A 67,242-nucleotide genomic window follows, 5' to 3' on the forward strand; every position below is an offset into this window, starting at 1 on the left:
GCTGGAAAGGTTTCGAAACGAAGGGGAATGACTTTTGCCACATCTTATTGGTGCCTCTTGCTCTTTCCACCTGGGTCGGCGCTGTCTGAGGAGAGCTCCTTTGCTACATGTCAAACATCCCAGGCATCTGTCAGAAGCAAGCACAGTAAACTTTAGAAGCCTTTCCTGGTCCACCTGAGTAGAGTTGGACCTCTGACTTTGAAGAGGGAATCCATAGGGCCTGGACTCTATCTTAGGCCTGTTCATGCTGATCATGCTCGGCCACCTTTCAGATGGACTCTGAGCTCTGTGTTTAGTGCCTAAGGAAACAACAGCAGAAGGATAAGACCCACTCCGGACAGGCCATAAATTTTTCCGTACCTATCGGAGTGTCATGTCGGGCTTATTGATTATTGGCCAATTGTTTAACTGTTGGAGCACATAACACGTGAATGATGGGGTTAATGGGATTGTATTTACCCTTCCTTTGTTTATGTAAGTCTGAAGGAATTTGGAGTGGTGGGTTCAGACACATACACATGGGGTATAAAAGATTTTCACAAATGCTGGTCGGGGTCCTTGGCTAAGAGGAGACTCTGCCTTGGGCCCGCTGGTGTAACAAACTGCACGCCACTTGTTAGGACCAAACTGGAGCCAGGACAGGCTCTAAGGGGCAGGCTAGGCCTGAGGTTTAGTCTCTAGGAAAGCTGAGGCACTGGGAACTCCCGCAGGCAGTGTAGCTCGACCAATCAGAAAAATCCCCATAGCCCCCGCCCGCACCAGACCCGAGCCAATCCGCATAGGGATGCGGGGTTTAATAGTCCCGCATGCGCTCATGGTTTAGCCAATCAGCTATGCTGTTACAGGAACAAAGAACCGTCTGTATAAATGTAGATGTGATTCAGAGCTCGGGGCTCTTGTCGGATTCCACTGTGCTGGATGAGACCTGGGCCCTGGCTTGAGCTAGCAATAAACCCCTTTTATGCTTTTGCATTGCTGTGGACGTCTTAGTCTGTCAGTTTTGGGGACTCGGACTTCAGGCACAACACACTATCTGCATTGTCCTCCTGAGTGAGTTTATTTCCCGGAACGCGGGGCAACAATGACTCCACTGGGGCACTGCCTCCAGATGTCTACCATGATTGCAACCATCACACAGTGTTCCAAGGATCTGGGTATGTGTGATGTCTCTCTTATGGGGCCACAAACTCTCTGAGAGCAGTGCCCTTGACTGCGTACCCTTCTATCTCCAATACCTGTTGTAGAAGTTGGCGGGGTAAGTTAGGATTTCTCGTTGCAAGTTATAGAAATCAACTTGATCTCCCCACTTAGGCAAAACAGAAATCACTCTTGCTTGGTCAGCCCACCCTGACCTTATGTTGTTGTTAACAACCTATGTTGTTGTTAAGCTGCTCAGTCGTGTTGGGCTCTTTGTGACCCCATGGACTGTTGTGTAGCCCTTCAGGCTCCTCTGCCCATGGGATTTCCCAGGCAAGAATACTGGAGTGGGCTGCCATTTCCTTCTCCAGGGGATCTTCCCAGACCAGGGACTGAACCATGCCTCTTGTGTCTCCTTCGTTGGTAAGGCAGATTCTCTACCACTGAGACTCTCCATACTTCCTCCCAATTCTCAGAAACAGGCCAGTCTTGTGGGTGGGCTCTTCACAGAGAATACGCCAAGAAATGGGCGCTAACCACTGGATACTAAGCCCTGAAGGACAGAGGACCTGAAGCAGGGTAGGAAGAGTGGGAGGGAAGGGGGTGGCCACACTGAAGACCAGCAACTTAGTTAGGGCCATTACGATGGTTCCAAATTCAGCTGAGGAGCCTCCCCTCCCACCTCTCACTCTTCTCCCTTTCTTCAGCCCCATCAGTTCATCAGACTCAGGAAAACGAGGGCACCACGCTCATCAGCCCAGCACACGCACCGGGTTGGGGCTGACACACGAACCCTAGGTGTTGGATCCCAACAAAGTGCCTGTAAAGTTTGAGGACCATGTGGCCAGACACCTCCTCCCTGCCAGCAGTTACTTCATTCTCTTCTCAACTTGTCCTTGCTTTTTAATTGCTCAGTTTCTTCCCTTTGTTTTCCTAGTTAAAGGCTAACAGAGAACGAATTGAGTATTTCAGTCATTTGTGGTCATCATTAATTTCATGGTCCTCTGCATTTATTAAGTCTTATTTCCCCTTCATAATCTCCTTTCCCCTGATATTTGTAAAAAGCACATCTTATTCTCCTTAATTGCTTTGGCTGGTGTGATCTAATTCTGAGTTTTCGCCACTCTTATCTTTTTCCCAGGAAGCTTTAACTGAGGCAGAGTGTTCTCATTTAATTCTCTCCCTTTTTCTCCACACATGGGAGTGTGTTTCTCTGTGACTCTCTTCTCAGTCTTTGGAGGAAGTTGCACCGCTTGTATTTTGCTTCCCCTTTAGAAGAAGTCCTGGGTGGCCTGGGCTTTAGTTATGGGTGGGCCCCCTCCTTTGCCACCTGTTTCTCCCCTGAAAACCACCCAGGTTTCTCCAGGTTTCCATCTGCAGCCAAAGGGCTTTTTGCCCCTCAGCTGCTGGTGGTTCTTCCCCTGGCTGTTTCGCGGCTAGTACAGAAAGCTATGCCTGGGGCAAAGCGGGAGAGGAAGCTGTGCAGTCAGATGGGCCACCAATTAGCAGCTCGGGGCATGGACTGCTGGGGAAGCTAATGACTGGAAAGATGCTGCCCACCCAGCAGGGCCAGTGGCCGTGGATAATTAAGCGCTTGCTATCAGTGACAGTGAAACATCATTCCTGATCTAAGTCTACCTGAGTGTCGTCCATCTCTCATTTCTGAACTGCAGCACCTCAGTGTTAAGCTTCCCAGGTGCACATTGCTCGTGGCTCTCATTCAGCATCTATTTTGTTCAGCCTTGGCTTGTGGTCAGTCATTTGTGTGTGTCCCAGACGACAAAACCTATCTCATCATCTCACCCCTTGGCAATGTAAACATACTTGGATCCCATGGCCCTCATGCCTATGTAAATTGTTCCAGAACTACCTCTGGCCTCCTGTCTCCCTCAGCCTCCATGTGTGACAGCTCCCCGGTCTGCATCTTTGTTGTGTACCTCTTCCTGTTTGCTGAGATGCCCTTGCTAAAGTCTCCCTGGTTGCAGTGCCCATAGGGAAAGCCAGGCTGCACCGAGCCCCCTTCTCTCAGCGGCCACTCTTGATTTTTGGTCCTTTCCCTGCAGCTCCCCCCGCACCAAGGGGAAGCTAACAGCACCCCCTGCTCTAGGAAGGGAGCTTGTGGCTCAGCCTAACCGAGTCAACGTGATTCCCTTCCCTGGTCATTCTCATTGGTTTGGTGGGAGCACAGGACCCTGTTCAAACCAACAAGGCCAGAGAGGGCATCTATTGAAGATTCTTCGGAACAAAATCTTCCTTACTTCTCTGAGCAAGCTGATGGGCCATAGGGGTTGGTGGCCATCTTTACCAGCCTGAGGAAGAGCCCAGCTGAAAATGAGGCCAGCACAGGAGAGAACGGCACCAAGAGACACAGAAAGGCTACGAGTCTTGGTTTTAATATTTGAGCTCATGGATCCAACTGCATTGGACCACTCTAGACCTACGGTTGTTTAGTCGCTAAGTCATGTCTGACTCTTTTGCGACCCTATGGACTGTAGCCCACCAGGCTCCTCTGTCTATGGGATTCTTCAGATAAGAATACTGGAGTGGGTTGCCATTTCCTTCTTCCAGACCCAGGGGTTGAACCCATGTGTCCTGCTTAGCAGGCAGATGCTTTACCACTGAGCCACCAGGGAAGCCTGCGGCACCCTATGCCCTACCTCCAAGCTGTAAACACATCCCACCAGCACGGCCTTCGAGATGCAGCCATAATCCAGCGCCGCCTTGTGTGCCTGCTGCTCCCTGCCCAGTCCTTAGGCTCAGGCCGCTGCAACACCTGCACACTGAGCCCCTGCCTCCACCCCCAGCCCTCGCGCACTCTTCTCCACAAGGTAGCCTGAGTGATCCTGTTAAACCCATGGGTCAGACAATACCACTGCTCTGCTTAGAACCCTCTAAAAGCTCTCTGTTCGGCTGCAAGAACTTTTTCTTGACTCACAGGCCTTGCATGACCCACCCGCTCCCCTCTGACCTCATCTCCCACCACTCCTGCTCTAGCTCGGCCCACTCCATGCTCACTGGCCTTTGACTCCCGCCTTTGACTGTCCCCGCTCCCTGGGACACCTTCCATCAGGCCTCTGCACAGTTTGCTCCCTCTTGTCCTCACAGCTCTGCTCACCCACTGCCTTTCCAGTTAGGTCATCTCTGGCCAGTCCTCCCTAAAGTAGCCCTTCCTTGTCACTCTGTATCCCCTTGCCTTGCTTGATTTTTCTTTGTATCAGGCATCACTTCCTGAAAAACGACATATATTTGTGGCTATTATTATCTGTATCTCCTCCTTAGCATGCACATCCTTTGAGAAACTTGGGGTGTTGAGTTTGCTGCTCTGCACCCAGTTCTTAGAAAGGCAGCTGGCACATAGCAGAGACGCAAAGTGTTGTCAGCTTACTGATTGAATGAATGAATGACCTAACGACTTCCCGATTATGAATAAGGCATTTTCATTTGACGTGATGCCACTTGTAGACAGAGAGTCCTAATACAGTGTTCAAGTAATAGTTGCTTAAAAACTGGACAAATACCTTAGCTTTGGTCAGATTGTAAGTTGTCTTCAATATCTGGCCTGCAACTACCCCTGTTAAGTCCCAAGTCAGTGTCGCATATGGTGCCCCTTATGCAACACTTATACTTTGGTTTTGCAGCACAAACGGGGCAAATCCTGTCCTCCCCCCACATCACAGGCAGAGCGTGGTTCGGAGGTCGTGAGCAACAAAGCAGGGACCAGAGCCCACACTGCCTTGCTCCCAGCCACAGCTCTTCTCGGTTTTGCATTTCTGTCCTCGCATCTGCAGTTTCATAGCCTGACACTCCTCCACAGCCCCGGGGGAGTGCTCAGAGATTCAGGTCCATGCGGTCTCTATTTAGCTAACATTTCCAATTCCCTTTTCTCCGAGAGCCAATAAAACTGAATTTTTCCCTCATGAGATCGTGGGCTCTTCGGAAAAAGACAAGCAAGCATATGGTCTCGGGAAATCAAATCTGCCTTGTGAGATAAAAATTTTTCTCTCTGTAAGTCAGCCCATGTGTAACATTCCGTGCAGCTGCCTTTTATATGTTGGGGGGCGCTCGGACAGCAGGCGCGTGCTCCTGCTTGAGTGGCCGCAACACATGGCGAAAAATCCTTCCGCAGCCCCTTCTCCTCCGGAGCAATCCCCAGTCCCCCCACCCCCACCCCCGACTCGCTATTCCCCGCGGATGACATTAGCTCCCTTTTTAATTCCCTTCCCCTCGCTGCACACTCTGATGCTACTCCCCAACTCCCTGTGGACGTATGGAGACTTATTCGGTTTCACGTGTAATAGATAAAACAGCAGGGGCTTCTAATAGGAAAACGTTTTCCAGGCTGCAAAAGGCTGCAGAAAACCACAAAGCTGCCAATATGGTTCAGAGTTTATTAATACATACTTGGCACAGTTTTGGCACCCGACACTGTCCCCTCCCCCGTGGAGAGAGAGGAGGGGCTAATTGTATGTTTATAGACACAGCCCACAGTGGAGAAGCCCCCCTTTCCCCGGGAACTGTTCTTTTCTTTTGAACAGTTTTATTGATGTATGATTGATATGCAAAGAACTGCACATATTTAATGTACATGATTTGAAGAGTTTGGACATATGCAGAGATCCATGATGGCAAGATCATGGTAACAAACACTGCAATCTAGACAACAGACGTAGCAACACCTCGAAAAGTACCCTTGCGTCCCTTTGTCCATCATAACAACACTTAACATGATGGTACAGCCACTGTGGAAAATCGGATGGAGATTCCTCAAAAAATTAAAAATAGAACTACCGTGTCATCCAGCAAGTCCCACTTCTGGGTTTATTTCCAAAGAAAATAAAAACACTAACTCAAAGAGATAGCTGCATGCTAAGTACATGGCTAAGTACATTATTTACCATAGCCAAGACATGGAAGCACCTAAATGATGAACTGTTACAGAAAATATATAATTCAGCCCTAAGAAGGAGGAAATCCTGCCATTTGCGGCAACATGGGTGGACCTTGAGGGCTCATTGCGGTGGTGTTTTACAAGGCTGCTGCTTCTTTTGAGATGCTCTCCATTAAGACATGGCGCTCCTCTCCTGAAATCTGAGCTCTGTGACTCCTTCAGCCATCTGAGTGGTGGGAATGATGTTCTGGGACTCCTGAGACTAGGTCATAAGAGGCCAGGCCCTTGTGCCCTCTCCTCTTGGAGTGCTTGCTCTCTGGTGGCCCCTCGCTCTCAGAAGGAATCCCTCACGCTGCCCTGGGAAGGGCCACGGGGGTCCTCTGGCCGACAGTGCTGCAGCCCCCTCCCAGGGCAGGCTTCAGGCCCAGCTCTCCCAGCATCCCTTCCAGTGGAGGCTCCAGACACGCCAGCTCAGGAAGAGGCGTGCCCACAGGTTCTGGGATCACAACAGCACGGTGGTGGTTTTATGCCACTAAGTTTGTGATGGTTGGTTCTGTGTCCCAGGACCCTGTGGCCTCACCTCCCCACACCCTTGTCAAATCTATAGAGTCAAACTGCAGAAGAGGCTCCTTTCGCATTGTTTTGACTCTGCAGAAACAACAGGACTTTAAGGAGGACAGCACGGAATTGCTCCTGCTCTGAACAAAGCCTCCTATGACTGCCTGCCACCTGTCTCACCTCTGCCTCTTAGACTTTTTCTCCTCCCCCTACCACCCCCCCTGCCCCTGTCCACTGCTGCTCCACCCCAACACGTCTACATTCGCACCCCTCTCCCCAAATAGGCTGCGGTCTCACCCCCCTGCTCCCCCCACCTCACTCCCTCAGGCCTTTACCCAACGCTACTTCCTCAGTGAGACATTTGTGGTCACACCCTCTAAGGGTGCAAACCCTCCACCCTGCCCACACTCCCCTTCATTCCTTATTTTTCTCCCTCATTTTCACCATCTAAATGCTTATTTATATGTTACTTATTTCTGTTGTATATTGTCTGTGCCTCCAGTAGAATGTAAGTTCATTGAGGGCTGGGTGGGTGAGGAGTATATCCCAGGACCCAGGAGAGTGCCTGGCACAGGGAAAGTAGGCAATCGATACATATTCATTGAATAAATTCAAAGCTATGGGACAAAGTGTTGGTTTCGCTATTGTCCCTAGAAACAAACGGAATGTGTGCCTGTCACAACAAATATTGGTTACACAAGTTAAGTGGAAAGCATGAAGAATGGATGGCCTTACAAAGTAGGAGGAATTTCATCCCTTGCCCAGTCTCCACATCCAGCATCACTGCCCTCTTCTCAGCCAAACAGGAATGCCTCTTCCCCTTGCACTGAAGTCTGTCTGTATCTGTGCTTTCCTCCTCCTGGGCCTTCAGCCTGGGATGTCCTTCACTCACCCCTTGATGAACTTGCACCCTGTTAGCCTTTTAACAGTCAGCTCAGGCATCACCTCTCCCAACTGGAACCGCTTTGCCCTCCCATGAACTCCACCTGAGCCTGCCTGTAGCACTTCGCATGGGTACCGGGGCCCGTGGATGCCTGTCTCACCTCCTTCATCTGTCTGAGATCCTTGGGAGGACTGGGGCACCATGTGCCCTGCTCACTTCTTTTCTAGTTTCACATCCCCGCCCATGGGCAACCTCAGACACAGAGGGATATCAGGAGTTTGGGACCATGGAGGAGGGGTTGGGATAGGAGAAGATGTCAGGAGAACCCCATCCTCAGATTCTGATACCTGCTATAGTAGTAGGCAGAAAGAGCACAGTTCTTGGATCAGAGAATCTGGGTCACTTCCTGGCTAAAGTCTTCACCGAGGATGCTTTAAATTCTTTAAGATTTGGTTTATTCATCTACGAAAATGCTTACAGTGCAAGGATATTGTGTGGATGAAAGAATATAATTTTTTAGAGGGGGAAAAGTGTAAACAAAAACATTATACAAATACTGTTCATATACAAAGGTTGTGTTCTAACCATCGGCAGTGAAATTAGCAAGTGTGCAGTTCAGGTTGTGACCAGAGGGTGGCAGCAGCACGCAGCTTTGCCCCAGGATCCTTTGGAAAGAAAGCAGCCCCAGGGGCTGCGGGATCCTGGTGCTGTGATCGGGGACAGTTTTCTTTTCTGCTCAGCCCCCCTGACTCTGAAGAGATTGCCTTGTCTAGCGGGATCTGGCTGTGCCTGAACTAAGCCCAGAAACCTCCTTTCGATGATTTCCCCATACGCTTCCTTTTTTAATTGGTGGTATAATCACCTTACAATGTTGTGTTCGTTTCTGCTGTACAGTGACGTGAAATCAGCTGTATGCATATCTCTATCCCCTTCCTGTTGAGCCTCCCTCCCACGGCCCCATCCCACCCATCTAGGTCACCACGGAGCACCAAGCTGAGCTCCCTGTGCGATAGAGCAGCCTCCCGCCTATTTTACACACGGTAGTTTGGGTGGGGAAGATCCCCTGGAGGAGGAAACGTCCGTCAATCCAGTCCAGTATTTTTGCCTGGAGAATCCCATGGACAGAGGAGCCTGAGGGACTGCAGTCCATAGCGTCCCAAAGCGTCGGATACGACTGAAGCAACGGAGCACAGTGTATATCCCGTCAATCCCAGTTCATCCCACTCCCCAACCCTCCGCCCACACATCTGTTCTCTGTGTCTGCATCTCTAAAATGGCACAGCCCTCCATAAGTTTCTGATGGCCGCTCTCACCATCACATGTAAGATTTTCATTGGTTACCTTATCTAGCGCTCATCACAACCTCTTGAGCAAAATTGAGCAACCAGAATGACTGCCCCTCCACCTCCTTGCCATTTTACTCATTGAAACTGAGGTTCAAAGAGGGACTGTGGGGAGCACACAGCTAGCAAGTAGGCAAAGTCAGAGCTGTCTTTAAACTGAGTCTCCCAGCTTGAATCCAAGCACATCACCCTTTCTTTCACCTTCCCTGTTCAGCTCTTCATGCCACCAGCATTTCCTGTGTTTTGCTGTTTGTTGGAGAGCTGTATGGACTTCCGGCCCTGCGGGCCCTTCTCAGGGCTCAGCCAGCTGCGGTCTCCTTCTTGCTCTCCTCAAGTGCTGGCCTTTAGTCTGTTTTCCTCTGCTGTTCAGCCAGCACCAGCTTCTTGTGACCTGGGCTCATGTCCCCAAGCCCAGCAGCTGAGAAGGGCTCTGTTTCACCGCTTCTTAGCTCACAAGCTCACAGGCCCTGCTGGCGATCCAGCTAAGCAATCCTGAGAAATAAATACGGGGAAGAAGTCTACGAAAATAAAAAGCAGAGAAAAGCAACATGTGCCCTAAGAAAATCATAGTTTCCTAGGTCTTGTCAATCTTAAGTCCCCCGCTTTCTTGCTGGACAGTGTTCAGAAACCCTGAGAGCCTCCAGCTTTCCTGACTTTTTTCTGAAGGCAAAGTGTCTCGATGTTGTCCCTTCCCTTATGCTCTTAAGTAGGCCCCTTATCCAGAGCATAATGGCAGATGGGAAAGAAAGCTGATGTTTGTTGAGGGTCTCCTAGGGGCCAGGTACTGCCCTAGATGCCTGACACCCATCACTTCATCTGACTCACAGTCAGCTTGAGAATGTGGAAACTGAGGCTTACAAGCAGGACCTATCTGCCTAGATCTGTATAACTGGTACACGTAGGCCGGCTTGGTTTGGCTCAAAACTCGCTTCTCTGTAACCACATGATTATACGGCTAGTGACAAATGTGTATTCCATCTTCTCTCAGAGGAATTTACCCCCTTGGGGGACTTCCAGTCTCAACGACTCTCATTTCAGGCATCCAGACTTCACACAGGAGCTTTTTCCGTGGGCTGATTCTCTCCTGTCTGCCGTGTGGGTGGGAAACGCAGAAGGAAAAGGAAACTCAAGTTTTTGCCCCAGAGGAAATAACACTTGGCAACGGACTTGGGGCTCAGAGACGGAGGCCTCCCACCTTCGAACATATACGGGTGGCTGATTACAGGCCGCCTTTGCGAGAACAGCCAGTCGCTGCCTGGCGGTGAGCATAGCATAGCTGTGCGCTGGTGCTGATACAATGCTAATGTGAGGCCGAGTATCAACGGGACCAGGCTGCAAACACTCACACACGTGGCCTTTTCTCATCAGCACTGAGGCCACAACATACTCAGCTTTTAGTATAAAATGCTACCTGCCTGCCTCCTGTTTCACATTCTCACCTGAGCTTGTGGGAAGGCATGACGAGGGCACAAGCAGAAGAGACGGGTGTTAAGTAGGAAAGCAAAGCTGGACTTACTGACTCCTAAGTTGAGGGGGCACATGAAGGGTGAGAGGCAAAGATGACCCTGAAGTAGGAAGCAGAGAGTGTCCCAGAGCCTGGGGATTAGGCTGCTGACTCGGACAAGGGGGACAGGAACACCCTAGAAACTCCATGGGCTCAAGACCGTCAGCTGAAATGCAGACAGCAGACCAGATCACTTCCTGAATTTCCTGCTGCTCTGAAATCTGACAATTCAGCACGTTCGGTTGGGTGTGAACTGCCAAAGTGTTAACAGAATCTGATTCTCTCTCGAGAGCTTTCCCTTGACACAGCGCAGGGACGGCAGGAGCCGTCCTGAAGGTATTTTGCTAGCCAGGGATAGATCTGTGAAAACGTCTTCCACTCCTTCACCTGCTTCTTACTCTCTTCAACTATTTCCCCAGGAGTATTAGTTTAGATAAGAAGAGTCAGTGAAGATAAAGCAGGAGAGCTCCCAGAGGGCAGTGAGGATGGAGATGGAAAATTTGGAATGAGTCATCGGTGGATTTTCCCCAGAAGCTCACACACAAGGGCAGGAACTGCACCCATCTTCAGTCCTGGGATTTTTTACCTAAGCAGAAGGTCTACTTATAATGAAAAAGAGATCACTTGAAAAGCAATTTATATTCAATTTAGAAATGTCAGAATAGCAACAACAACCAAGAGCAACTGAACAATAGGCATTATCCCACCACTCAGAGACCAACACCCTAGTGAGTCTTCTTCCAAAAGATACATAAACAACACACCACACTTTTTAAGAAACAAAAATAGGATTATATTGTTTATTGTGACCTTTTTCTCCCCCTATTCAGTTAGTTCATATCATGATTTAACAGATTTCCTCCTTTCAAATATTTAAATCATGTGCAATTTGGAGTTATAAACAATTCTACAAGGTATAAATTTTAGCCAAGTCTTGTAAGTCTTTCATTATTTCCTTAAAATAAAATCATTCTTGTGGATTTGCTAGGTCAAAATACGAATACTTTTGATGCTTCTAATTCATGCTGAGAAATTGTCCGCCAGAAACTCTACACCTGCTTGTGTTTCTACTGTCCATATTCAAGAATATCTGTTTTTCCCATCATCAACACTGTATATTTTCATTTTTAAATAAAAGATGAAAATACCTCTGTGTTGACATTTACATTTCTTTGCTTATTAATAAGTCTGCTCCATTTTCATAGGTTTATTCAATCGTGCTTCTTTTCTGGTGAATTGTCCTTTGATGACCTTGACCCAGTTTAATATCAAGGTGTCTATCTTTTCTTTCTCCATTTACATGAAAAATTTGATTTCAAGGTTATATATCATGCAAATAATTTGCCCCTTTCAGTACTTTGCCTTTTACATTTCTCAGGGGTTTTCATGTACAAAGGTTTCAAATTTTACACAGATTTACCGATCCTTTTCTTTTCCAGTTTCTGTCCTTGAAGTCATGCTCCTTCAACATCCAGAATTAAGTGAGATGCCAGTGTTATGTGGCAGCCTGGATGGGAGGGGAGTCTGGGGGAGAATGGATACATGCATATGTATGGCTGAGTCCCTTTGCTATTCACCTGAAACTATCATGACATTGTTAATCGGCTATACCCCAACACAAAATTTAAAAAAAATTAAAGTTTCAAGGAAAAAAAAAGAATTAAATGAGATGAGAGAGGAGAAGGATTGATTAATATTTCAGAGAGAACAGACATCTGCTCTCCATTTGTCCCATGAGAGCTTAGGAAAATTATCAGAAAGGCCAAGGCAGGGAGCCACATGGCCATCACCATGTCGCCTGGACCAGGACTTGGGAGGCTGTGGTTGGCAGCTGGCTAGTGGGTGAGCCACTTAGAGGTAAGGGGGCTAGAGGCAAAATGTTTCTCAGGATCTGCATATGCTTTGGAACAGATGTGTCCTAAGCACCCTTTATTAAAAACACTTGTTATTACAGAATGAATATGTTCATTATCAAAATTTCTAATTTCACCGAAGTTGATAAAATAGTGAAAGTTTCCTTTTTGCCTGTCCTGAAAGGGATGTGCTGTGAAAAGTTTGGCATGAGTCTTTACAGATTTCTTCCTATGTCTGCACTATTATAGTATAACGCAATACAATATGATATATAATATGCTCTTAGGGCTGCTTCATTCTATTTTAACTCAACCACTATTTCATCATATGAATATACCACAATTTCAGTTGTTTGAAAATTTTTATTACCAAAAAAGCTATAACAAATATCCTTGGACAGAATTTTTACACACTTATTCAAGCGTTTTTGAAGGATAGATTTCTCAAATTAAAATTACTAGGTTAAAATATATATATATATATATATATATATATTTTTTTTTTTTAAGTTTAGTGGAAACTGTCAAATCCCATCCATGGGAAGTATACTTTATACTCCCTCAAGTATTATATGAAGGTGCCTGCTTCTCCCAACATTCCTGTCAATAATGTAAATCACTATCTTTTCTAATTTTACCAATTTGAATGTGAAGATGGTGTTTTATGACTTATATATATATATAATAGCTATTATATATATATATATCTGTAGCATTAGATGTCTTCTCATACATTTACTGACATTTTTTCTATAATGTATTTCTTTTATAGATTGCTTGTTTGTATTCTTTGTTGATTTTAAAAACCAAATTTCATTTGTCTTATTGATTGATAGGAACAATTTACTTATTTCAATAGTAATACTTTTTCATATATACTGCAGTAGAGGGCATAGAAGGCGGGCCGTAAGGTTGCATCTGGCTCTTTGTTAACTAAAGGGTGATTCTGAGTGGCTTACATAGTTTGTTAGTTCCTCTTCTCTTTGATGAGCATAATAAAACCCACCCAAGGCTGCTGTGAGGATTAAAACATGATGAGAAGACACACTCAGGCATATACCTGCTTTGGCAAAGAGCTACATCAGCCAGGTTGGTTTTCTGAATTGTATACGCTTGTATGTGTGTGTGTGTGTGTGTACGTCTGTTTTCTATGTTACCTAAAGAAGCAAAAAAGAGAGGCACGTGGTTAAGCTCACAGGGGGTGGATTCCACTGATGTTAACTTGAGTTCCTTTTGCAAGAAGAACACAGAATCACAGAAGGAAACGATCCCCAAAGATGAACCTCGCATGTGAACTCTTAGCCAGCTTCCTTCTGATTTTCACTGTTCCCACCAAAGGTAAGTTGGTGTGAGGGTCTTCACTCTCACTGTTAGCAGCTTCGTTGGAGACCCTGAACTGAGCTTAAAAGTCAGAAAGGGCACAGCCCTGCTTTTCCTTGGGAGCGAGGCACCTCAGCACCTGTCTTGTTTTTTGTAGGTGAAGACCCTGAAAGCACTGTCGTCTGGGGTGCCCTGGATCATGATCTCAACCTGGACATTCCTGGTTTTCAGAGAAGTGACATAGTGGCAGATATACAATGGCACAAGAGCAGAAACAAGATTACACGAATGAAGAAAGATATGCCACTTTACAAGCTGACGGACAAATATGATATGTTTACAAATGGAACTCTGAAAATTAAAGCTCTGATGAGAAACGATAGTGATCTCTATAAGGTAGAGGTATATAATTCCAATGGAGTAAACCTACTGAACAAAAAATTTGATTTGAAGATTCAAGGTAAGTCTTTGACCCCTAAATTCCTCCATCGCAAAATGGGTGCTATTTAGCAAGCCAAAGAGTAGCATTTATGCAAGGTCCTCAGCCCAGATGTTGGCCTTGGGGAGCCCTAGGGGAAACCGAACGCATTCCTCCTGCCTTGATGCAAGGTCCAGTCTTGCGGGAGAGACAGATAGACGCCACAGCTAATAGACCCTCACGTCTACACACTTCACCTCTCCAGAGGTGGTGGGGATGCTGATTTGCGTGAAGGATCTAGATTGACATGGCATTATTTAGGAGGAGGGGAATCAGTGGGCAGAAGGGGGGAAAGGTGACCATTTCAGGTGGATGATGAAGGATAAGCTATGAGGCTAGGAAGGGGAGGCTGACTGAAGGGCAGTGGGTCTTCTGCCAGAGAGACAATTTCAAGCCCGGATGTCCTGAAGGAGTGGTGGTAAGGCAGGAAAGGGCTGGAAATAATGCATTAAAGGATGAATAGTTTCTAATCTGCTCAACACCAGAATGATCAAAGGTAGAAGGTATTCTTGCTGGTATCTGTAGAAAATACACAAGGTGTGGCTCTGTATGTCTATGCGTGTACCGGGGGAGCAGTAGTAGCTACGGAAGATGAAAGATGGAAGACTAGGCAGGGAGCTGCTGCTTTAATCCGGGGGAAGCAGGAAGGGGCTGGTTGGTGAGTCTTAATTCAGGCTTCATGTTGCAATCAGCTGAGGTACAGTAAAATTTACCAGTACTAAGTTCCATCCCAGACCAAATAAATCAGAGTTTCTTGGCTCAGGGCCTGCGCATTGTAGGTGCTAAACTCCCCAGGTGATTTTAAAGCACAGCTGGAGCTGATAACCAGTGGCCTAGACCAAGTGAAGTCGCTCAGTTGTGTCCTACTCTTTGCGACCCCGTGGACTGTAGCCTACCAGGCTTCTCTGTCCATGGGATTCTCCAGGCAAGAATACTGGAGTGGGTTACCATTTCCTTCTCCAGGGGATCTTCCCGACCCAGGGATCAAACCCAGGTCTCCCTCATCGGAGGCCTAGACCAAAGGGTGCCTATAAAATGCCTGAAGCATGCTTACACTGAGGGTCATGTGTGGAAAAAGGATGGACAAAGTGGCTTGAGTTCGAGAGAGAGGGACGAGAAAGTAGAATTGAATTGACATTGAAGTTGCAAGTCCAGGAGTCACTTGGCAGGGCATGGATAACAGTAGAAGAAGCTGAGCTTTGCTTGGAGAAGAAGATAGGAACCTGAGCCTGAACACAAGCCAGAGATTCAGTGAGCAAATAAGCATTTCCGTGCTTGACACAGGAAATGCAGCCAAAGGAAGGGCCCCCTCCTCCTTCGTAAAGTCACCCTCCAGCCCTGCTCTTGAGCACGGGAATCTGGTAGCAGCCCCCACCCACAACAGTCACAGATGGCAGCCCCCCTGCAGATGACAACTTTCCACACCTAGTCCGGCACCAGAATACAGACTACAGCTCAGAAATGGGGTGAGATAGATGCAGCCAGAACGGGCCTCTGTTGTGGGCTCTGGGAACCACAGATATCATAACTTTGGCCAAGTATCCTGTTTCAAACTTGAGCTTCACATCCACGTATCATTTACTATTGCCTGGGTGATAATGGCTACTGGTGATGTGTTACGCGCTTTGTTACATGCTCTTACTTAAGGATCCCAACAATCCTGAGAGGTAGTTATTCCCTTATCAACTATGAGGAAACAGGTAGTGGTCTGACGGGAGCAAAGTCAGGATCCAAACCCAAGGCTGGTTTCAGCAAGGATGGTGACATTCTGCCCTCACCCTGCCCCAACCCACCCCTACCCCATCGGCTTTATTGAGACATAATGCACATACCGTAAAATTCACCATATAAAGTACATGATTCTATGGCTTGTAGCGTATTTACAGAGTTGTACAACCAAACCGACAATCAATTTTAGAATGTTTTCACAACCTCAAAAATAAATTCTCACTCTTTTGCCAAAAGACAGAGATCTTTCCATGACACAACTGCCATCGTGTTGTGTGTGTGTGTAAATGTTACGCAGCATGTCCATTTGTGATCCAGTCACCATTTCTTGCCACATGGCCTTGGGCAAATTCTCTATCTGCTCTGAGTCTGATTTTCATAATTATAGCCCTATGGGGGATTCGTGGGACAAGGCTTCAGGGAAACAGCTAACCATAGGTGCCTCAGGCCCCTGGGACGCAGTATCTGTCTCCTCAGTGCTAGAGCTCTCTCCATCTCTTTGTTCCTTCAAGCTTCTCTGTTTCCAGCCTTGGTACCCACAACTCCTTAACGAGGCGGCTGCTGCCATAAGCTGAGGAAGTCCCCTTAGAAGCAGACGTGAGTGGAGAAGGAGTTCGTCCTAGCAACTCCTGGAATCAGAGAGCTCTCATCTGTGAGATGTACCCTCACTCGACACAATCACGCCTCTTGTACGCAGCTGTCTTACAGAAAGCACGTATACAAAGATATGCTTTCAAGTGGCTGCACATCGCTGGGTGGTTCATGTCAGTGAAATACTGGAAAGGATCTTAAAGTCCCCAGCAGTTAGAAACTTACTGATTAAATCAAGAATGCATGCGTACTCATTCACTCAGTCTGTTCCGACTCTGTGATCCCACGGGCTGCTAGGCTCCTCTGTCCATGGGATTTTCCCAGCAAGAATACTGGAGCCGGTTGCCATTTCCTCCTCCACGGGATCTTCTTGACCTGGAGATGGAGCTTGCGTCTCCTGCATTGGCAGGCAGATTCTTTACCACTGAGCCACCAGGAAAGCCATAAAAATCAACAATATATCATTAAAAAAGATGGTGGAGATGTATATTTATTAGTGTTCATAAAGTAAAGAATTTCATAATAGATCAGTAAAGGAGAAAGGGCAGACTAAAAGTTCATATGATCCAATTTTATCTTTTAGAACATTATTTATATACGGTATGCATGCAAGAAAACATTTGTTAGATGCATTGAAACATTAATAATTATTGATGCTGCATAATAGAATTACAAGTGATTTTTAATCTTCTTGAAACTTTTTTGATATTTTATCAATTTTTACAGTGATGTGATTTACTTGTATGTTTTTCTACTCGTATTTTTAATTGGAGGATAATTGCTTTACAATATCGTGTTGTTTTCAACTGCACAACAACATGTAGATTTACAAATAGAAAAAAAAAAAGAGTATTTCCATTTTGAAAACACAAAAACTCTTCAACTCAACCCCTAGAGCATGCACTGACCCTGACTTGGTGTACGGGGATGTTTTTCCATCCTCTTCATTCGGGGTCACACTGAATCTCTGGATGGGAAAACACTTAATTTCTGCATACCTACATTCTGGGACAGAAATGAAATTTGGTGAGAAAGTTCATGGGGAAGATATGATTGTCTAAGAGTCAGGGAGGGAGGAAATCATTAAGAAAAAAAAAGGTGTCCATCTGCATGGTGAATGGAAGGGTGCTGAGAGAGGAAGGTGGCAAATCTGAGGAAAGAAAGGGGAAGCGGGGTGAGAGAAAGGGCAGAATTCGGTCACAGCTCACAAGAGGTGGAGTACGATTTAAACCTGGTCCACATGACACCAAGGCCAGGGCTTTTTCTTTTATGACACAGCCTTCGAATATTATCGTGTCAGGAAAGGAAAGGCAGGGCGCGTGTGATGACAACAGCTACCACCAAGACTGTGTGTGCTCAGTTGCTCAGTCGCGTCCAACTCTTCGCAACCCCATGGACTGAAGCCCACCAGTCTCCTCTGTCCATGGAATTTTCCAGGCAAGGATACTAGAGTGGGGTGCCACTTCCTACTCCAGGGGATCTTCCCGACCCAGGGATCGAACCCCCGCCTCTTGTGCCTCCTGCATTGGCAGGTGGGTTCTTTACCACTGTGCCACCTGGGAAGCCCCACCACCAGTATTGCCAGAGCCTACCCATGTGCCAGGCCCTTGCCACCTGTCATTCTTGCTGTGCAGGTGGGGAATGTCTTTCTTATCCTTATCTACGGGTGAGGACCAGTGAGGTGCGGGGAGTGGCCCAGCAGCTCTGGGAGGATGAAGGGGCTCTGTCTGTCCAGAGCTTGAACAGCACCGGTGCTCCCAGGATCTGCCGGGGGAAGGAGGAGGGAGTTTCCATTTGTGACCAAGGCCCCAGGCTATACATGTACAGGTTACTCCAGGGTCAGGTTCCCATTTGCTCTTAAAGCATTTCTCCCAACCCTCCATCCCCCACAGACTCCTGTGCCATGTGGGGATCATGACATGGTAAACCTCTTAACTGTATGACTGAACTTGAATTTGGGAGGGTGAGCTCCTCTCCTGATTTGCCATTTATTAGTGGGTGGTACCACTAATTAGATGGTACCTTTGGACCAACCATTTAACCCTCCCAGATCCTTGGGTACTTCATCTATAAACAGGAAGAAAAACATCAGCTTCTCTGTTTGTTAGGATGAAATGATATCATAGACGTGAAAGCATTTTAAGGTATAAAGAAAGAAAGAAAGTGAAGTCACTCAGTCATGTCCGACTCTTTGCGACCCCATGGACTGTAGCCCACCAGGCTCCTCCATCCGTGGAATTTTCTAGGCAAGAGTACTGGAGTGGGTTGCCACTTTCTTCTCTAGAAGAGCTTCCCAACCCAGGGATCAAACCCAGGTCTCCCACATTGCGGTAGACACTTTACCATCTGAGAATATGATGTTTATTTTACTGATATATCTATAAATATCAGAAATAAATTTATTCTGAATGTGATGTATAAATAACATAAAATAGAAATGATATTTTAAAAATTGCTAGGGATCTTTGAAATTGTTTCCTGGTCCCCAACTAACTCCATTTTCCTGCTCTAAATAGGTATATCTTTTACAATAAGTAAGTTGCCTGACTTGAGTTGGATCTTTCTTTTCTTTTCAGAGATGCTCTCAGGACCTGAAATTAACTGGATCTGTACCAACAGAACTGTGAGCTGCAAGGTAGAAAATGGAAGTGATCCTGAATTAAAACTGTATTTAAATTCGAGCGTTGTCAAAAAAGGTCATCAGAAGCTCATCACCTACATATGGAACAGCAAGTGGAATAAAACATTCAAGTGCGAGGCGAGTAACCATGTCAATAACAAAGTCATCACAGAGGTCGTCGTGTGTCCAGGTGCGTGGTGGGCACTGCTCAGGCACCACAAGTTCATGTCACAATCCAGTCTTTAAGGCCGAACAGGCAAGGACTGCTCCAGGGCATGGGTGCTTGGCCTGGGAGGCTGCTTTGGCTCAGGATGAGAACTGAAAACATCCCTCTTTCTCCTGGAAATCTGCAAGGGAAGGCTTAGAGGAGAGAGGGCGTAGTGTTCCATGTTTACCCATCTTGGGATTCTTCTCTCAGAGCATGGTCTAACCTCAGGAAATTAAAAAGGTGCTCTTCTAGGAGAAAGAATTGCTGAGTTGAAGAGATAAAAGGAGCTGAAATGGTTATCTCATATAGATGGTCCCTTTCCAGAGAGGCAAAATGACTTGCCCACAGGCTTTGAATTAGTCAGGCACCATGACTGTGACCCCAGGACAATGATGGAGAAGGGAGCAAGAAAGATTCCTTTCTGGAGGGGCGATGGTCAGCACCTCCTATCAGAGGCGGGAGCAGAAGGACTCTCTAGAAACCCAGGAAGTGAAGGACTTGGAGAGAGGAAAAGCTTGAGGCCAGGGAGGACTCTGAACCCAGGTGGGCAATGCTCTTACTGCCTCAGAGCAGGCAGCTCAGCACAGAAAGTTCTGAAATTTCAAGAGTCTAAGTTCTTTCCTGGTCCCCAACTTGACATGACCCCAAAAGTAATTTTTGAAAGATGGCCTGCTCTGGCCTGGGAGACTGGAGTCTGGACTTCTAGTTTTGGTCTGTCTAAATATACTGGGATGGCCTGGACAGAGTTCCTTCCTCTTTCTGGGCTTCAGCCTCCTGGGCCACAAAGAAGATAAGCCCCGTGATCCCCAAAAGTCTACTTATCTGATACTCCACGATTATCTTTCCATTGCTGCCTGGTCAATCCCCTGAAAAGAAGCCGAGTACAAAACAAAACAGCGATCTGGCCGTATTTCCTTAATTTCTATAGCAATTTTGGCTGGTCAGTGACCCTAGGAAGCAACCCTGAGCTGGTATGAAGTCAGAAGTAAGACTTTAATATAGACTTTGAATTAGTTCTCAGTTGTGCAACAAACGACTCCATATTTAGCGGCTTAAAACAGCAAACAGCGTTGAAGATAATAATCTCAGGGTTTCTGTGAGACGTTGAATCTGGGGCTGGCCTAGCTGATGGTTCTGGCTGAGTCATTCATGAGGCCATCATCAAGGGGCTGCAGTCATGTCAGCCAGGCATGAGCACTGCTGGGGGAGGAGCCACTTCCAAGTTTACCCGTGGCGGGCCTGCGGCTGCCTCCCACTATGGCAGCCCCTTCCCTCAGAGCAGCTTGAGAAACAGCAAAAGTAAGGGCCCAGAACGAAAGCCAGGGCCTTTGGTCTTTGCGTACTAGGTCTCAGGTCCCTTCACTGCTGCTGTACTCTACTCATTCAGGAGGCACTCAGTAAGCCCGGCCCACATTTAATCAGAGGGGGTCACACACAGGTAGAAATCTCAGGCGGCAGGGCTCAGTGGGGACCATCCTAGAGTCCACAAGTCACACGCTCAGGCCAGTGTCACGTCACCTCCTGTGAAATCTCTGACTCCCAGCCATCCCTCTGTGCCCCCCATCACTAAGGCGCAGTGCTTGAGGCAGCCCCTCCTCGACTTTACAAGCTCTTATCCCCTTTCAGGATGCTCTTAATTAGAGTTGTCAGATTTAGCAAATTAAAAAAACAAACAAACAGTGTAAATATTTTTTTTTTGGTCACCCTGCATGGCATGCAGGATCTTAGTTCCCCAACCAGGAATTGACCCCACACCTCCTGCATTGGAAGCACGGAGTCTTAACCACTGGATTGGCAGGGAAGTCCCTAAAATGACAGCGTAAGTGTGCTCCAAGTGTTGCATGGGACACCCTTATAGTAAAAAATTATTCATTGTTTATTTCTAATTTAACCAGTCATCTCCTGTAACCAGATCCCAGCAGTATGAAAATGTGTGTGCATTAGGGATAGAGGAAGAGAGGAAGGGCTTTGAGGGGAGCTGGGGTTCGAAGACTGGAACCTCCCTGTGGTGCAGAGTTGGGGGAGCCAGGTGGGGGAAGGGGCACTAGAGAGATGGGAGGAATACCTAGGGCAAGCCTGGGGAGGACAAGGTTGCTCTTGAAGACCCTAAAGTGGATCTGGACGCATCATCCTAGAGAGGAGCAAGGACGTGATTAACCACTTGGCTCAAAATAGATAAGCATGTACTTAAAATCAAAATAGTAGGAGGAGGGAGCGGGTTTAGATACGCAAAAGGACTCTACCACGTGAATTCGTGGGCATATTATCTCTGAGAGGGAGTGCAGAAAAGAGTGTGGCTGGATTTAGTGACTGTGAGGACATAGCTTTGAATGACAGCTGAGACATGCTGGAACCTTTCCCACAGAAAGCACCCAGAGGCTGTGCTGGACAAATCTGCGAACAGATTGTGTAAGGCACACCTACATTCCCAAGTGTGCCCAGATAAGGGCACACTTGTCCCGTCTGAGGACTCTGAGGAGACAGGCTGGCGGCTGCATGGTCTAGCCCCGTGTTCCTCAACTGGTCCTAGGCTTGCCCCCAGCACCCCCAGGTCAGAGCCCAAGGTGGATTCTGATAGCCCTGGCCCTTTCTCCAAGCAGGCAGAACCTAAAGAGCCCTTCTGCCTTTCCCAGTCCAGTCTCACAGCAGGTTAGGATTAGGCCTGCTTTTGTAATGGAAGCCCCTTCATCCACAGAGCCTAGAAACTCTGTGCAACAGGCAGGCAAAGAATGGTTCAGAGAGAGAGACACTTAGGAAGAAAAGCAAGGATTAACAAACCACTGCAGTCTGAACACCTGTTTAGTTTGGTTTCTGAGCCTCTGGCTTGTTCCTGGGGCCCATCCTGGGCTTCATGTGTAACAGTATCTTCTCAAGAATGTTTGGCTGGAGAAGGGTTTCCTTGTGATGCTGGGCCGAGCTCTGTTCATTCTCAGGATGGAAGAGTGCCCTGACCCCTGGCCCCAGCTGCTGACTCTGTGACTGCTATTGACTCACAAAGGGGGAGATGGCCCAGCATCCCTCTCAGGAAACAGCTCCCAGAAGTGCCAGAGCACAGAACTGTAGCCAGGGCAGGCCCCCATCTTTGTGTGTAGTTACACACTTTATAAAGCACTTTCACATCCATTATCTGATTGGCTTCCAACAGCCACCTATAATGTAAATTCATTATCTCTGTTTTTTCAAAGACAGCAACAGGCTCAGAGAGGTGAAGTCACTGGCCAAAGGTCACACAGCTCCTACCTAGAAAAGCCTGCACTCAAATCCATTCCTTTTAACACAGTCATTGTTACCCTCATTGCATTACAGCAGCTGAAGGTCTGTGAGTTGAAGATCAAGTTCACTGCTGCAGCTAACTCACTGTGTGTCTGAGTTTCTCTCACAGGCCAGGGAAAACCTGGGAGAGGGTGCTGGCTTTGAGGTTAGAGAGCTGGGCTGGACACATGAAACATGGATCCTGTCTTTGGAAAATACCTGGTCATGAGAATGAGGAAAAAGCAATCATGATGTAGGAGGGCAACCAGAGATGAAGCTGGATAAACAGTGCAGAAACATGAAGATGAGGGGCTGCTTAAAGGAACCACTCGGGAATGGATGCTGTGTGACCTCAGGCAACTCATTCTTCCCATCTGGGCTTTGTATGTGAAACTAGAGATTACGCTAGGTTTTCTCTAACCTCGTTCTCAGATCTAAAACTTCTGTGACATCCTCCTTGAGAGGGGACAGACCCTTGGCTCACGAAGAATCAGGCATTTCTGGTCCAGAAGAACAGCTCTCGAAGGAGCCTTGTGAGAGGGCTTATCTTGGACCCTGCCCTCCTTGACCCTGTTCACCAGCCTCCATGAGCTTAGCCTCCGTAAGGCTGAGAAGTCCCATCAGACTCTTTCATCCTTAAGATGGGAGGCAGGAGACTTCGAGTCCTTGGCCAGAGCAATGAAATGGCCCCTCTTCCCAGGACCTCCCATCCATGCCGCATCTGTTCCTCTTGCAGATGAAGGTCTGGATTTGTACCTCATCATCGGCATTTGTTTAGGAGGCATCGTCTTCCTCATCTTCGTGGCACTACTCATTTGCTACATCAGCAGGAGGAAAAAGCAGAGCCGCAGGAGAGATGGTAAGCTCCCCCTTCTTCTGCCCCACCGCAGGCCCGGGTGAAATCCCCGTGGAAACAGCTCATGAGGCTGGCACCGAGTCTGGAAAGAAAAAACTGGAAATGGGTAGTTTCAGAACGTCAGAGCCTTCACCGGCGGTTACAGTTTGTTCCATTTTGTGGTTAGCTTGAGTTTTGAAAAACAGATTCTCAGTGGTGACAATGGGGGAGATTTGAGAAGCTCAGTCCAGGTTGGCCTCACTGGAATCCACCACCCGAAGCTGACTCGGTGCAAACCTGTGTGGACTTGCTTTGAATGAGCCATGTGTATCTATGTGGACAGAAAGATTAGCTTCAAAACACCATTTCTATGAACCAACATCTTGTCTTCTCCTGAGGAGGGTGGCCAAGGTGGGTTCAGGACCAGTCTCCCGGGAACACAGGTAAAATTTCAGGACACCGGGGACTCACAGGAGCACACTTGTTATAAAACTGGATGTTTCTAGTCCCTTTCCAATTCACTGTTCCAGGAGGAGGTGGTGGGGTTGTGAGTGTTTCTTCCTTGAATCAGTCCTGACAACCCACTAAGAATGAAAACGTTATGCTCGTGAGGAGCTGGCTCAAGGAGCACCCAGGCCACCCAAAGCAGTGTGTGCAGAAAATGATGTTTCTGTGAACACTGGGATGAGGGTGTTAGGGAGCGATGCTTCAGGCGGGTCCAGCAGGGGGTGTCCAGTCATCAGCAAGACGTGAGGCCAGGCGGACGGGTCCTCAGGTTCTGCACAAGCTCACATTCACGGCAGGACTGGTTCCCCCCATCTGGGGTCTCTCCCTGGAGTGGGCCTGGCACTCCCAGGCCAGCTGCCTCTGCAACTGCCCAGACAAAGACCTGGTCTGCATCTCCCCAGGCAGTGGTGGCCTTGGGCCACCTTTGGGTTTATCTTCCTCACTTTAGACTTCTTTCCTCAGGCCTCCCCCTGGCCACTGCTCCAGCAGGACCCCAAGCTTCCACCTCCCTCTCTCCTGCACCCTCCACCCCAGTGGACCAGAGCTGTTTGTTAGTCCCATAAGCACACGCGGTTTCCTCACTTCTTGGCCCTGCTCGGGCAGTTTTCCATCCCCATTCCCCCTGCAAAGCCTCCTTCCCCACTGCTTAAGAGTCAAAGATCACATGCTTGGACCTCACATGCCACCCGGTGGCAAAACAACTGCTCTTTCATGAGGCTGAAATGACCAACATGATGATCAATTCACGTTGACAAAGCAGTTGGCTGTGCCAGACCCTAATCTGTAATATGATGCTTTTACAAAATGTATTTATTTGTAACTGGGGGATAATTGCTTTACAGTGTTGTGTTGGCTTCTGCCATATATCAACATGAATCAGCCATAGGTTTACCCATGTCCCATCCCTCTCGAACCTCCCTCCCTATTTTGATGTGTTATATTCATTATCTCATCCAACTTTCTGCATGATCATATGAGACAGATTATATTCATTCAGGTGAAGTTTAAGTTCAGTGAGGTTAAATGCTTTGTCCCAAAGACTGTGGCCAGTAGGCTGGGTTAGGACAAGAGTAAGGTAAACAAGGATCCCCGGGTACAGAAGTTGAGGAGACCTCCACTCCCAGGGCTGACTCTGCCTTTGCACAGCCCCAGGGGTTAGGGCCTCCTTTGGTTTTGCGCCCTGGGTGGCGGTTTGCTTCATCTAGTTCTGGCCTAGCGCTGAGTAACCAGTAGATGCAGTGAGAGAGGAGCATACTGGGGCTGGAGGGATGCCGTGCAGCCGTGGAGCAGTGTGGGCCGTGGCTGGAGCTGCGGGTGTAGGTGTGCTGGGGCCCACAGTCCTGCTCTGACGGGGGGCTGCACAGAGCTCTGATGACTGCCTTGTCTGTCCAAGCCAACCTGAGGTGTCAGCCCCGTGGCCACACCGCTCTCTTCCTCCCAGAACTCATGGGGCTCTTTGTCTGCATCTCTCTAGCGGCCCTGGGCCCTCGCCAGAGACTGACATGGTGATATGCAGTCCTGGTTTGTGCCGCTTGTTGACTTTAGGCCAAGAAGAGTGCTTGTGTCTGAGCCATCACAGGCACTTAGCAATGGTACCTAATACCTAGAAGATGGGGAATAAGTGTTCTAAAAACAAATGAACAAAACAGCGGGTGACCAGACTATCAGTAAGCAAATGGCCAGCTCCAGCTTGCAGTCCAAGGATGGAAAAAGGCTTTCCCATGGCCCCGTAGCTGGGACCTGGGGTTGGGGCTCTAAGTCCTCTGCATGGCCTCATGGCACCACCTCTGCCTCCTGGAGGCACCAAAGATGGCACAGAAGGTATATTTTTCCCTTTCTGTGCATTTCACTTTTTGTGCTCATAGCGCAGCAGCAGCTCCTCACCAAAACCCCAGCATTTGGCTTTGAGTCTTCACGTTCAGAGTCACCCAAGGCCTGGATTTCCAGCAGTCGGAGGAGGCTGCTCAGGCTTTCCTGATGGCTCAGCTGGTAAAGAATCTGCCTGCAATGCGGGAGACCTGGGTTTGATCCCTGGGTTAGGAAGATTCCCTGGAGGAGGAAACGGCTACCCACTCCAGTATTCTGGACAGAAGAATTTCATGGACTGTGTAGTCCATGGTGTCACAAAGAGTCAGACACGACTGAGCAACTTTCACTTCACTTGTCACCTGAAGTCACAGGATGGTGCTCAGAGACGGCACATGTTTCCTAACATACACCCCTGTACTGATGTGAGCAGCCTTCCACCCCGGGGAGGGATCCTCTTTCTAGCTTTCTAGAGAACACTGTGAGCATGGTTTTGGGCACAGGGAAGGAAATACTTAACTTGCAGCCCAAAGAGGGCCAGAGGGGCCACCAGGGCCCTCCAAACCTATGGCGCCTGAGCATCCTCAGATTTCCTGTGTGATTTTAAAACAGCAAAAGGAAAATTACAGTTCTCTGAGTCGTAGGCCTGTCTTCACAGATTGCTAGCACAGAAAGCAGAAAATCCCAGAGAGGTGAATGACCAGAGGACGAATTTTTCTTCCAAGTCCAAGAGCATAGGGCTGGCTTATGAATTTCTGAGAAACTAATATGTTTCTAAGGCCTAAACAGCCCCTTGCATATATCCCAACCCCTCTCCAAAATGTGGGTGAATTACAGAAGTGGGTGTATTACAGATGGGTCTCTACCCATCTCAGAGACCCATCTGAAGGCAGGTGGTTATAACATCCTTTCTGACTGTGCGTGTTAGTCACTCAGTCATGTCCGACTCTTTGTGTCCCCATGGACTGCAGCCTGCCAGGCTCCTCTGTCTGTGGGATTCTCTAGGCAGGAATGTTGGAGTGGGTTGCCATATCCTTCTCCAGGGGATCTTCCTGACCCAGGGATTGAACCGAGTCTCCCACACTAGAGGCAGATTTGTTACCGTCTGAGCCACCAGGGAAGCCCCTCTCTGACTACTACAGATCCTATTATAAGGGCTCTGACCCTGAGTGGCACTACGGTGTGATACCTGGGATGACTCTGAGGCAGGGCTGGGGTCTGAGTGCCCTCTCTGTCCCCCGGAGATCCAGGCATCAAGTTCTCCAGCGGATTCCTTGCCTATGACTCCCTGAGTTCTCTGAAGCCCTAGGCTGTCTCTATCTTGCTGGTGGGCCTTTCTGTCCCCCTCCTCAAGACCTGGAATCTCTGGAGAGGAGAGGTGGCTTCTGCCTTCTCATCATATCCCCCCCAGAGCAGCTAGCATGCTGTGGTGTACACAGGAGGTGCATTCAATATTGTTATGTTGATTTTTGCCAAGAGAACTCTTTAGAGAATTCTTCTTTGATCCTTGCAGATGAGGAGCTGGAGATAAAAGCACAGAGAGCAACCCTTGAGGAAAGAGGCCGGAAGCCTCCCCAGATTCCAGGCTCAACTTCTGCAAATCCAGGCATGTCCCAAACTCCTCCAGTACCTGGCCATCGATCTCAGCTCCCCGCTCATCGTCCCCGGCCTCTTGGCCCCCGTGTCCAGCCCCAGCAGAAGAGGCTACCTCCGACACCAGGCACACAAGTTCACCAGCAAAAAGGCCCTCCCCTCCCCAAGCCTCGCGTTCAAACGAAACCTCCCTGTGACGCCGGAGAAAACTCCTAACTCTGTGCTGCAGCTGTCCTCTTCCTCTCATCAAAAGAGGTGAAAACTGGTCCTTTCCCATAAAAGGCACTGTGGAATTTCTGCACTCCGGGTGTGCACGCCCACACCTCCATCCTCCAGCAAGGGTGCTCTCCAACAGACCGCGGTCACCTCCCCAGCCTGTGAGCCACAACCTCCTGAGCCACAGTCTGTGCCTTCTAATGCAGCCACGTGGAGTCTGACGCAGCCACCTGACGTCTGGAGTCTCTGGCCCCCTTCCCCGATCACCACTTCACCAGGAAGGGAAAAAACAATAAAAGTGCGCATGAGGATTGGGTGATAGAGCGCACGCAGATTCCCTCTCAGAGCACGTGCCCATGTCAGATGTCAAGCAGTCACTGTGGCCGTGTCTTACAAGCAGCTTCCTGCTTGAGACACTCGGTTTTCTCATGTGCCTGGTGGACACTTGCTCACTGTATTGGGAGTAGCAGTGAAATAAAAGCCTTGGCTTGACCCCAGGTGTCATCTAGTGCTGAATGGGAAAGAGGCTATTTGGTGCGGTATAACAGCACGACCAAATCTGGCCTTCCCAATTCAACCAGTTCCCCTTAATCCCCCACCAGAACAACTGACATCCACTCCCCAGGATCCAGGTGCAAAGCTGGACCCATGGCCTATTGGTAGATTTGTATAAGGAATTGAAATCTCTATGCACAATCTTCAATAAGAAGCACCAGAAAACATAACCTCATTTGCAGTTTTACTTCCTTGGTTCTTCAGACATGTTCATGGTGAAGCATCCTTGAAAGGAGGGGGATCCGTAAAGACTGGAGGTTCCACGAGCCTGTCAGACAACATACAAAAGGGGCAGGCTGAGACGCAACTCGGTTGAAGCAAACCCCAGGTCTTAAGTGACCATGATTAAAAGGTCAGTCCCCACCCTCAGCTGGCAGTCATGCTAGTTGTGCTTTGAGGGAAGTGGGGGAGAAAAAAAAAAAAAGTTTACAGTTAAGGTTCTAAAGCAATAGATGGTGAGAAGGCACCTGGTTGCAATGTTGGCTCCGTGCTGTTTGCGGTCCCGTCCGCCCGCCTTCTCCCGGCCTCTTAGACTTGTTAAACCCTGTCAGGCTCTGGCAGGAAGCTCTGAGGTCTAAACCGCAAAGTCTCTGTACATTCAGGACTTCCTGTGAAAGCTCACAGAGGGTTGAGCTGCTCTTTTCTCTGAACCAGGGCTTCTATTGTTCTAACAACCAGAGTTAATTATTAAGAATAATGATGAATGAAAGCCCATCGCCTCCTGAAATTCTAACATGGAGTCTAGTCAAGTGACAGTCATCATGAGATCTACTAGGAAGAGGAAGGAAGAGAAAGAGAAAGGCCCCCTTTCTCCTTCCTCGTTGCAGTCCTGTGCCATTCCATCAGCCATCCTGCCAGAATAACTCCTAACCCATTCCCTTCCTGAAGCCCTCCCTGGCCTTTCCAGCCCTGCGCTCTGCCTTTTCCCCACAATCTTGTGGCATACATATGGTACAGTGCCTATAACTATTCAATCCCTATATCACTTACTCATTCAACAAACATTTATTGAACTTGTACTACCTACCAGGCCCTCCGATAGGTACTAGAAACACAGAGGCGCACACATCTTTGTTTTCAAGGTGCTCAGGTTGGGGGCTGCTGCTAAGTCACTTCAGTTGTGTCCGACTCTGTGACCTCATAGACAGCAGCCCACCAGGCTCCCCCGTCCCTGGGATTCTCCAGGCAAGAACGCTGGAGTGGGTTGCCATTTCCTTCTCCAACGCATGAAAGTGAAAAGTGAAAGGGAAGTTGCTCAGTCATGTCCAACTCTTCGCTACCCCATGGACCGCAGCCTACCAGGCTCCTCTGTCCATGGGATTTTCCAGGCAAGAGTACTGGAGTGGGGTGCCATTGCCTGCTCCGCAGGTTGGGGGAGGGGTGGACTAATTAGAGGATAAATGTAACCGTGTGATAAGTGTAGGTTAGAGGCCAATAAGGGAGCCCAGAGGAAGGACTTGGAGTCTGGATTGGCTGGCAGGACTGGGGGACCCAGAAGGCTTCCCGGAGGAGGTGGCATTTGAATTGAGTTGTAATAGATAAGTCGAAAGAACTGCTGAAGCAGAGGTTTAGAATTACCCCTGTAGAGGGAGCAGCAGGGGCAAAGCTCACGCTGACTGTCTGCTGAGGCAAATATGTTATTCCTTTATCAACTACTACTATGTTTCATCAGTTTGAAGACATTATCGATTTTAACCAGCACCATTATTTACACACCATTTGAAAGAAAAAGCACTCTCAATTGCACTTTAACAAATGCTAAGATACAATCAATTTTTAGTTTCAACCCTATTCCTGAGGTGTTAAAATGTGAAAAAAAAAATGTGTTTAGAATTAATGAAATGCATAGTTAAAAAGCCTCCTGAGGACTTTGGCCATTTCTCAGCATTGCCCCTACCACTTTACTGGAAATTTCACTGGCCAGTTGATTCAATGGGTGAGTACAGTCTTGATGAAAGAAAAAGAAACAAACATCCGAGGCATCTATTTATTGGGTTGGCCAGCAGGTTTGTTTGGGTTTTTCCGTACTGAAAAATACATATGTAAAATACACTTCCTGGCCTGCTGGAATCTCCTCCAAGAGGCAGAAAACACTGGCCCTGCTCGAAATTTGTGCTGATGTTGTGTGACCTTCCACTGACCTTGTCCCAGAGTGTGGACTTTCTGAGATGTGGTCAGAAAGCATGTGGTCAGAATAGCATGTGAAGCCTGTGGGAAAAAAATAAAATGATGATTCAGTAGCTTAGGTTGGGGCCCAAGCCTCTGTTTTTAACAATAACAATTCTAAGGGGTTTTCAAGTAGGGAACCACAGGTCTCCTCGTCCTGTGACTGGTCAAACCTGAGGACTTGATAGATAATACAGCTCTGTAGGAAAAACAAGAGCCCAGTTAAATAATCCCCCGTAGATGACATCTACCGCAAGGAATGAAGCCTGGTTGAAAGACATATTTAGGTAATTGGAGACCCTGGAACACTCTAGAGTGTCGCATGAAGGAAAATTCCAGTCTTTTTTGATAGATTCCCTGCTCTTCCTAGAAGCAGTCTGATCCCAGCAGCTGGGTCAGCCTAGCTCAAGGGGACCTTGGCGGTGGACTGGCAATTTCATCTCAGTCTTTCCTATGCGGTCTCCAGTGCGGAACTCATCTGTGCTGGCTGGGCTACAGCCACATGGCTCCTCAAGCTCACCGACGTGTCCCCCACCACAGGGCCAGTGCACGTACTGACCCCACTGTCCACACTCCTCACCTGGCGTCTCATCTATCCACACTCTTCTCTCAGGACTCAGATTGAGGGTCATGAAAGAGACCTTCCCTGAACTCTGCTGTGATGTGAACCTGATGAGACCGTTTCATCTCTGTGTCTCACTCTGTGGTCCTGCAGGTCAAAGGAGGAGGAAGCCCACAGGTATTGCAGCCAAAAGGTTTTGCCGCTCTCTCACTGGCTTTTCGAGCTTGAGCTATTTACTCAGCCTCTTTGACTATTGGTTTCTTTATCTCTAAAATGGAGATAACACCTCACGGGGTTGAAATGAGGATTACCTAGAAGTAATATGTGTAAATGTGACTGGCGTGTCCTGTGTACAGAAGAAATCCAATAACTGTGAGCTTTCTTTCTGGCTTGATATCTGAGACTGAATATGCTGGATAGCAGATATAAATGGCCCAGTTATCGGGAAGAGACACAGCCCATTTTGCATTAATAAATAAGCCCTCTGTAAGCTATCTTGGGCTTCCCTGGTGGCTCAGTGGTAAAGAATCTGCCTGCCAATGCAGGAGATGAAGGACACATGGATTTGATCTCTGGGTTGGGAAGACCCTCTGAAGAAGGAAATGGCAACCCATTCTGGTACCTTGCCTGGGAAATCCCATGAGCAGAGGAGCCTGGCGGACTATGGTCCATGGAGTCACAAAGAGACTGAACGACAACAACGAGGTGACTTCGTGTGCTGTGAGTATGATTCACCTGAATGAGTTTCGTAATGTCTGGCCACATAGGACAAACAGATAAAATTCTATACCAGACATATTAAAAGTGAAAGAATACGATCTCTGAGACTGCCCCACAAAGCCAAGTTTGAGCCACCAGCCACCTGCCACCTTGCTGGCCGCCCTGATGCAGGGCCACCCTGATGACACGTCTGGGCACCACTCCACAGATGGTTTAAAACCACAAAATGTGGTTTATTCACAGCAACACAGAGCAGGGGAGGGGGGAGGCAGGGGCGGTCATGATGTTTCTGATACCCTACCTCTGATAAGGTCTGAGATCTACCCAGGGGTCAGAGCTGGCATCAGGAAGGGGCTTACAGCAAATGCTGGCAGAGGGCAATCGATTCATGAATTTTATTGACAAATCAAGCAGTCCCAGGTGTCCCAAATGAACTGTGACAGCAGAACCCAGCCAATGGACTGGGGAGGTAAAATCTGGATTGTAGGGTGCATGTATGCTAAATCGTGTCCCACCCTTTGCGACCCTATGGCCCGTAGCCCACCAGGTTCCTCTGTCCATGGAATTCTCCAGGCAAAAATACTGGAGTGGGTTACCATGCTCTCCTCCAGGGGATCTTCCCGACCCAGGGATTGAACCCATGTCTCTTCTTTCTCCTGAATTGGCAGGTGGGTTCTTCACCACTAGTGCCACCCAGGAGCTGCCTTCAAGGTGAAAACAGGGAAGGAGTGATGGTGAGGCTGGGCAGTTTCTAGTTAAGGGTAGCAGCTTAACTCATGTGTTAGCCTTTATTCTCTTCTGAAACCCCCCCCCCCCAAAATAACGTTAAGCTTAAAAAAAGAAAAGACACCAACCATAAGGACAAAGAGAAGGAAGAAAACTTAGCGTAATTAAAAACAGAGAGATCAAAGACAACATTTCTGCTGAATGTTGTGACCAGGCTCTTCCCCCACCTAGTTTTCAGAAATAAAACAGAGTATTCATGATATTCTCAGGCAGAATATTGGAAAAGATTCATCATATCAAAAAGAATCTTATCAAATAACCTTACTGAAAAAGATCTAATGACGCTGATGTCCAGAGTTTTCCAATAAAACTACCCAGCTAAGTGGACCCAGAGTAAAGTCTGAGGTCACTAAGCACCTTCTGCTCACAGAGATTTTGGTCTTTACTTTTCCTTCATCTCCAAATACAGTCACACCAGGGATTAGGGTTTCAACATATAAGTTTTGGTGGATATAATTAGTCCATAACAATGCTGAAGTGCTGTCTAATGTTCCTAAGGGCCAGAAGGCTCTATGTGTCCTATGGAGAAAAGACCCATGTGTTACATAAGCTTCGCTACAGCATGAGTTACGGTGCTGTTGGCCATGAGTTCAGCGCTAATGTGGTAACCTTGTACTCTAAATTAGGTGTCTTTGAACAGAGACCCACATAAAACAAAACTCTATATTGATCACTGGATAAAAATGTTGTGACCAGAGGCTCACAGGAACCCAACCCTGTATTTCCCCTGGGAGCAAAGGTCCAGGATTCGCTAAGTCAGTGTTCACAGTGGCTTTATAGAACACAACCACTGTGAATAATGATTGGCTGCGTGTATGTTTCTTTTTTCCTCTTGCACTGCCCAGATTCACTCCTCTCACTCTCTCTGCCATCACCAGGCTGACAGGACTGTTGCCCACGATCGCTGTGGTGATGAGGCACCCCAGGCAGGGCCAGGAGAGCATAGATGGTTTACAAATTCCCCTGACCTACCCTTTTCTCCCCCAGGTTGTGGACATATATCCCCTTGGGTCCCCTTGCTCACACTCCTGCTCAGAAAGAGCCTTTGGTCTTCTCAGAGGGTTCTGTTTTGTGTGAGTTTTTCCTATCCATGTTTTTTCCCTCCAACAGTTCTGTAGTTTGCCAAGAGTTAATTTTGGAGGATGGGACCATCAGCACAAGCTAGTTCATTGGCTTGTCAGAAATACAATCAGGGAGGATATTAGTAACATGATGTAAGAACGATCAAGTAGAAATATCAAATATGAAAAATACAGTAGTTGAAACAAAAGACATAATAGTTGGGATAGGTAGCAAGATAGATACAATGAAAGAATGAATTAAGAAGCTGTAAAGTAAATATAAAGAGATTTTTAAAAATAGGAGAAATATTTAAGAGATAAGAGAGATAAAATACCAACAGTTAGATAAAAGGGATTTCACAAGAGGAAAAAAAAAAACAAAAAACAAAAAGGGGAGAAAATGAAGGCTATGATATGAAGCCAAACAGAAAACGTAGTAACCCTCCAAATTAGATGCGTTAATCTGAAGTAGAATCAGTGAAGACTAAGAGAAAATTCTGAAATGTTTTCAGAGAGAGAAAGCCGCACACGCACAAAAAAACAAGCATCAGATTTACTTTATACCTCTCAGTAGCAACAGGATGCAAGAAGATAAAAAAGCAATGCTATTTTTAAAATGTTGTACATAGAATTTTATATTCAGCCAAATTGACATTGAAATGTGAGGATGTAAGAGAAAATATTCTGGATATAACAAATATATTTTCTGATATACAAAACCTCAGAAACTATGCTATACATAGACTCATTTTGAAAAACTGCTAGAGGAAGTATTCAAAAAAGAGGAAATAAACCCAGCAGATACTGTGAAGAAATGTGGAGTTAGGGTGATCAAAGAATCTAGCAAAACTGTTGAGCCAAAAAAAAAAAAAAAAGTGAGGGTTAAGGAAAAAAAGCAAAGGAAAAACTATGTTCATAAGAAACCAGAACTAGAATCTGATCTAGTCTACGTTAGTCTAGTGTGTGTGTGTGTGTGTGTGTGTGTGTGTGTGTGTGTCCTCTGTTGCCGTGTGTATTGTGGGTGAGATGGGGGAGCAGAGTCCAAATAGGTGAGACAGCATGTTCAATTACCTTCCTTGTCCGAGAGAGGAAATAGACATTGACATTCAATGAGTCAGGAAGAATAAATAAACAAATATGTATCTTAAGGTAAAGGCAACCTCTGCACGAACAAAAATTAAACGTGTTCTTTTAAGCCAGCAGAAGAAAATCACATCCACTCAATAAACAGTAAAGAAGGTTAAAACAGGGAAAAAAAATATCAGTAATGGAACTAGAAAATAAGAAGGCAGAAACAAGTCCTAATATAGAGATTATAATAAATGTACATGAATTAAGCTCACAAATCAAAAGACATCAAATGTCAAATTGGACATTTTAAAAGATCCAACAGTGTATTATCTACAGAGGAGACATTTACAACAAAAGAATATAGAAAGGCTAAATATAAAGAGATACCAAGCAAAAATAAGTAAATAAACAGATATCAGGCTAAAAAGATGAGACTGCTGCTGTTGCTGCTAAGTCGCTTCAGTCATGTCCAACTCTGTGTGACCCCATAGATGGCAGCCCACCAGGCTCCCCCGCCCCTGGGATTCTCCAGGCAAGAACACTGGAGTGGGTTGCCATTTCCTTCTCCAATGCATGAAAGTGAAAAGTGAACGTGAAGTCACTCAGTCGTGTCCGATTCTTCACAACCCCATAGACTGCAACCTACCAGGCTCCTCCATCCATGGGATTTTCTAGGCAAGAGTACTGGAGTGGGTTGCCATTGCCTTCTCCGAAAGATGAGACAGGAGTCTTAAAACTTGACGAAAGAAAATTCAAGGGACAAGGAAGGAAGTCATATACTGATAGAAAGAACAGTAGAGCACATACATATGAACCTAAGATTATTCCTCAAAAAGCATAAATGACAGGGGCTTTCCTGGTGGTCCAGTGATTAAGACTTCACACTTCCAATATAGGGGCATGGGTTTAATCCCTGGTTCATGAACTAAGATCCCACATGCTGTGGGGGGTTGCCAATCCATGGGATTTTCCAGGCAAGAGTACTGGAGTGGGGTGCCATTGCCTTCTCCGAGAACTTGATAAGAAACATCCAAATTAATAATTTTGGTTGGAAATTTTAACATAAAAAATCATAGAGAAAGCTGAGTCTTCAGAAATGAATAGGTTAAACAGAGAAAAAAATAAGCAGTGATACAGATGATTAGAATGTTTCAATCAAAAAGCTCATTTCATCTATACCCAATAGAGTACATATTCTTTTTGAGTACAGATAAAAGAGATTAAAAAAATTAATCACATACTAGACCACAAAGGAAATTACAAGGAAGTCTAAAGAATGAGTGTTATTCAGATTACATTTTTCAATCATAATGAATTAAATTGAAAAATATTTTTTAAGAGACAGTGAAAAGAAATCTATGTCAGATTATCAGAAAACATTACTTTTCTAGACATACATTATTCCTAGAAAAATAGAAGACATATTGTTAAGTAATTCTTGGGTTAGTACTAAAATCACCAAGTATGTAAAACCAAATGATAATGAAACTACTACATGTTAAAATTTGAAGACCAGATTTACAGCAGTACTGAGATAGATATGTAGTTTTAAATAGATTTATCAAGATATTATACAGGCGGAAAGCAAACGAAGGCTAGTAGTCAGGAGGATGAGAAAATAATAAGCATAGAAACAGAAAGAATAATAACAAAGATGGAATAGAAATTAGAGAAATAGGGCTTCCCTGGTGGTCCAGTGGTTAAGAATCTGTTTTGCAATGTAGGGAACACTGGTTTGATCCCTGGTCTGGGAGGGTCCTACATGCCACGTGGCAGCTAAGCCCGTGAACCACAGCTACTGTGCCCTCGCACCCTAGAGCCCATGCTCCACAGCAAGAGAAGCCGGCTCAGTGAGAAGCCCGCACACTGCACGTACAGAGTATCTCCCACTCGCCACGACTAGAGAAGTTCTGAGCACGGCAGCGAAGACCCGCTGTAGCCATAAATAAATAACAATTAAAAATAAGTATTTTTAAAAATTCAATGAAATAGCAAATCACAATAGCAAAACTAGAGAATATTAATAAAAAATAAATGGGTGTTTTAGAAAGACTAACAAGAGGTGGTGAGACCACTTAGGGAGAAAAAAAGAGAGCTAGAAGGTTTAAGAAAGAAAAAAATACAGAATGTAAGGGAGGGAATAACTACAGAGACAGCAGAAATTTACAAATTAATAGAGTATTATGAATAACTATACACTAATATTTTTAAAACTAAGGAAATTGGTTACATTTCTTGAAAAATATAAAAAGCAAAATTGAAACGAGGCACAAAATTAGAATAAACTATGAAGTGTTTGAAAAAATGGATATATTAGCACTCTTCCTTTAAAAAAATTTCCAGTATATTTTACAGGTGACTTTTATGAAATGTCCATTAAATGCTAATTTCTATCTTATACAAGTAATTTCAGAAAATGGACAAAGAGTGAAAACTGCCCAGTTCAATTTATGAAGTTAATATAATACTGATTTTAAAACTGAATTAAGAGTAATATAAAAAAGAAAGTATGAGCTCATTTCACTTACAAATGGAGATTTTTTTAAATCCTAGATAAAATATTAACAAAACCATCATTATATTTTTAAAAATGTATCATGATCAAATAGAGTTTATCCAACAAATGCAGGGAAACATCAACTTAAAAATAATGTGGCCTTTCTTGATGGTTCAGTGGTAAAGAGTCTGCCTGCCAAGCAAGAGACCTGGGTTCAATCCCTGGGTCAGGGAAGATCCTCTGGAGAATGAAATGGCAGCCCACTCCAGGATTCTTGCCTGGAAAATCCCATGGACAAAGGAGCCTGGTGGGCTACAGTCCATGGGGTTGCAAAGAGTACAACTTGACTTAGTGACTAAACAACAGCAGCAGTAACATCAATAAAATTACAAAATAGCTGAAAGGAAAAAAATCATAATTATATGATTAGCATATAAAAAATGGGAAACAATAACATTTGACTAAAAGCTTTAGCACAGTAGGAAATAAAAGATACAGCCATGGTCACTAATTGGCTCCCCTTGGATTGATGAAAGTTGACCTGGCTGCATGGTTGCCAAAGTAAAGACTACATTTCCCATCCACCCTTGCTACTAGATGTAGACTAGTATTTAGGCTCTCTCTAAAGGGATGTGCTCTGAGCCATCTGGCAGTGCAGAGTCAAATCAAGAATTCACATAGCATTTGACCTGACAAATCTATCCTTGGGTGTATATATCTTAGAGAAATACCTTCACAAGCCCATATCTATTCTTGTAAAGAATTATAAGTAGGACTTCCCTGGTGGCGCAGTGGTTAAGAGTCTGCCTGCCAACACAGGGGACGTGGGTTCGACCCCTGCTCCAGGAAGATTCCACATGCTGCAGACAAGCTAAGCCTGAGAGCCGCAAGAACCGAGCCCATGCTCAGCAATAAGAGAAGCCATGCGATGAGAAGCCCATACATAGCAACAAAGACCCACCACATCTAACATAAATTAAAAAAAAAATTTTTTTTAAATTATAAGTAGTCTAGATGGTGACCAAGAGAATGGGTAATCATATTATTTAATGCTTGTGTGTGTATAGGATTCTGTACAACTAGAAACAAAAAATTGAATGAGTACACAGCAGTAAGGAGACATCTTAAAAATTATACAGCTAATAAATTAGTTTGCCAGGGGAAAGTAATTATAAAGGGATAGATGAGAGAGTTCTTCATGGTGTGGAATAGTTCAGTATTTATAGATTCATTGCATAAATCTGCACAGGGACTTAATTGCACAGAGCTACACACGCACACACACACCCAGAATTCAAGTGAAAACCAAATAAAATCAGTGATTTAGTCAATAGGATCGTACCAATATGTAGTTCCTGGTTTTGAAATTGTAATATTGTTATAAGATGTCACCATTGGAGAAATCTAGGTGAAGGATTTACTGGACTCTAGGTACAATTTTTTCAACTTCCTATGAATCTATAATCATTTTACCATAAAAAGGAGAAAAACTAGAAAGAAAGTTGAGTGGATAAGTCTATTGACTATTCCAGAACAATGAGACATTTTTGCAATAAATTATAAGACTAAAGGAGAGACCAAAGGCAAGCCAGGAAAAGCCATCCATATAAATACTATGCAATCTGAGTCCGGAAGCAATTGCAAAACTAGGGGCGAAGATGTCAGAGATGTCATTAGATCTTTGCTCTCCTGCTGTAATTTCATTTCCTGACCAAGAATATTATGATATACTTGTATGGCAGAAGGTTGGTATTTGGCTCATAGGGTATGAGAGAGTGGAGAGCTTGGTGCTCAGTCATTAACGCTCTGCTCTCTTTATTACAGCAGTGAATAAATCCTAATCTTAAAAAAAAAAAAGTTATAAGAAGCTTCCCTGGTGGCTCAGTGGTAAAGAATCCACCTGCCAATGTAGGAGACCCGTGGTAGATCCCTGGTCCAGAATGATCCCATATGCTGTGAGGCAACTAAGCCCGTGCACCACGACTATTGAACTGTGCTCTAGAGCCTGGGAGCCGCAGCTGAGCCCACGTGCCCTAGAGCCCGCACTCCGCAGCAAGAGTAGCCTCTGCAATGAGAAGCCCACGCATCGCCACTAGAAAGTAGTTGCACCGCGCTCTTCACAACTAGAGGAAAGCCTCCACGGCAACAGAGACCCCGCACAGCCAAAAATAAAGAAGTAAACAAAATTATAAAACCAAGTTTTTTAAAAGTTATAAAATACCAGTGCTGCTTTAGAGACATTCTTATTTCCATGTCCTCTAAGAAAAGGCCAAACGCTTTACTGCCATGTTTTGCAGCACCTCTCAACCTCGCCTCGGCCTGCCTCTCAAGTATCTTCTCACATTTATCCCTATTACTAAATTCTAGGCATGTGACCTTTCTTCGGTTCTTTTCAATATATTTAAACTCTCACGTCTAGGCCTTTGCATATACCAGTCTTGCTTCCTTATTTGCCTAATTTCTATTTGTCCTTCTAGTTCCAGACTAAATATCCCTCTTCTTGCCTCAGACTCCAGTCACATTCCCTAATGGGCTAGGCCCCCATCCCAAATTCCTCACAGCACCATGATCATCCCCTTCCACAACTTTCCAAACACTTTAGACAGTCACTTGCTTACTGCTATCTTTTGTGCTAGACTGTGTGTCCTGGGTCTCTCTTTTTTGTCTCGAAGTCACCAGTACTTAGAATGGTGCTTGAAACATAGTAGGTGCTCAATAAATATTTTAAGCAAATTCATCCATTTAATCATTAAAATATATTTGCACAGGGGTAACTGGTTCAGAGGGCTTCCCAAGTGGCTCACTGGTAAAGAATATGCTTACAAAGCAGGAGATGCGGCCTTGATCCCAGGGTTGGGAAGACCCTTGGAGAAGGACATAGCGACCCACTCCGGTGTTCTTGCCTGGGAAATTCCATGGACAGAGGAGCCTAGCGGACTACGGTCCATGGGGTCACAAAGAGTCAGGCTTTACTGAGTGACTAAGCAACGAAAATGAAGCGGAGGAGTCAGAGGCCTGCCCCAGGAACCACATCACTGACCAGAAGTACTCAACGTGCAGGTTTTTCTCACAAGAACACGGTGTGCCTGGTCAGGCCTCATCTGGGAACTAGAACAGTGTTGTGTCCACAGATCAGGCGAAGAGCAGGACCATCTGTGAGAAGTGGGCAGGTGGCAGCCAGGGAAGATCTCAGAGACCTGAGCCAGGTTCCTCGCCCATGCTACCTGGTCCCCAGATGGAGTACGCTTAAGAAAACAGGGAGGCGACCCTGAGGGAAGGGATGGGGAGGGACGGGGGAGGGGGGTCCAGGATGGGAAACACGTGTACACCCGTGGCGGATTCATGGCAGTGTATGGCAAAAACCACTATAATATTGTAAAGTAATTAGTCTCCAATTAAAATTAAAAAAAAAAAAAAAACCAGGGAAGCCATTTCCAGAAAACAGAAATGCCAGTGTGGATATTTATCTTTTCCACCTCCACAAATTAGCAGAGTGAAAGTTGAGCCTCAGGAGACTTTGGGAGAAGGCAGGTGGTCTGAAGAGGTGGGTTTCCTGCCAGAGAGCTGCCCACAGAGGCTCTAGCTGCTTCCTTTTTCTCTGTTTCCAAGTCAGGCCATTGAGACTGACTTCATGAGACGCCACTGGGGTGAAACTGGCTACATGTGCCTGAAGAGTGCTGACGTTAGCAGTAGCCCGATAACAGCAGAGCCTCTCACCTCAAGTGAGAGTGCTGAATAACCTGTGTGTGAATGAATAGGTCCCACGTCACTGTCCGCCAGAGGAGGCAAACCCTGATGGGAAAAGCAAGTAACTGTAACCTAGATTGGCCACACTGGTCATCGACACCTGCCCTCGGAGAGCTGATAAGAAGCCCCAGCATGACTGTTGCTTAAGAATATAAGGGGGAAAAGGAGCAGAAATTCCTGTTCTAGGAACAGGCCTCTCATCAGTGTGTCCTGCTGCTCACTTCCCCGGAGTAGGGTCTTCTGTGAAGCTGTGAGAAGGCAAAGTCCCTTCTATGCTTCAGAGACCCATGACTCAGGGCCAGGCCAGGAGTGCTCAATGGTATGATTTCTCAGGGGCCAGGAAGCCCCCTGCCCCCTCATCCCCTTGATGGCTCCCATCCCACTGGCTGATGACTGGAATCCCACTGTGAAAGCTTCGAGTTTTTCAGTGTGGAGCAGGAACAACCTGAGGACTCAGAGCCACGTGTAAGGCCATCAGACTGACCGATGATTTCAGGATGAGCATCCTGACTTTATGGTGATTAGGTAGCTACGTCACTTTCCTCACTGACATTCCTTTATTCACTCAGGCAGGTATTCCAGGTTCTAAGATACCTTCCCCCCCCACCCCCACCCCACACATATTCACTTCATTGGGAAGCAGACTGGGGCTGTGCACATTTAATTTTTCCTGGGCGTGGAGAAGGTCCCTCACCTCTGGCTTAAGAGTTTAAGCCCTACTAGAATGCAAGTCCTCCCAGAAGAGTGCATAAAGAGAATTTTTGTGTGGAAAGAGGGGCAGGTTGGCACTGGGTGCTGAAGGTGTGGAAAAGGCAGAATGAGGTTGGGAGCTGAGGGTGTAGTTTAGGGCATGAGAATAATGTGGGGAGGGGATTGGGGCAAGCTTTGCCCCCTCAGAACCCGACCTGAGCCTGCCCTGCTTGGAGTACATCAGGCCTTGGAGCCCCAGAGCAGAGGGGCTGCTCCTGGCAGGCAGGGCAGCAGGCCCAGAGTTTTCCTGAGCAGCTGTCAGGCCCATGGAGCCACCTCTCACCCCATGGGTAGCCTTCAAGAGCTGCCTGGAAGGTGAAAGAGAAATCTGTCCTCTTCTAAGGAGGAAAGTCCCCTGTTCTAAGAGAGATAGTGTTTCCGCTACCCAGAGCCCAGAGGAGTATCCTTAGGGAAGAGGCAAGAGGAATCTTGCTCAGTGGAAGCCATCTCAGGGGAGCTCTCCTCAGGGAGATTCCTCAGGGGAGCACCCCTCAGGAGGAGTCTCCTCAGTCATCGTGCATTTCTGGGGTGGACAGTTCTGTGGGGAGGTGCCCAGGGGAGCACTTCTCAGGGCTAGCAGTCCTGAGGGAGCGCTCTCCTCAGGGAGAACTTGTTTTCTCTTCGACCCTTCCTGTCATGTGGATTCTAGCCATCTCTCAGAGCCAGATCTGTTTCTGCTTCCTCACAGGACAGGATCACCTATCATTATTTACATCCTCATGGAAATTCAGTCACACATTCACAACAATGCTTCCCCTCAGCTGGCCATGAGCCATTTATGGAGAAAGCTGGCGCCCTCTAGGAATCTCAGCAGGTGTGTGAAGAACAGGGCAAGGACTACATGAGAGGCCGGCGGCGGCCTCAAACCATGCTTCTGCCTCAAACCATGCTCTGCTGGTCCCTGCCTGGAGCGTAGCATTCTTTTAGGGCTCCTGGAGAGAGTGGGGACAGGTAATCAACCCTCTCTTCTGTCCTGCGATGAGGAAGCAGCTGGCCTGGAACTCTGCACAATGAACTGTTATAACTTCAGCCCAGTGACCTGAACCCCCAGGCTGTCGGGACCTCTGAAGAGCGCCCACCATAAGAGCGTGGGATACCTCACACCAGCCAGAATGGCCATCATCAAAAAAACCCACAAACAATAAGTGCTGGAGAGGGTGGGGAGAGAAAGGAACCCTCCTACACTGTTGGTGGGCCATACTGTGAACTGGTACGGCCACCGTGGAGAACAGTATGAAGGTTCCTTAAAAACTAAAAAGAGAGCTAGCATATGACTCTGAAATCCCAGTCTTGGGCATGTTTCTATCCAAAAGGATACCTGCCCCCCAGTGTTCTTTGCACACTGTTTACAATAGGCAAGACATGGAAGCAACATAAATGTCCATCGACAGAAGAATGGATAAAACTGTTTACAATAGGCAAGACATGGAAGCAACATAAATGTCCATCGACAGAAGAATGGATAAAAGCGTGGTACATATACACAATGAACTCAGCCATTAAAAGAATGAAATAATTCCAGCTGCAGCAAATGGTTGGACCTAGAGACTGTCATACCGAGTGAAGTAAGTCAGAGAGAGAAGGAGAAATAGTGTATGATACCCTTTATATGTGGAATCTGAAAAGCAAAGATACAATTGAACTTACAACACAGTAAGAGACTCGGACCTAGAGAATGAACTCAGACAGACTCAGACCTATTATTCTCACAGACCTAGAGAATGAACTTACGGCTGCTAGGGGGAAGGACAGGGAGGAAAGGATAGTTAGACTGTTTGGGATGGTCATGTACACACTGCTATATTTAAAATGGACAACCAACAAGGACCTACAGCATAGCACATGGAACTCTACTCAATTTATGTGGAAGGCTGGCTGGGAGGTGGGGTTTGGGGGAGAATGTATGGCTGAATTCTTTTTCTGTTTACCTGAAACCATTATATCACAACATTGTTGACCAGCTATACCCCAATACAAAATTAAAAGTTAAAAAAAAAGAAAAGGATCTGTGATACAGCATAGGTGTGGAGGAACAGCCCAATGGCCTCCTAAGGGTGAACAGACCTTGACAGTGGGGAAGGAGGGCAACATGAAGCAATTCTGAATGTTCACTGGCATTAATGAGCATATAAAATTGCTTGAAACACTCAGGAAAATGCTCAGGATCCTTCTGAAGCTACCGTGCCTCCTTTCTCTTCAACTTTATATTTTGTTTGCTAGTTTGGACTTCAGTTCAGAGAACTGGGAAATTGTAAGATGCGCCTTCCATTTTGCCTTTCATTCGGTCATGCATTTCCTCGGTAATTTTCTATATGAATGAACATCTATCAGGCCAGGTGCTACATTAGGCACTGGGACTAGAAGGATGAAAAATATTATACTGTGGTTTTCTCAGGATATATGCCCAGTAGTGGGGTTGCTGAGTCAGAAGAGTTTTATTCCTAATTTTTAAGGAACTCTCCATACTGTTCTCCATCGTGGCTGAATCAATTTACAGTCCAAAGGAGGGTTCCCTTTTCTCCTCTTCAGCATTTGTTGTTTATAGATTTTTTTGATGATGGCCATTCAGATTGGCATGAGGTGATACCTCATTGTAGTTTTGATGTCCATTGACAGATGAATGGGTAAAGAAAATGTGGTACATATATACAGTGGAATGTTGTTGTTGTCTAATTGCAAAGTTGTGTCTCCTTATGCCTTCATGAACTGTAGCCCGTCAGGCTCCTCTGCCCATGGGATTTCCCAGGCAAGGATGCTGGCACGGGTTGCCATTTCCTTCTCCAGGAGATCTTGCTGACCCAGGGATCAAACCCATGTCTCTTGCATTGCAGGTGGATTCTTTACCATTGAGCCACCTGGGAAGCCCACAATGGAATATTACTCAGCCATAAAAAGGAATGAATTTGAGGCAGCTGTGGTGAGGTAGATGAACCTAGAGCTGTTATACAGAGTGAGGTAAGTCAAAAAGAGAGAAACAAATGTCATATATTAACATATCTATGTGGAATCAAGGGACTTCCTCAGTGACTCAACTGTAAAGAATCCACCTGCAATGCAGGAGCCACAGATGTGGGTTCAGTCCCTACGTGGAGAAGATCCCCTGGAGGAGGGCAAGACAATCCACTCCAGTATTCTTACCTGTGGAATCTCATGGACAGAGGAGCCCGGAGGGCTATACAGTCCATGGGGTCACAAAGAGTCGGACACGACTGAAGCAACTTAGCATATAGGCATGCGTGGAATCTAGAAAATTAGTACTGATGAACCTCTTTGCAGGGACGGAATAAAGATGCAGACACAGAAGCAGAGAATGGGCTTGTGGACACAGTGAGGGAAGAAGGTGGGACAAATTGCGAAAGTAGCATTGACAGATATACACTATCGTGTGTAAACAGATAGCTAGTAGGAAGCTGCTGTGAAACACAGGAGGCCCAGCCTGGTGCTCTGTGATAACCTAGAGGGGTGGGATGGGGGGATGGGAGGGAGGCTCCAGAGGGACGGGATATGTATGTAATTATGACTGATTCTCATTGCTGTAAAACAGAAAACCAGTACAACATTATAAAGCAATTTTCCTCCCATTAAAAATAAATTGTAAAACAGTTTAAAAAGATATTATAGCTGGCCTAGAAACTCACCATCCAGTTGAGGTGCACACACCTTTATTTCCCAAGTCTCATCAGCCCTGGGAATAAACAAGAGTGGAATGACGGTATATTGGAATTTGACTTGGGTCATTGGCAAGCAATTGTTGAACAGCAAGCCGCACTTTGCTTCTGGGAGGCAACCCCCCGGGAGCGACAGTTATCTCCTGCCTCGCCTCCTCTGTTACCTTTGGCTTTCCCCCAACTCCACGTCCCAGACAGAGCCCTGCCACCCTGCTCCTGCCTCTGCATGGGGAACTTTGGGTGAACTCTTTAACTAGTTTCTGTTGAACCTTTCTGCTGTGTCCTTCAAGATTTCCAGGCTCTCAGATAAAGCCCCGTAGCTCAGGAATCTCTTTATCTGAGCAGTCACACTTCCACGGTATCTCAAACACAGCATCTACAATTTTTCTGAATCATCTAGTTATCTCACCTGAAGCAATTTCTGTCAAAATACACATGCTATCAGACCTTTTCCTGTTTTGCAAGCAAGTTGAGAGCAGGAAAGCGCTGACTGGGGTAGAAGAGGAGGGGAGATTCCTGGGGGTTGCGGGACGGACGGGTGAGCAGGAGAGCCAAGGTCAGGTGTTCTCACTTCAAACCTTCCCGGGGCCAACCCTGCAGGGCTGCAGCAGACAAATAAAGGCCCATGGCATCCACATCTTGTTAGGCCACAGGGAGTGCCTTTAGGTCAAATCAAACTTATTTCACCTTAAGAAAAAGAAAAGCAATCATTCGAAGGCATAAAGTGCTCAGTTGTTCAGTCATGTCCAACTCTTTGTGACCCTTTGAAGTGAAGCTCACTGGGCTTCTCTGTCCATGGGACTTCCCGAACAAGAACACTGGAGTAGCTAGATATTTCCTCCTCCAGGTCAGCTTCCCAACCCAGGCATCCAACCTGCATCTCCTGCACTGGCAGAAGGGTTCTTTACTGCTGAGCCACCAGGGACCCCTGAAGACATAATATGTACCATCAAACATCAGAACGTGACTTTTTCTCTGCTAGATTAGTTTCACAGTCCATTCATCCATTAAACAAATCTTTGTTGATCTACTCTGTACAAGGACTGAGGAAGGTGTGAAAAAAACAGCTCATTCTCTCAAAATGTTTGATTTCTAGCCAGAGAGGTAATTGGAAGGATGGGGCTTTCTTTTCTTCCTCATCCCCACCCCTTCCCAGAAAATAAACCTCCCAAGTTTACAATGATAAATGAGGTTGTTTTGTTGTTATGAAATCCACATCTTGGAAAGTGACAGTCTTGTCACATGATAAGGTACAGGAGATACTCAGGTAGGAGTTTAACATTTGCCTCCTGAGAGATCTGGGGCTTCCCTGGTGGCTCAGATAGGAGAGAATCCACCTGCCGTTCAGGAGACCAGGGTTCGATCCCTGGGTCAGGAAGATCCTCTTCCTCTTCTTGGGCTCCAAAATCACTGTGGATGGTGACTGCAGCCATGAAATCAGAAAGCAATTGCTTCTTGGCAGGAAAGCAATGACAAACCTAGACAGTGTGTTGAAAAGCAGAGACATTACGCTGCCAACAAAGATCTGTATACTCAAGGCTATGGTCTTCTCAGTGGTCACCTATGGCTGTGAGAGCTGGACTGTAAAGAAGGCAGAACACCGAAGAATTGATGCCTGTGGTGCTAGAGAGACTTCTGAAAGTCCCTTGGACAGCAAGGAGATCAAATCAGTCACTCTTCAGGGAGATCAACCCTGATTATTCACTGAAAGGACTGATGCTGAAGCTGAAGCGCTAGTATTTTGGTCATCTGATGCGAACAGACCACTCATTGGGAAAGTCCTGATGCTGGGAAAGATTGAGGGCAGAAGGAGAAGGGGGCATCAGAGGATGAGATGGCTGGACAGCATCACCAATGCAATAAACATGAACTTGGGCAAATGCCAGGAGATGGTGAGGGACAGGGAGGCCTGGCGTGCTGCAGTCCATGGGGTCACAAGTAGCAGACATGATTGGGTGACTGGACAACAACAATAACCCACTCCAGTATTCTGGGGAATGCCATGGGCAGAGGATCCTGACGGGTTGTAGTCCATGGGGTCACGAAGAGTCGGACACAACTGAGTGACTAACACACACACTCTGAGAGATCTTACATTAATTTTAAATATTCCATCTTATGGTCAGCCATCGAGAGGGCTCCTTCCTCAACTTTCTTCTAGCATTCTGCCCATCCAACAGCAGGAGGAGATGAGACAGAGAGTAAGTCACATGGAAGCTTAGACACAGGAAGAAGTGGGACCTGGGGATGTGTGCTATGGAGGGAAAGGGTTAAAATAACTGCCTGGGAGGGGAAAAGTAGGCAGCAGGAAGGCTTGGGATGGATCCTGCCACCCAGAGCAGTTGCTCTATGTGGACCCCAAGTTTGACCAGGGAGATCTGTGCCCATGAACCAAAGTGAGAACAAATTAAAAAATGAAGTAAACTAAGCACCGGGGCCGTGAATTCTTTGGATGACAAAGCAGGAGACAGAAATAAAGAGCTGCTTTTACATTCCCTATGATTCCATTGGTGTGTTTAACTCCAGGAGAGCTGGATTAGGTCACCTTTCCCATCCCCACCCACCTCCCACCCTTCCTTCACCAGCACACTCCTGGACCACAGAAGGTGGGGCAGTGAAGGTGACCACTCCTGGAACTGACTGACCAACAACTGAGAGATCATTCTCATTTGGCTTTACCACCTTCCATGGCAGGGATGGAGGGATGGTGCCAGGTTACAGACATACACACGAATATTAAGTAGAACTCACAAAGTGCTTTGTGAGCCCAGAGAAGAGAGATGTTAATTCCTTTGGCTGTGATGAAAGGAAGGCTTGATGGAGGAAGCAGCATGAAAAGGGAGCTTTAAAGGACAACTATAATCTAGGTCTGCAGAGACAGAAGGGGGGGAAATTCCAAGCAGAGGGAGCAGAGGTGAAATGGGAATGGAAATGAGATGCGTAGTCTTTATTTATCAGGGGCGTCATGGGATATCATGTGGAAAATCATTGTGATTATTTATCTCCATGATGCTGACCTCTTTGCATCTTTGTAATAATAACCTTGGCAGGAACTTACATAAAATCCCAACTAGAACTGAATATTCATGTCTTATTTTTAACTAAGCCACAGATCAAACCAAAACTTGAACACACACACACACACACACACCACTGTACTCCTCAATTTGAACCGGACAATAGAATTCCGCATAATTTAAAAAGTCATTGAACAGTAATTGTTCACAAGAAAGGTAGGTTTTAAGTTCTAAATTATATTTCCCTTCTAAATATAATATCACATTTATTTTGGTACTCTGAGTTCGTAAGCCTTCTCTTTATTAGCCCACAGAATTCAATGAGGCGGGACCATATGTAATGATATTGATTTCTGCATGTTGCTTGCAGAATCAGTCTTCATAATTAAACCTCTTTACTTTGCTATATCCACAGGCTATCAGTCAGAGTCCTTAATTGAAAACACCATCACCTGCTTAGCTAGTTTAAGCAAAAAAGGAATTTATTATAGGCTGTTGGGTATCACCCAGACTGAGAGGGCCAGTTGGACTTAGAAGCTGTACATCCGAGGGTATAACTGATCACAGGATTGTACCAGAAAGACCACCCCTGGCAGCACTATAGTGCTCACAGCTGATGCCAGGCACTGTGCATCAGAAGCTCTGCCACGGTTCCCCCTCAAAGCAGGCATTCTGCTGGTCTTCTAACCAAAAGATACCCCTAGGTATCCCTGCTCTTCACGTTGCTCTTTCCCAAGTTGAATTCTTACCCTGGGGCATCAGACAGGCGGAGTCTAGATAGCATGCCTGTCTCCTACACCCATGTGGGAAGATGGCGACCTGAGCTCTGGCTTCTATCTTAGGAAGTCCACGTCTGCACTTGCACTCCATAATACGGGAAGTTACCCGGATATAGGAAGCTGTTCAAATAACACGTGCCTTTGTGTGTACTAAGTCACTTCAGTCATGCCCAACTCTCTGCGACCCCATGGACTATAACCCACCACGCTCTTCTGCCCATGGGATTCTCCAGGCAAGAACACTGGACTGGCTTGCCATGTTCTCCTCCATGGGATCTTCCTGACCCAGGGATCAGACCTGCCTCTCTTATGACTCCTGCATGGGCAGTGGGGTTCGTTACCTCTAGCACCACCTGGGAAGCCCAAGGTGGTCACAAAGCATGGCCAAAGCCCACTGTGCGTAGCTATGGCACCATGTGCCGTGGTGCTCTGTCAGTCAATTTTACTGCCATAAAGTTCTCTGCGTTCAATTTGTTTAGCAGTCTGGAGATTTCTGTTTCTGGCAATATTGTGAATGAAACAGTCAGAGAAAATATCCCACTACAAGACATCTAGAAATTCTGGACAAAATGTATCAAATCTCCTCTAAAAGTCACGACTGATCTTGACAAAAAAGGTTGTCAAAAAGGTACTCAAATGAAGCTGAAGCTGGAAAACTTAGCCATGAGCTGACTCTGAAGCTGTAGTTGTCCTTTGGATATTTACTGATTCCTATAACTCAGAGTTTTTAGTTTAATAGTTGTATAGGGACTGCAGTTAAAGCCTCGAGTCCGTTGTAAGGTGAGAGTTGGAACAGAGAACTCCATATAATGTTGACGCAGTGAAAGAACCTCATTGAGAAGGTATCTATGGAAAAGCTGCTCAAAACCAAAGGGAGTCATTAAAGGAATTTTTTCAACCTGTGTTGAAGCTGGCCATGGAAAAAGTCTCTCCTAGAACTTTAAGACTTGACTCCGTACTACTGGTGTCTTCGTACGCCAGTCGTGTACCAAGAAGACACCGGTTGAGAAATTTAGCAAATGCCTCCAGGTTTGAAGTGTCCACCTGGCGCTCTCTTTCTTGTCCTCCCCCACGTGCCCTGCCCAGTTGCACCACACTTCCCTTGAAGCCTCCCTCCGCCCTCCCATCCACCGCAGTGCTTGCCCTGAAAAACTTTAGCACAGAGAAAGAGATAGGAATGTGTTCTAAGCCAGTTTCAATTCTCTGACTATCAAAAGGTTCTCTAAGAAAAATCAAATATAGGACTTGTCATTGGGATAGTTCTGGAAATGACGAAATAATCAAAGAAAATAAATTTATATTGTCCAGAAATTTATGCTTAAGCTAAGTAGAATTTAGTTGTACAAAGACGATGAGGGAGAATAAGAAGAATGAGGGAGATGATATTTTTGTAATTAAAATGATCTTCTCAATATAAATCCTATTTTAAAAAATGTTTGTGAGGATTTCCCTGGTAGTCCAGTGGTTAAGACTCCATACTTCCAGTACAGGGGGCCTGGGTTCTGTCCCTGATCAGGGAACTAGATTCCACATGCCGCAACTAAGACCTGGCATAGTCAAAAAAATAAATAAATGCAAATAATATTTTTTAAAAGTTTGTGGTACACATTACTTTGTTCTCTGGGGGCTTTCCTACCCTTCCAGAAGGTGCCAGCCCAGAGTTTTAAGGGTGAGGAAATAGGAGACGAGAAAAGAACAACTGTGGAGCGTGATGAAGTGTGATACAACACATTACCAAGGTGCCCATCTTCACAAGGAGTTAGGAAGAAAACACATTCTCTGGTGGAATTTCCTCTGGATATGTTGCAAGGAAAATCTGTGCCTCAGTGTCTTATTTGGAAGGGAGAAAGGAAGAGAAGATATTATGTGTGGCTCTTGCCATCTCCTGCCTCCCATTGGCCAAGGTTTACCCCAGGGCTGAATTCACTCCCCCTCTGCTTTGGGGAACATCACTAGGCTGCTCAGAAAGCCAGATCCCATGCTGCATAATATACCATTTCATCCAAGTTCCAGAAATGGAAATGTGATGTGGAGTGGATCAGGCTTGGTGTCTGAGATGTCAAAACTATGCTGGTCTCCAACTCAGAGATCTTGGTACGGTGTCAGCAGATTGGTGATGCTGATGGGATCACTAGCAATGGGAACAGTTGGGAACACAAGCAACACCTTTGGAAAGAAGGAGGCAATTAAGGGAATTAGAGAAGAAATACACAAATTTAGAGTTCCACGGACTCCTAAAACGCTGTGGGAAACATGCTTACCAGCCCAAACTTGAAGAATGGACTTGGAGACATGAGGTGCAATGGGAAGCAAGGCTTCAATAACGGTCTTGCAAGATGAGGTGTCTGATGGGCAGGCACACTGAGCAGGAAGCCTGCCCAACTTTTATCCCTAGGACATAGGTTCCCTCCCCTGGTTCCTCATAGGCTGAGAAACAGAGTCACAATCTTCCTGAAGTCTTGTATTGGTTGATGGGGCCATGAGTAATGCCTGTAGGCTTCTGAGTGGAGAATTTATATTAACTGTTCTCCCCATCCCTTTAATTCTCTGCACAAGTCGAGAGTAAAGCCCGTGAAATTTGCCCACAAACTGTTCTTATGAGGAAGGAGAACTAGGAAGGGAAGAGAACAAAGGACTGGCAACGAGCCGCCACCTTTAGGAACCTTATACATAAGCTGGGTACACACACACACACACACATCTTTCTATTTAAATATTTTTTTAAAAATGAATATGGATCATTTCTTTTTTTCTTATATCTTTATCTTTGGTAGAAAAGACCATATTTTTCTTACAGACACTTTTTTTTCCTATAACAGTGTGTTGTTTGTTGTTTAGTCACCAAGGTGTGTGCGACTCTCTTGCGAGCCCATGGATTGTATTCTGCCAGGCTCCTCTGTCCATCAGATTTCCTAGGCAAGAATACTAAAGTGGATTGCCATTTACTTTTCCACGGGATCTCCCCCACCCAGAGATCGAACCCACATCTTCTGCATGGCAGGCTGACTCTTTACCACTGGGCCAGCTGGGAAGCCCAATTTAACAATCTGGGTGGAGATTTAATCTGTGTTCTCGGCCTTAGAACTATTCTCTAACTAAGCCAGATTAAAAAAAAATATTTTTGACTTAAAATTAAAGAAAAAAACCCAAAAAGTACCAATCAAGATAAGGTGGGTTGTGCTGTGATAATAAACAGTCTAAAGTCTCAGAGCATGGCATAGCAAAGTTTATTCTCATTCATGCAACATCCATTGAGGTCCCAAGAGACTCTGCAAGGCAATCATCCTCCACGAGAGACCTTAGGGATCCAGGCTGAGAGAGGCTCTTCCGTATTTTGCTGCTCCATCTGGGCTTGTGATCTCTTCATGAAATGGCAGAAGAGGAGGATGGGGAGCCATGCACCTGCCCTTAGAAGCTTCCTCCTGGAAGTAACAGAATCACATTAGCCAACAGTCTTCACACTTGGTCATGTGGTTCTGCCTGGCTTCTATGGAGCAGGAAAGTCTAACCTCTGTGTGTTTGAGAGTGGAGGAAACCCCTCAGAGAACACAGTCAGGTGTACCGCAAACCTTTCTAAAACTAGAATTTATGTTGAAAAATGTTATTTTAACTACAAAAATATCATCTCCCTTATTCTTATTCCCTCTCATCGTCCTCCTCTGTTCACCTCAACTCTATTTAGCTTAAGCATAAATTTCAGGAGGATATAAATTTATTTTCTTTGATCATTCCATCATTTCCAGAACTATCCTAAAGACAAGCCCTATATTTGATTTTTCTTAGAGAATGTTTTGATAGTCAGTAGAGCTGAAATTGGCTTAGAACAAATAGGTTGGCTCCGAATTAAAAAAGGAGTTTAGAATGTTACCAAAAAACATGTTTTTAAGAGGATCAGAAGAAATTGTCAAAATAAGAGTTTGATTTTAGTGTCAGTTAACACTCCCTCTGGACCTCTGTCAGTATCACCGTTTTGTCCTTTCCCACTGTCCTGCCCTAATGTAGAGTCCTCTTCCCTCCCTGGACCAGTTAAATTGCCTCTTGACAGTCTGCATCCAACCTGTATCCCAAGATGAGGCCTGATCTTGACACTCCTTTGCATTCATATCTGGTTTTTGATACTAGACACTGTCTCTCAGATTTTCTCATTATTTCCTAAGTGTGTTTTGTCTCTCTGTCAATACTGAAAGCTCCTGAGGATTAGAAACATCTCATATATTGAGGCATATTTTCTCCCATCCTTGTTTCCTGCCTTCTCCAGCACCTGGCCCTGAACACTGTGTGTTCACAGTGCACTCAATAAATACTAGATGAATTGAATTCTCTAGACTATACTAATTATTCATTCTGCTCAAGTCCCCGCGTCTATGTAGAATGATGGATTTCCAGACACCAGGACTGAGGGTCAATTCAAATCTCTTGAGAGCCTATTGGATTTACAGTTCCACAGCACCTTCCCCTCTCCCCACTGGTAAATAGAGGGCACAGGATGATGTCCCCCAGGATGCCTAGGCAGCTGCCCTGCATTTTATGCCATCCCTAGAATTACTCCTAATGGCAGCATGAAAATAAACCCACTTTTTTCTCCATTCTGTCAACAAAAGAGCCAATGAATGTCAAATTAATGACTCATTGAAAGTCCACCGCATCCTGTGTCTGACTTTTTGGAGGAAGTGGACCCCAAGCTTTCCGAGAACACTCAGCAATTTCACCACTAAGCACTCTTTCAGATGTTTGCAAGAGTGACAATGTCTCCATTATTATAAGTCTAAGACTTTGAAGGCAGTCTGGTGTGTGATATTTAAATATTATCATGGTTTATTTCTAGTGTGAACTGAAAGGGTGAGTAGAGGAGAGGAATTCTATAAGTCTCACCTCTTTATCTGTTCTTTTGTAATGTGATCACGCAGGTACAAACAAGAAATACTTATTACATAACAGAAGACACTTCTAGTTGTTGGGATCAGTTTTAATACTCTATCAGATAAATTGGCAAAACAGCAGTGCCATAGAGAGCAAAAAGTAATAGCAAAACTGCACAAGTCGTAACACATACAAACTTTGTCACTGAAATGTGCTTGATAACTCACTGTGCATCATGGGGACATGCAAGAACTTCTTTGAAGATGCCAGAATCTTCCTAGTGTTGGGTAATTCCACACAAGCTGTCTGACCTGGTTAAGGTATATTATTTAAACTGTGGGTTTTTCAGCATTGGTTGTAATGCTGCGGACTGTGAGTACCAAGTTTTCATTTTTCCATAGTGAAGTTCAAGACAAGATGTTGGCATAAATAATTCAAATGAGACAAGAAATCCCTCTGAGGGAGACTGATAAAGAGATCCCATTCTTTTTTTTTTTCCCCCGCTGTCCCCCAAGATCCCACTCTTTAAATATCTCTGTAATGTAACATAGCTGTACAAGCCTGTATCTCTTACTCTTTTAGTAAGTTCAGTAAAATCATTGTGGCTGTGTACAGTAACAATGTCACTGGGCTTACAATGAAACTGAAAGTGTGGAATTAATATGAAAAATGCCAGATTCGCTGTTTTGAAGTGAAAAGCACCTTTATCAAAGGCAAAAACTAAGTTTTATATGAAACTTTGTAAAAGGTCATAGATTAAAATATCCTGCTATCAAAAGTCACCATACAATTAAAATGTATTTTCTTGCAAATAGTGGAGACATATTATCTGAGGGGTCCATTTATTTATGCTCTCCACATAGAATAATAATAACCAGTTAAAGAATGACAACCCTTATTAGATATTGTTAATGACTGAACTTTGAAACAATCACAAGACTATTCCTTTTTCAAGCTTCTAGAACAATTATGTAAGGAGCATTGTTAGATTTAAAGCGAGACATTTAAAAAAAAATAAGTTTTGTGATTTCTATTCTGGGTAATTAGAATTTCTCAATATTATATCTTCAAAACAAAAAAACAGAGATCAATTGACTAACATGAGATTCAACTGTTATTTGTAGCTTCAGATTTAAAGTCATCAAAACAGCCATATTTTGACTAATTGATTTAACCACACATAAATGGTATAAACTTGAAGTTTAAAGAAAACAACTTAAACTGATAAAAAATTAGGGATTCTGACAAAGATTTTTAATTTGATAAAAACATTTTTGCTAGTAAAAATGTTTCTTTAAAGTGAAACAAATTTTAATTATGAAGCCTTTGGAGTTCTAGGACCATGACTGTTTCATATTGGGGCACGTTATATATAAACAATAATCATTTAATAGGTAAATCTGTAGCATTCAAAAAGTGCATGATAAAACAACATTCATGATTCATGTATCATTTTACATTTGCCAGGACTCTTTCATATTCCTTAGCTCATGTTATCTTCAGAACAATCCCGTGACAGAAAACAGCCTTTTAGGGAGCTTGGGGGAAAAAGGATACATGTATGCTTGTTTCCCTGTGCCGTTCACCTGAAGCTATCACAACATTGTCAGTTGGCTACTCCCCAGTACAAAATAAAAAGCTTTTTAAAAAAGAAAAGAGACTTTTAGGGCTAGGTGGACCTTAGGCAATGTGCCACAGGACTCAGGATTTGTGCTGGATTACTTTAGAGTATGAATGATGAGAAATCAGTGGCTTTGGGGAAGTGACTCAGGGCAAATGAGGAGTGGACAGTAACAATGGAGTTAAATAGTTCCTTGACTTTTGTACAGAATTCTTGAGGGGTGTCATGTGGGCATAGCAAGGAAGTTGAAACTAGGGGAGTCATTTTTCACTCTAGACCTGGGGGAGTCGACATGAATGAAAGCAAGCCAGACACACACGGAGGAAAGCCACTGTGAGTCGCCCGCTGAGAACCTAGTCAAAGCTGGTTACACTGATGTGGTTTCTCTTGGTAAAGGACTCATCAAAGTGTTTTACTCGGAGCTGGGGAAGCTGAATGGCCCCTTGCTCATAAGTGCACAAGAAGACTAGCAGAAATTTCTAGGTAGCTAAGATATAGAAGGAAGAGTTTAAAAACTCCTTGGAATAGAACACATTTACTTTAATGCAAGAGCAGAGCAGAGGAGACTGAGTGAGAAGTCTGAAGTCTACCAGGGAGACTTTTAGGCAAAATCACAAAATTGTAGAAATCAACATTTTCTGAGCACCTGTGTTATTGTCTAATATCCTTCAAACTTTCCTTTCGGTTCAGTTTCAGTTCAGTCGCTCAGTCATGTCTGACTCTTTGTGACCCCATGAATCGCAGCACGCCAGGCCTCCCTGTCCATCACCAACTCCCACAGTTCACCTAGACTCACGTCCATCGAGTCAGTGATGCCATCCAGCCATCTCATCCTCGGTCGTCCCCTTCTCCTCCTGCCCATAATCCCTCCCAGCATCAGAGTCTTTTCCAATGAGTCAACTCTTCGCATGAGGTGACCAAAGACTGGAGTTTCAGCTTTAGCATCATTCCTTCCAAAGAAATTCCAGGGCTGATCTCCTTCAGAATGGACTGGTTGGATCTCCTTGCAGTCCAAGGGACTCTCAAGAGTCTTCTCCAACACTACAGTTCAAAAGCATCAATTCTTCGGTGCTCAGCCTTCTTCACAGTCCAACTCTCACCTCCATACATGACCACAGGAAAAACCACAGCCTTGACTAGACGGACCTTAAGCAAGTCTCAAATAGTTTCACTCCCAACATCACATGGCCATTAAAGTAGCCTGTGTGAGACTTAATCTTGTTTTTTATAACTAACACAGGCAGAGGTCTTTTCAGTTCTCTCAGCACTTTTCTGATATGTTGTAAGAAAAACTGTAAAGATTTTTAACGCCAGTGGAGAATAAAGAGTTAACATAGCAGCCTAAGACTGCTATCCTTGGAAAGACCTGTTTGCAAGGTTGGCCTTTGACTGGCATCTGGGAATTTGAATGTTAAACAATTCCCTAGACTGATACAAAACTTTCCCTAAATGATGAGTGGCCCACTGTGCCTGAAGTCTGTGTAAATACTGTAGCTTGTGCTGAACACCTGCTTTCCTTCTGGGAGTCTGGAATTCCACTATGTGCTGGGCAGAGGATATCTATGTGACCAGCCCCCAATCAACACCTTGAATGCTGAGTCTCTAAAGAGCTTCGCTGGTAGATGGCATTTCACACATATTGTCTCCAGTCATTGCTGGAAGGATTAAACGTGTTTTGAGTGAATGCACTGGAGAGGACTCTCAGAAGGTGGAGTTGGCCCCAAGTGTCTTGTCCATTTGCCAATTTTATTTTGCATCCTTTAGCTGTAATAAAGCATGGATATAGCTATATGCCAAGTTCTATGAGTCCCAGCAAATCACCAAACCCGGTGGTGGTCTTGAAGGCCCCTGATAGGATGCTCCATAAATAGCAAAAATAATAGTGATGGATTTCAAGTCATTGAAATTCTGTGTTTTCACATTTAGAGGTTTTTTTTTTAAGATTTTTTTTTATGTGGACCACTTTTGATGTCTTTACTAAATTTGTTAAATATTACTTCTATTTTGTATGTTTTGGGTTTTTTGGTCACGAGCCTTGAGGGATCTTAGTCCCCCGAACAAGGATTGAACTGGTGCCTCTAGCACTGAAAGGCAAAGTCTTAACCACTGGACTGCCAGGGAAGTCCCTCACATTTAGTTATTGATTCACATGATACCTGTATAGAGTATTAAAGTTCAACAAAAGAAGGGTAAACGAGGGCAGTCTCTTGCTTACAACTTCCTTATACCCCCAGTTCCACTCCTTATAAAGAACACTCCCACCTCTTTCAGACATTTCTTCCAATATTTATATCCGTATTGATATATGTGCTTATACTTAATATTTCTGGATTTTTCAAGTTTAGTTATTATCTATTGCCTTCTGACCAAGAAGAATGAGGATTTAACTATCTTACACCCACCTGCCCCTCCAACACACCCACACAAACTTTTCTCTTTCTCCCCTCTTGTAGTATGCTTTTTTCCAAGCATGATTTTTGGGTTAAAAAAAAATCAATATTCAGTGTTAACATTACTATGACTAACTATTATTTACAGCTGAGCCACAAACTGTAGTATGAGTAATTTCCTTTCTTATATGAGTTTTTTTTTAATGGCCTGGAGGTAATTATTTTTATCTTAATTTGGTCTATCACTAACTCTTCTAAATTCTCTGTCAAAGTTTTAAAACTCCTCTTAGCAAGTCAAACAAGTAAGGTAATCTATCATTTTCACTTCTCGTTCTGAGATTTCCCTTTAGGGTTCTCTATCCTCCTTTCCTGCTATGGATGTGTTGTCTGGGAACTATCTGTGCTTCTCTCCTCTGCTGAACGTCCTGGTTCACAGCTCTCATATTGTTCCCATTCTTGGTTTGATAAAGCCCGTCTCCAGTAGCCTCCCAGAAATGGCATAAGGGAGTGAAATGTTTGAGCCTTGCATGTCTGGCAACGTGTTTATTCTACTCTCACACTTGGTTGACAGCTTGGCTGGAAGTAGAAATCTAAATTGATAATTGTTTCTCTTCAGAATTGGGCAGGCATTCCTTCATTGTATTCCAATTTTTAGTGTCACTGATTAGAATAGTGATTTTCTGGTTTTAGATTTTGTCTTTTATCTAATTGTCTAAAATTTTACTGTGATGCATCTCTGTCTCATTGTTCTGGGAAATTAGCTGGCCTTGTACAATAGGGAAGCTCATGTCCTTCAGGCCCAAAAGATTTTCTTGTATTATTTTCTTGAAAATTTTCTAACTTTATTTTCTGTTGCCTCTTTCTAGAATGTCTCTTAGTATAATTATACATCTTAGATTGATGCTCTAATTTTTGTGTTTTTCCATATCTTTGCCTTTCTGGTTAAATTCTAGAGGATTCCCTCTACTTTGTCTTCCAATCTGCTGCTGAGCTTTTGACTATCACATTTTTAATTTCCAAGAGCTCTTTCTCATTTTCTGAATGTTCACTTAAGAATTTTTTTTTTCCCCTTATGAATGCACTATCTCATAACTTGGGTGATACTAAGCCCAGGGTGTTTTCTTTTAATTCATTTTGTTCTGTTTCTTTGGTACTAAAATTTTGTTACTATCTTTTATAGTGAAAAATTTCCTCAGACTCCTGGTGATTCTCAGATGATATGTATTCATATTTATAAGCAAGGAACAAAAAGCTGGTTACCTGCGTAGACAGAGCTCTCTGACCAGTGGCTTCAGTGCAGGGCTATAATGCGGAGCCTGGCCACTTGGTTGCAAAACCTCAGTGTGTCAGTGATGTAAACCTCTTCTCTCGGGTCAGTCAGTTTCTCTCGGGAGGAATCATCCTGCCTGAGAGCTATAACCCTGCATGCTAGGGTTTTGGAAGTCAAGGAAGGAAGGAAACTGTGGATCTCACCTTCAAATATGACAATTTTCATTTATTCCCTGCTTTAAAACCTTTGCACTATATCAAAAGGCAAAATCACACTAGTAATTCAAATAGAGGAAATTTTAATATAAAGAAACGTTTACTAGTTAAAAGTGGTTAACTACTTTTTAAAAAAAATCTAAAAGCTCCAGAAGTAGAAAAACAGTTACTAGCTTTAGATTATTTAGACAGAGGAAGTATGGACCATAAAGGAAACGGGACTAGGAACTAGGAGAGGTACTCTGCTCCCCATTCCCACCACACACACAAGCTGAGATTAGATCTCCTCAAAGGATACGCAGCTACTACAGGAACATGCAGCCTGCCTGGGGCAAAGAGACCTTCCAGAAACAACCTCTAGAGGTGGCCTTTCGCTGCAGAAGGCATGGATGGGCTAAGCTGTTGTTTAGTTGCTAAGTCATGTCTGACTCTTTGGCGACCCCGTGGACTGTAGCCCACCAGGCTCCTCTGTCCTTGGGATTTCCCAGGCAAGAATACTGGGGTGGGTTGCCACTTCCTTCTCCAGGGGATCTTCCCGACTCAGGGATTGAACCCGAGTCTCCTACATTGGCAGGTGGGTTCTTTGCCACTGAGCCACCAGGGATGGACGGGCTCCTGTAGAAATGGTCACTAGCTGGGGGCAGTGTCTGGAGGGCCCAGCTAGAGCTGCTATGGAAGTGGCAGTCAGCCAGACAGCATGGGCTGAGTGTGGCTGGAACTGACCCCGAGGGTCACTGAAGTAAGCACCACTAGGCGCCCCCACAGAAGTCCACTAGCTCCCTCACGGAATGAAATGGTGGGAGAAACAGACCCAGAAGGGTTGCAAGCACCTCTGTGCTGCTCACCTTGTAGTGTCATTCCAGAATCTTCTATTGACAAAGCCTAATATCAAGCCAGTCAGGTCAGCAAAGAAAAATGTTCATAACGTCCAGCTTCCATGTAACAAATCAGGGCAATGAAGGTAAACCTGTGAGAGACAGTAGATGGATAACTGCATGCCTGCCCTACACTGGGCAGGTATCTCTGAGCCTAGAGCCTCTTTGTCAATGTCAAGAGCACACACCTGCCTCTTGCTGGCATAGGAAGAGAGACCTGTGGTCTGACTGCTGCTTTCACAGACTATGAATCAATGCTCCTCTTTTCAGCCCCCAGTCCTCATCCCTAAGTTCAGAGGTTTTTGGGACCTCTGCTCACCAGGCGTCTATGAGGCTCAGTTGAGCAAACTGACCTCCCGTTCTCACCTTCCCCATTGCCTATGGAGATTTCTATTGCCTCCACACTGCTACATCAGTTACCTCTTGTCTATCCACTTTATGAGTCCCAAAATCTTGTGGACATCTTTATTCTAGTGTCTTTTCTCCTGTTTTTCTTTGTTTTTTTTTTTTGTGGATTTGAGGCTTTTACAAAAAAATCCATCCACAGTTATTTCAGGTGAGGTGAAAATAAGTATATTCTTCAATTCCCCATGTTTAATCCACCCATCTTTACTGAAAGGTTAAATATTTATTTATAAAATCAACAAAATTAGCTAAATTAAGCAGTGATTAACAAATAATTCTTAGTTTGGAAGGTACTGAGTTTATATCCATAGGTATATACCTCTTCAAACCTTACTATAACTGTCAAAATTAGTCTCAGAAACACAAGCATCAAAATCAACTTATCATATCTGTTCAAAATGCACATTCTCGAATCCATCCTGGATCATACACATGAGACTCTTGAGAGGTTGAGCCAACTAGTCTGCATTTTAAACATGTTCCTCAGATAATTAAAACAGCTCTAAAGTTTAAGAACCACTGTTCTATTTTGTATTATTAATGAATGATAGAATACTTTGATATTTTCATGGAAAGCTACATTTTATAAAGGAAAAGACCACTGAAAAACCACTCTCAAGTAAATAATATCTTGTTCATTTTCTTGCTTTTTGGCCTAAACAGTCTTAAGCACTGTCATTCATCTGCTGTTTGCTACCTGAAACCGAAGGAAAAGAGCCTGAGAATTCATGGATTCCTGAGATTCAGACACAGGAATGTGACAGCGGGTGGTAATGCCTCTGTTAGACTGTGGATAAAAATGAGCGCGTGTTCCAAGGCCTTGATGAGCTAGACCAGTTATGCAAGTGAAACTCTTTGCACAGTCTTTTGTTCCATGCCTAATCTCTAGTTGTCTGTGCAGTGGGAAATCAACCTCTAGGGGTTCCAGGAAGGCTTGAAGCAACCTCCACCCTCCAGGCCTTAGCCACACAGAAGTAGATTTCGTTTTCTAGCAGGTTCTGGGAGTTGATGATGGACAGGGAAGCCTGGCGTACTGCAGTGCATGGGGTCACAAAGAGTTGGACAAGACTGAGATGGAACTGAACTGAAGGCAATCGGTACTCAAGATTGTTTCCTTTTGTTTTAAAATGATTACATTTATGTTCTTTCTGATTGTGAAAGCAATATGTGCTCATTGAATAAAAATTAGAAAACTAAGAAGGATTGAGAAGAAAATAAAATTTACCACAATCCCAGAGATAACCAGTGTTAACATGTTCATATATTGCTGTCTAGACTTTTTCCTGCACTTATGTATTTTACATTGTTGAGATAAGGCCTTTTCGTTGGGTCCTCTGCTTTTTTCCACTTGGTAGTTTGTAAGCATGTCTCCACATAATGTTAAGTTCTTCATAAACGCTTTTAAAAGTTGTATATTATTAGTTGTATATCTATGCATTCATTTAGCTACTTGCCAACTGTGGGTAACTTGTTACTGTAACATATAATATAATATAATATGAGGCTTTGCATATACATTTTAGCCTACATTGCTAACTTAATCTAAAGGATACATTCCTAGAGGTGATGAATACTTTTTTTTGAGGTGATGAATATTTTAAGACTTGATAACTGGCACACTATTTCCCAGAAAACTTGCCTCAATACATACCTCTACCAGCAACAGAGAGGACTGCTCTTTTCACTAACATTTCAATAGGTCTGGATATTAAAAATATTTTTTAAATGATATATGCATATTGTTTCAAAAAACAAACATTATCAAAAAGTATAATAGAAAACACTAGTCTCCTGGCTCATTGAGCTTCCCTCCTGGTCACAGTGCAGGGGCACTCAAATTTTTAGTTACTGTTTTAGATGTTTACCTCCAGTATTACGTTTATTCTGTAGTTTCAAAGCTGTAGGCATTATTCGCTTACTGTTGTGACATGTTAGGATTTAGCTCATTTATATCAGTTGCCCCTGCCCCCCTTTTCATTCCCATATCCTTCCAATAAACTTATCGCTATGTAGTTTGGTAATATTGTTCAGTCGTTAGTTAAGTCATGTCCAACTCTTTGGCACCCCCCATGGATTGTAGCCCACCAGGTCCCTCTGTCCATGGGATTTCCCAGCAAGAATACAGAAGTCGGTTGCCATTTCCTTCTCCAGGGGATCTTCCCAACACACAGATCGAAACCGCATCTCCTGCATTGCAGGCAGATTTTTATTTTTAACCACAAAACCACCAGAGAAGCCCATGTTTCGTTTAGCCAGCAGTAAGTCAATAATTAATTATTAAGTAATATAACAACAATACCTCCATGATTATCGTTAATATATTTATTAATACTTATGATTAATTTAATATGAATTACTATAACTGCATAAATACTATTCACCACAGACCCTTGCTGCGTATTAATATTACAGTTACTTTCCCTTCCCTTTTTGTTTGGGCTGTAGTTTCTAGCGGATGTTTTCTTCTTGCATTGTCTTCTTTGTCATTGTTCACATTTTTAAAAGTTACCATTATATCAGGTATTAAGTCCACCATGATCATGAAGATCTTTCTGCCTCAGTTCTTCATAATCCTGCTTCAAGATGGATCAGGAATCAAAATATTCTTTAAACAGCCTTCTACTGAATCCTCTGGGTCTTAGTTCTCCAAGTCTTTCCTTCCTTTTGGTGTATAATCTTTCTAAGCTGAGAGGTGATGCAGATGTGTTCTGCACCCTACAGTGGCTCAGTGGGCACAAAAAGCTTTGGCTTCCTCCAGCCTGTTACAACCAATACCACTCTACATGAATTTTTTTGAGATCCTTCACCATCAGATAGCCCTTATCCAGTGGTTCTCAACTGGGGGCAAACTTGCCGCCCAGGGAACTTTCGGTCATATCTGCAGATGTTTCTGGTTTTCACAAGTAGGGTGAGGGGTTGCTACTGACTTCTAGTGGGTAGAGATCTGGGATGATGCTAAACATCCTCAATGTACATGACAGCGCCTACAACAATGAATTATTTATCGTTTTAGTAGCACAGAGAGGACGTCAGCATATATATTCAAATTGACATAGTACATTGCTCAGTCTCCTAGAGATTCAGTTTCTTCATTCATACAATGGGGCGAACACTTAGGACTAGATGAGATGATGTATAAACAGAATCCAAAGCATAAAACATCCTTCATAATTAGCCAGAAGTTTGTTAAAAATCAAACACAAATGGAAACCACACTTGAAAAGTAACTGAGTAGACAAAATCAGTTCAGTTATACAAGCAAACCTTAATTTAAGCTTACTTTGCAAGACAAGTCTGGCTAACTTGACTTTGGTCACTTCTTTGCTTACTCTTCAAAAAACCGTGAAGCGAAACTCTAATTGTTCCCTTGCATTTATATGGAGTAAACACTAATAACCAATTATCTTCATTTAAGAAAATTCTATTAATAATATTGTAACAATCATTGTGAAGAACAAACATTCACTGCTTCCACCCATAAAAGTTGGTTTGTTACAACATCCCTCTGAGCCTCATTCCCTGTTTTATTTATTTATTTATTTATTTATTTTTTTTTTTTAGGAAGTGGCCACCAAGAGCCCAGCGTTTATTGCTGAGGCTTTCCTGGAACTCATTCCCTGTTTTAGTCTGAGTGCTCTTGGTCTGCAAATTGTCTTCTTGGTGTGTGCACAATAAATTTTAACTAATTACCACTTCAGTGATTCATTGGTTTTACGTCTGTGTTTTTTTCCCTACATTCTTGACAAGTTATAATTTAAAAATGTGATGGTTTGACAGATTTTAATGTACTATCTTGTTTACATTTCTTTGTACAGGTAAGACTGAAATATTTTCATAAGCTTATTTTGCAATTTACATTCATTCTGCTAAATCTTTACTAACATTTATTGATATTCTATGTTTTCTATAACTCGAGCACTCTGGCCCCACCAGTTTGTGACCGTAAAATAGAGCCTCATTTACTATAATACCCAAATTATTACTCTGAATTGCTGTCTCAATAAGAAATCCACTGTATTTCAGCGTTGTTCAAGCATTACTGGGAGTCGCTTGACTTAAATACCGCTCCTCGGCCCTTGCTGCCCCCTGCTGGGAGAGCAGGAACTTACATTCACTCTGCACCAGAGGAGCGCACTTGGGGATTTACCCTTCCTGCCCTCCCTCTGGAAGACCCCACCTACAGGTTTTTGGTGCCTCCCACGCCACCATTCAGCCCCGATGGCCGCCGGTGGTGTGCGGGATAACATGACTGAGCCCCGAAGGCCTGTGGAGATAAAGCCCAGCTGGTCACCTCCCTGTACGCTTGCACTGTTGACCTCCTGCCACTGGGGTAAGAATTGCCCAGTCCTTCCAGGTGGAGATCAGTCCTCCGGATATGATGAAGACCTCAGTATTCTTTAGTTATTTGGCTGTGTCTGGTCTTAGTTGCATCATGCAGGATCTTTCGTTGCAGTGCATGGGACCCTGGTTGTGGCATGCCAGCTCAGTACTCACAGTGTACCGGCTTAGTTGCTCTGAAGCTTGTGGAACCTTAGTTTTCCCAGCAGGATTGAACCCACCTCCCTGCATTGCAAGGCGAATTCTCGACCACTGGACCACCAGGAAGTCCCAAGACCTCAGTATTCTTGTTGCCAAATGTCACCATTATCTCCACTGAATGAGTCACATTATGTGAGATCCTATAAAGAATTTCTAGGGCTGAGTTCTGTGTCTGCCCACACAGACAATTATAAAAACCCAAATCTTGATCATCTATTTCCACATTTCAATCTAAGTTTGACCCGGGAGAGAAAATGCTCCGTAAGTTTCAAGCTTATCTAATAATAGAAAGACCTTAATGTGACTATGAGAATCCCTATACTTTTAAAGTTTGTATTTAAATTCACAATTTAACTGGGTCTTGACTTTTTTTTTTTTCTCTTTAAAGCAAAAACACAAAACCTCTAAAGAGGATTTCTCAGAACTAAGAGAGTACTACCAAATCATATGTGTGTCTGAAATAAATGTGAATGAGTGCAAATAATGAAGCTATTTCCATACATGGCACTGGGTGCCTTGCTTCTTCATTCAGAATGAAATTGCAATTGGCCAGAATCAGTTACATTTCTATTTCATTCTGTCATGGGAGTAACTAATATTCTGCATTCAATTTATAATTATTATTCTAAGCCACCCTCATGAATTTCTTTTTGTTTTCATTTTTATCACTGTCACCTTGACTATCTTTTGAAAACATTTGATTGGAGTATAGCTGACTGACAATGTTGACTTAGTTTCAGGTGTGCAACACAGTGATTCAGTTACACAGATATCCACTTTTTTTCCTCGTGCAGATTATCACAGAATGCTGAGCAGGGTTCCCTGTGCAGTAGGGCCTTGCCGGTTATCTGTCTTACACATGGCAGTGTGTGTATGTGTTCACTCCAAGCTCCTGATTTACCCCTCCTCCCCCATCTTTCCTCTTTGGTGGCCCTGAGTTTGTTCCTGATATCTGTAAGTCTGTTTCTGTTTTGTAAATAAGTTCATTTGTATATAAATTTATTTCCTAACTCTTTTTAATGAAGGGGTAACATTTTGGTCCTCACAGCTGTGCGTGCCCATGTTGCACTCTCTGGCTCATTCTGCCCCTGGCCGGTTCGGGACTGGGATTCCCACATGTCAGAGACTTTAGTCTCCTGGGGAAATCACTCGCCTTCTGCAGACCTCTCCTCAGAGGCAGACATTTGCTCCTCTGTTCCTCTCATTTTCTCTCCTGCGGTCCTCCGGGTCTTTTTGGTTGCATGTTGAAAGCTCAGGGGTCTGGCTCCCCCTGCTCCACACCGAGGCCCAGCCTGAGCTCTTACTGCCCTGAGGAGGAAGTCTCTCCCCACACCTGTCTGCCTCCCCTGTTTCACCCTGTGGACACTCAGGGAGCAGAGGGCAGTCCACAGTTTTGGAACCTGGTTCTTAGATCTGACTGGTTTTGTGTCCTAGTAGCCGGATTCCTGCCTAGAACCAAAGTATGAGTTGGGGGTCCCAGGTGTCTTATTTGGGGCCTGGATCCCTGTCCCATGGTCCATGAATACTCAGATCTCCAAATGTCCTCTGACCATGAGGATTGACAACTGTGGCATCTCTGCTTGGCTGCCCATTGTTTCTGAGTCTACTTCTGGTCACGCCTGAACTCACGCTTCCTTTCAGGCATTGTGACTTCTTTATTTGTGTACTTACTTATCCCTGTAACCCGTCTGATTCTCCCACCCTGATTCCGGGTCCTGGCCCCTTCCCTGCTCTGTTCCATCCTCCAGTTGCCCCTCCTGACTGGGCCTCAAGTTCTGATGTGGACAAGACCTCAGTTAAAGGGATACTGAGGGGCTGGAACAACCAGGCCCAGAGAGTATGCCTTAATGGACTACTGTGTGAATTCCAGACTGAGACTGAAGGAGGCCGGACTGTCTTCATCCTTGTAACCTGAGTTCTTTGTGCATTCACTGGATAAATTAATATTTATTTGATAAGTGGGTATTCAAACAAATGAGCAAGCAAACCTGAGGGAGTTCCCAGGTAGAAGTCTCCTGAATGCTCTCCTTGGCCCTGCCCAGCTCAACATTTGCATCAGTGGCTGCATTCTATGAAAACCCAGTAAGTGGTACTACGGAGGATATGTTTATCAAATTGGAAATGACAGAATGTGAGAGATTATTAATACCATATTTCACCAAATCCAAGATGCACATCCTAACATGTCTAAAATCGAATGTATCATACAGTCAAGTTGTATGTCATAGTTTATTTGGCAATATTTCTTCTTTGTGGGGTAGTTTTTTAAAATAGTGCACCTTACAATTAGGAGTCTTATATTCCATGAAATGTGGTCTATTGGTCGATGTAATACAAATCAAAAATTATCAATTAGTTCAGTCGCTCA

General features: G+C 44.9%; 1 protein-coding gene and 2 long non-coding RNA genes across 4 annotated transcripts; 1 reads left to right on the top strand and 2 right to left on the bottom strand.

Moving 5' to 3' along the window:
• The first annotated feature begins 13,192 nt into the window (after positions 1-13,192).
• Positions 13,193-27,812, top strand: CD2 (CD2 molecule). 2 transcript variants are annotated; one of them, XM_042253092.1, is made up of 5 exons: positions 13,193-13,255; positions 13,644-13,946; positions 18,860-19,093; positions 23,100-23,222; positions 27,025-27,812. In XM_042253092.1, the coding sequence occupies exons 1-5, from the start codon at positions 13,198-13,200 to the stop codon at positions 27,318-27,320; spliced, it is 1,014 nt and encodes a 337-aa protein (XP_042109026.1). In that variant the 5' UTR covers positions 13,193-13,197; the 3' UTR covers positions 27,321-27,812. The 2 variants fall into 2 exon arrangements, with proteins under 2 accessions (XP_042109026.1, XP_004002424.1); XM_004002375.5 differs by lacking the exon at positions 13,193-13,255 and adding an exon at positions 13,415-13,504.
• A 230-nt stretch (positions 27,813-28,042) lies between these two features.
• Positions 28,043-28,626, bottom strand: LOC121820072 (uncharacterized). The gene is made up of 2 exons (XR_006060546.1): positions 28,343-28,626; positions 28,043-28,143 (listed from the first exon to the last, which is right to left on the bottom strand). It is a non-coding gene; the product is annotated as an uncharacterized LOC121820072 (long non-coding RNA).
• Positions 28,627-51,904: 23,278 nt separating this feature from the next.
• Positions 51,905-56,274, bottom strand: LOC121820073 (uncharacterized). The gene is made up of 2 exons (XR_006060548.2): positions 55,977-56,274; positions 51,905-52,121 (listed from the first exon to the last, which is right to left on the bottom strand). It is a non-coding gene; the product is annotated as an uncharacterized LOC121820073 (long non-coding RNA).
• Between the last annotated feature and the right edge of the window lie 10,968 nt (positions 56,275-67,242).

The sequence above is a fragment of the Ovis aries genome, chromosome 1, assembly GCF_016772045.2.
Source record: "Ovis aries strain OAR_USU_Benz2616 breed Rambouillet chromosome 1, ARS-UI_Ramb_v3.0, whole genome shotgun sequence".
Lineage (NCBI taxonomy): Eukaryota > Metazoa > Chordata > Mammalia > Artiodactyla > Bovidae > Ovis > Ovis aries.

What these genes read in the sequence shown, in the direction of transcription:
- CD2 (XM_004002375.5), top strand. Translation starts at nt 13,444, where the DNA reads ATGAACCTCGCATGTGAACTCTTAGCCAGCTTCCTTCTGATTTTCACT. An exon ending in TTTCACTGTTCCCACCAAAG is followed by an intron (nt 13,505 to 13,643) that starts GTAAGTTGGTGT and finishes TGTTTTTTGTAG; the next exon opens with GTGAAGACCCTGAAAGCACT. An exon ending in AGAGGTCGTCGTGTGTCCAG is followed by an intron (nt 19,094 to 23,099) that starts GTGCGTGGTGGG and finishes TTCCTCTTGCAG; the next exon opens with ATGAAGGTCTGGATTTGTAC.